At 41.0% G+C, this 60,948-nt stretch overlaps 4 protein-coding genes, 1 long non-coding RNA gene and 2 pseudogenes across 5 annotated transcripts in view; 3 read left to right on the forward strand and 4 right to left on the reverse strand.

Annotated features, from left to right (window-relative positions):
• The window catches only part of LOC120720392, a 2,329-nt gene extending 853 nt beyond the window's left edge, over positions 1–1,476 (forward strand). Inside the window, exons 3-4 of the mRNA XM_040010062.1 lie at positions 505–594; positions 766–1,476. Coding sequence (XP_039865996.1) covers positions 505–594; positions 766–1,025 — 350 coding nt within the window. The 3' untranslated portion in view covers positions 1,026–1,476. The remainder of the gene's footprint in view (positions 1–504; positions 595–765) is intronic.
• Positions 1,477–1,739: 263 nt separating this feature from the next.
• Positions 1,740–3,026, reverse strand: LOC120720409 (annotated as a pseudogene).
• A 1,840-nt stretch (positions 3,027–4,866) lies between these two features.
• On the reverse strand, positions 4,867–5,911 carry LOC120720394 (calcineurin B homologous protein 1-like). Its single transcript, XM_040010064.1, has one exon. The coding sequence runs from the start codon at positions 5,602–5,604 to the stop codon at positions 5,062–5,064; it is 543 nt and encodes a 180-aa protein (XP_039865998.1). The 5' UTR covers positions 5,605–5,911; the 3' UTR covers positions 4,867–5,061.
• Positions 5,912–17,328: 11,417 nt separating this feature from the next.
• LOC120720410 lies at positions 17,329–17,823 on the reverse strand (annotated as a pseudogene).
• Positions 17,824–29,219: 11,396 nt separating this feature from the next.
• Positions 29,220–31,036, reverse strand: LOC120720411 (calcineurin B homologous protein 1-like). The gene has a single exon (XM_040010073.1). The coding sequence runs from the start codon at positions 29,901–29,903 to the stop codon at positions 29,220–29,222; it is 684 nt and encodes a 227-aa protein (XP_039866007.1). The 5' UTR covers positions 29,904–31,036.
• A 15,606-nt stretch (positions 31,037–46,642) lies between these two features.
• LOC120720404 lies at positions 46,643–47,511 on the forward strand. The gene is made up of 3 exons (XR_005692926.1): positions 46,643–46,732; positions 46,855–47,142; positions 47,287–47,511. It is a non-coding gene; the product is annotated as an uncharacterized LOC120720404 (long non-coding RNA).
• Positions 47,512–47,627: 116 nt separating this feature from the next.
• LOC120720389 (CAD protein-like) lies at positions 47,628–53,439 on the forward strand. The gene is made up of 12 exons (XM_040010056.1): positions 47,628–47,685; positions 47,813–47,953; positions 48,043–48,132; positions 48,860–48,998; positions 49,511–49,704; positions 49,808–49,882; positions 50,036–50,248; positions 51,643–51,768; positions 51,855–52,010; positions 52,100–52,201; positions 52,727–52,821; positions 53,067–53,439. The coding sequence occupies exons 2-12, from the start codon at positions 47,849–47,851 to the stop codon at positions 53,164–53,166; spliced, it is 1,395 nt and encodes a 464-aa protein (XP_039865990.1). The 5' UTR covers positions 47,628–47,685; positions 47,813–47,848; the 3' UTR covers positions 53,167–53,439.
• The last annotated feature ends 7,509 nt before the right edge of the window (positions 53,440–60,948 follow it).

The raw sequence follows: 60,948 nt of genomic DNA on the forward strand, positions 1-60,948 counted from the left end.
TTTATTAATAAACAGTATACAGTAGTCCCACTGTTCATCCGTCACTGCCTCGCCTTTTCGCTGATTTTTTTTTTATTGCACTGTACAGCTTTCAACAATGCGCATTGCATTCTGCAGCCGAAATGACAAATCTCCTCCATGTCATGTCTCCTGCGCTTGCCAAACGTATCATGTTTGGTTTTGATAACCATCACTTCAAATAGAAAAAAACAGCACAAAAACACTCCTAACTATGACCCTCATTCGGAAATAGGCACCTGCACCGGGAGCGAAAAAGGCGCACTAAAGTGGCGCCGCAGACAGAGGAAAAGCGCGGCATAATACTTTTACGTTTTAAAATCGACAAAGGTTTGCACTTTCAGAATCAACTTGTGAGAACTGTGACTACTGTTCATGTGCTGCAATAAATGAGAGACCACTGTATATAATAATAAGTATATAATAATATAATATTCTCTATGACTATTGTCTTCAACCTGTTAACATTTAATATTGTCCTGATAGAGTCAAGTAATCATGCAGCAGAGTCCTCCTCTGTTGCTTCTCCTGGCTCCCCAGTCCCTGGTCCCTCCACTCCTGCTGCTGCACCCACAGGTATGAACATCAAGCACTGATAGCTTTTTACTTGCTTGAATCCCCTTGTGATCACCTTTACTAAATATCTACAACCAATCTGTTCATATCCTGGTTTTCTTCAATTTTGAAAATGAAAATCTAGTAGCAGCCTTCTCATTTCTTTGTGGTGTTTTGTTCTGTGTTTTACAGGCCCACAGAGGAGGACAGCTCGAAGGTGGGCGAGGGAAGGGTCCCAGGACGGTCCATCGGCGGTGGAGCTGGCTATCCTGGAGTGCCTAAAGAGGCCACGCCCGTCTGCAACAGAATATTTTCTCCTCAGCCTTGTTCCTGCTCTGGAGAGCATGCCGCCTCAGACACGAGAATTCGTGAAATTCCAAATTTCTAAATCAGTTTTTGAAAATAGCACAGCTGTGCTAAATTTGGAAACATTGGACCCTAATGATCAGTAGTTTTCTGATGAGGCAGCAGCTCTCCAGGGCAGAAACAATGTTCTTATGTTTCTCCTCCTTCTCCCTGAGGCTCTTCCACTCCAAGCTGGGTCCTTTTTATTCCTGTCTGTCTGTAAATAGTTAGATTTCATATATTTATGTTATTTATGTCCTTTTGTTACTGAATTTATATATTTTATCAAATAAACATTTATAATGACAAATGTCTTTGTTCTACTACACAGCAAATATTGGCACCCGACTTGACAAAAGTAGAATTTATTTCATATTACACTAATAACAAAACATACTAATACAGTGGGATGCATAAGTTTGGGCAACATTGTGAAAAGTAATTATTTTCCTGTACAAATTGTTGGTTGTCTCAATAAAAATTGTCAGTTAAATACATCATATAGGAGACACATAGTGATATTTGAGAAGTGAAATGCAGTTCACTGGATTTACAGAAAGTGTGCAATAACGGTTTAAACTAAAGCAAGCAGGTGCATAAATTGGCAACACAAAATAAGAGAAATAACATAAATATGTAGTGTATATCAATGTGTGTGTCTCCTATATGATATATGTAAGTGACATTTTTTACTGTAACAGCGATTCATACAGGAATATAATGACTATTAATAAGGTTGCCCAAACTTTTGCACCACACTGTATATAGGAACATAGTGAAGACAATTTGCAGAGTAAAAAGAGGTTAGTTTATTTTGGAGTAGAGCTCCATTTATTAAAAAAATGTTAAAAACACAGGAACACTCTTTAGAGGTTTGTGGGTGGCTCTTAAAAGAGCCGTTGTGGGGAAGTCGTTAAGACTTCAAACAGGCTACTCCTTTGGTTGCCAAGACACAGCTCCCTCTGCCGAGAAGTGAGCCATGAACTTCTCCCTCACCAGGACAGCCTCTCTGGAGGAGTTGTTTGCTGCCATACGACCCAGGTCTTGCAACGGCTTCACCACAGCAGGCGCCACACCTCTCACAGCAGGTGCCCCTCTCTCGTCCACACAGCGCAGAAAGTTGTGGAGAACACACGTTGCCTTCACACACTTCTCCGCAATTTCAGGACGGAGTTCTATGGCGCGCCGATACAACCTCCACTGTGAGGAGAGGATACCGAAGGCACCCTCCACTATCATCCTGGCCCTGGAAAGGCGATAGTTAAAGACCCTCTTCTCTAAAGAGAGGAGGCGTCCAGGGAAAGGTCTCATGAGCTCACGCCGCAGCGGGAACGCTTCATCAGCCACAAAGACATGGGGCTGGGCTCCACGGTGTTCTCCACCAGGTAGAGGCTGGTCAGGAGGCAGATGGAGAGTCCCAGCCCGAAGAGCCTGACCAAAGGTGGAGTTGGCCAGAATACCACCGTCGCTGGTCCTCCCGTACCCCCCAACATCAATGATGCGGAAGCGATGCTCTGCATCCACAACCGCAAGGAGAACAATGGAAAAAGTTCCCTTGTAGTTGTGGAACATGGATCCTGAGTTGGGGGGTGCCTTCGTCTGGACGTGCTTCCCATCCAGAGCTCCACAGCAGAGAGGGAAGTTCCAGCGCTCCTGGAATCCCTCTGCGATGGACCGCCAGTCTTCAGTTGAAGGCACAGCCATGAAATCGTCCACTAGACAGTCCCAGATGGCCGTCGCTACCTGGGGGATGATCTGGCTCACCGTGGACACCGACTCGAAAACTGAACGCGATGGTCCTGAAGGAGTCCCCGGTGGCAAGGAACCTGGACAACAGTGTTTAAAATGAGTATTATGTGTACTGCAGTTACAAAATACATTATAGAAATTACAAAATATAAATCTTACATAAAACATTTTGTAATTATAAGGATAATTACATGATATATATTTGATATAATCTAGAACTATCTGCCGTGATCATAAACAAATATTCAACTATCCCAGAATTAAACCAGGTCCAAATGAAAAAAGGAGTGAGTATCACTACAAAGATTAACCCACATTGGTCCTAGTACAAGTTTGATATCAGCAAACACCGAGAGCATACCTATGACACCACAGCCATGCTATCATTCAAACACTGATAACAGCATAAATCGAATTAAATCGGGACTTGATGAGACCGTCTGAGTATCACTACAAATATTATGAAGTCGTCTCGTACCAGTTTGCTATCGGTAAACACCGAGAGCATTCACTGTTAGCATAGCACATCCATGTTAGTATACACTGCTAACATGGATGTGCTATGCTATCAGTAAACGCCGACAGCATTCACTGATAGCATAGCACATCCATGTTAGCAGTGTATAAATGGATGGTTTAGCATATATTAGCGCAGGTATCAATAAAGGACTACCATATTAAACACTTTTACTAACCTCAGGCAGATGGACAGGCGCTCTGCTGGTGGGATTGAGCGCCTGTAATTGGTGTCTAGGCGGGCAATTCTGGGACCGACGCGGGAAAGCAGGTCCTCAAACTGGCCGAGTGACAGACGATGATATCGCTGGAATCTGCCGTCATCCAGGCGCAGCTCCTGTAGCAAATGGTGAAACTCACCAAACTGCTCACGCGTCTCGAGGACCTGATGGACCCAGGTACGGCGAGGGCGTCTTTTACGCCGCTGCTCTGCTCTCCACAGTAAATAGAGAAGGGAGACTCTCCCCTCAAGCGCTAGTTCGACACCTGCCATCTTGCAAAGATACCGGTCTTGCAAAACTTCCTCCCACATCCCTCCCACATTTCCGGTTCACGCGCGTTAAAATATGATATTTTGGGGCGCGATGGATTTTTCTTGGACACGCGTAGAGGTGCGAATGTGCACGCGTCAAGTTAGGGGCGTTTGGGGCTTTTTTCACGCGCCCATCGCGTTCGGTGTGAACACACCGTAACTCCACTCATGAACAACGCATCATTCACACCATCACTTTCAAACATTTCATTTCTCCAATGGAACCACAAGGGGCTGCACTCAATAAAGGATTTATTCATCAACAAGGTTTTTCCCACATTCCGGCAACTGCAAGAAAAATTTGACTTGCACAGTAATGACTTTTTCAAATACTTACAGATCAGAAGCTTTGTAAGGAAGCTTTTTCCGTCTTTTCCAGGTCGGCCCCCAGACTCTGCTTTAGATAACTTATTTCAGTTTGATCCACTCAAGAAAGGACTAATAACAAAAATTCACAACGCCTTGTCACAACTGGAGGGAACTGTCACACTGGACTACCTGAAAGAGGCCTGGCAGTGTGACCTTGGTACAAGAATTACAGACAATCAATGGACAAAAGCCCAGGAAAATGTACACTCTACCTCTGTTTGCATTCGTCATGGACTCTTACAGTTTAAAGTGTTACATAGACTCCATTTATCAAAGTTGAAACTGTCAAAAATGTTCCCCAATGTAAACTCGTCGTGCGAAAGATGTAAACAGCAACCTGCTTCACTGGCGCATATGTTTTGGAATTGTCCCTGTATGACAACATATTGGAATAATGTCTTTCATATCTTGTCTAAAATTCTAAAAAAAACCACTTAAGCCAGACCCAATCTGTGCTTTATTTGGAGTGAAGCCGGTTGTTGTAGACCTATCAGCCACCCAAAATAATGTGATACGTTTTGTGACGCTGCTGGCACGCCGTTTGATTCTACTAAATTGGAAACAAAAGGTGCCTCCTTCCACATCAGCGTTAATACAAGATGTATTGAGACACTTGCAGCTGGAAAGAATTAAACTCCTACTAAAGGGGAGGTTGGAGGAATTCCATTCAACCTGGCAACCTTTTATAGATTTCTTCAATACTGTACAGATATAAATGGTCACTGAGCCTCATTGTTAGTTCGATAAATAGCATCCTCTGTCCAATGTTGTTTGTTGTTGCCTTTTTTTTTTTTTTTTTTACTTTGTTTAATTTCTATTACATATATGTAATCATTTATATTTGAATCTTAATTGCCTTTATGATAAAGAACACTGGAAAACCAAATAAAGAGATTTGAGAAAAAAAAAATCGAGATGATTCGCTAAGGCGTCTTGCGCAAGCTCTCCAAGACTCTCTATTAAAGTTAGCAAACAAGCTAACTAACCGAGCTAAAAAGGCTGCTATGTTCGGTTAAAAGGAACGCAGCTGGTGTTAAATCTAGAAATTTGCTGTTTATCTTCCTGCCGATATAACGCAGTTGTAAGTCTGTAACCATCATCCGCAAGACCTGCAGGAGCTCATCTCGGGAGATCTTGTCATCTCTGTCCAGGTCATACAGACGGAAAGCAAAAAGCAGCTTGTTTGTCCTGCTGTTCAGGGGCTCTGTAGCTGAGGGGTTCTTGTTCTTCTCGTTGTCTTCGATTGGTCTGAAGTGAGCCAGGGTCCGCATGAAGCCCCGGAAATTTACCTGGTCCTCTCCCTCAGGAAAGAATGCGTTGATGATTATATCTCCCAGAGGGTTGATGGCCAACTCGGGGATTCTCTGGAAATCTTCTCGACTGAGGGTGCCGTTTTCCCCTTTATCCAGGCTGGTGAAACGTCTGTACAGGCGAGTGATCTTCCTGTGGGAAAAGCCAGTTTCCTTCTTAATTTCTTCAATTTCCTCTTCTCTGAGTAATCTGGACGCTCTGGATCCCATGGTGAGATGTTAACGGAGGTTTAAAATCGAGATGATTCGATGGGGTTACCATGCTTCCGTCTGTATTATTGGTCATGTAATGTTCGTTCCATGTCGTTTTGGTTGCGGACTAAGGGGGCCGACTGGACAACGATGGAGAATGAAAGCTGCTACCCCTCCTCATTAGAAGCTATGATCTATTCAGCTCTCCCTATCCCTAAACATGACTTTAAAAATCCTGTAGTCTCTCATACAATTAAAATCTGGACACAGATAAGGAAACATTTCGGGTGGAAGGAAGCTTCCATACTAACGGTGTGTTCACACCGAACGCGATAGAGGCGGGCAGAGCGTCAGGCTTACATGTAAAGTCAATACCAAGGGACCCTTCTCCCTTGGTAACGTGAAAACGTCGCTGTGTGCCGGAGAAAAGCAGTAGCAGCAGACAGACTTACAACTGCGTTATATCGGCAGGAAGATAAACAGCAAATTTCTAGATTTAACACCAGCTGCGTTCCTTTTAACCGAACATAGCAGCCTTTTTAGCTCGGTTAGTTAGCTTGTTTGCTAACTTTAAAATCACTCTTGGTTCTTGGCTAGCTTTGTGTTAGCATCCTTTGTGTGCTGATGCTTGCAAGAAGCTAAAGTTGCTTTGGCAGAATTTTCTTTCTCATATATGCACACATAAGGAGAGAGATGTTTTATAAGCTTTAGTCGTCACCTGTGCACTTTTCCTGATTCACACAAAATACAGCAATCTGGCACCTTCCCACAGGGTCTTGCACGAGTATTAAACATGTTCATTTGTGCTTTGGACTGTCACCAGATTTCTTCTAGAAGTTTCTTGCCAGTCAGCAACTATCTTGGCAACACCACTTGAGTTTGTGTGTTGCATGCTAACATCATTATCATATGTGTAATAATACTAAAGCTTCATCTTATGCACACACAAAAAACAAATATGGCTCCTTTGTGCAGGGTTTTCTGGTATGTTCATTTATGCTTCCCAATTAAAAAAAAGAAAAAGCAAAGTTCTTGCTTCTCAGCCACTGCGGCCACATCCTCACTGTTTTTTAGACAGTTATATAAACATACTGTGAGTGAGTCATAAGCTTAAATACAATAGTTGAAGGAACAAAAACTTAATGTTTAAAAATACCAGTCAAATCTGATTAAAGTAAATAAATAATAAGTATACAATGTAGTTTTAAGACTTATCTCAATGTTTCATAACATTAATGTTCTATGAACTCGTGAGTCCAGAAATCTGAGTGTCATCCTTTGACTGGTGACGTTTCTTTGTAACGTCACCTGACGTTACAAAGAAACCTTAAACCGACCTTATATATAGACCTGGCTGTTCAGTTGAAACGCATTCACACAGCGGGACAGCAGCGCTTTAAACGTTCAAACACGGAGTTTAACACAAAACAACATTTTAGACATAAAAAACAAAAAAGTGAAATGGCAAGCTCAAACTGTAACACAATGACAAATGATAAAACAGTTCAGGATAATTCTACAGTGCATGCTTTGGTATCCCTCTTGAATAACTTGTTCAGTAGTTTTTCGAACAACCAGAGGGAAGAGCTTACCTCAGGCTATCCGGATTGCTTCACCGCTAAGCGGCTTGTAGGTTTTGTAGAGGACGTAATGGACCTGTGTGAACAGTCAGTAGCAGTATCACCACTGAGGTCTTCCCAGAACTCCCCTGTACATGAAAACTGTTCTGTCCACACCACCACTGGCAAAACGTTTTCGTCACGTGTGAAATTTTTGGACGATTCTGCTGAGCAGGAGTTTGATACAGCACAGAATATAGATGCTAACAGCCAAGAAACAGCTAACACAGAAGAACGCTGTCAAAATGCTGACCAACACAGTGCTGCAAAAGCAGAAAACAATCCAATTCCAGATCCCCAGCAGCAGAAATCCTGTGTTGAACATGAAGCCAGCATCCCACCGTTAACAAACATAAGTCAAACGGAGTCATATAAAAAGATACAGAATCACAGATCTTCTGTAGACTGTGAGCCACCTGAAAAAACCTTAGACTTTGAAAGATGGTTAGAGACATTAATTCAGGCTGTGCTTTCAAAGCTTGGTAAACTTTTAAAGTGCCCTCATTCTCACCAAAAACGTTTGTTGGATCTACTCTTGGACAAATTCAAGGGGATGGATTTGCATTTAGACCGAAAAGTGCAGAATTATTATTATTATTATTTTTTTTTCTTTTAAATGACATCAGAAACAGCAGTATGCGACATTACGTGATGGCAGAGCTTCAGTTCATCCTTTGTCTTTTTTTTTTTTTTTAAATTAATTTTTTTTAATTTTTAATTTATTTATTTTTTTAATAAATAGGACAGGGGGAATGAATGAGAGAAAGAGGGGGAGAGAAAGAAAGAAAACCAAAGGGGAGAAGAGACGGTGAGAAGGGGGGGGGAAGAGAGAGAAAAAAAAAAAGAGAAAAAAAAAAAAGAGAAAAAAAAAAAAAAAAAAAACAAAAAAACTCCTGGGTCACCTGTATGGAGAAAAACAAAAAAAAACAAAAAAACAAACAAACAGAGGAGACAGCAAACAACAAAGAGCAACATAATAATAGAGAAAACAAAGCACCATCACAATAAACTAGCTAGTCATAGATATCAATAGTTACTAAATAATAAATGATATTGTGCAGCACGCAAGATAGACAGCGCACAGTGTGCTTTGAGGCAGCAGCCAAGAAAGCTTTAGTCCGCGTCTGTGAATACCCATGTGTACACCTGTGTGCATACCTGTGTGGATCAGCATGCTTGCATTCCAAAGGTTTCTCCATGTAATGATCTGCTAGGGAGTGTGGGGGGACCACAGCCCCGTCCTCCAGGGTGTGAAGCGGGTATGGAGGAGATCAAAACTCCAGACATCCAGAGGCCCCCAGAACACAAGAGACCATGGAAGACCAACAGAGGGGCAGCCGCGCCACTGTTCCAGTAAGAGCTGAGGAGAGTCCCAGATGAGGGCTCGCCCAGCAGCCGCGGAGCAGAAGCCAGGGGGAGTTGCAGTGACGCGCCCGTGAGCTCCGCCGGCAGCCAGCTGTGCCTGAGTGACCGAGCCCCAGGCTGAGAGGCCGGGGGCACCCCATCTCCAATTATTTGCAGAATTATTTTGACTGCATTGCTAATGTCATTTTCACTGATATTTGTGACAAATTACATAAATTGTCACTAATATCATTGGAAATGGGGAGGAGTGGGGAGGAGGATTCAATGAATTTAATGGAACAACCAATATTTAATATCATAACTACTTCAGTATTCCAAGAACACCTGTTGGCAGTAACAGTTACTGATAGACTGGAATCATATGAAAAGAAAGAAAGATGCAGACTTTCAGTGGAAATCTTTGTGAAAGGACTGATTTCCCAGGTTGCAAAAAATTCAGGCACAGTCTTCAGCATTGAAAGTGCTGAAGCTATCTCCAACCGGCTTACCATGAAAATCTGGACTGAAATCAGGGCCGGATACGACAAAATCCCCCCAGAGAAGTTCAAGAAACTCAGCGAGAGGGTTTTCAAATCCCTCTGTAAAAGATGGAAGCATGCAGCGGTTATTGTGACATTCTGGCAATTAAACTTCCAAGATCTTGATGAAGATATTGTTAAAACTTTCAAAAGAAAGATATTCACAGAACCAAGTTGCATATCTAAGTGCTTCTCATCGGTGCGTGCATTTTTTGGGAGGTGTAAGGGAAGAAACAAAGTTTCTACTTTATAGTGACATCGTGATATCAACAGCAAAATATTTTCTAAAACTCACTGGACGCTTTAAATTAGCTAGTTTTACATTTAGATCAGATCAAGTCATTTTTGAAATCCCCAGGAATGGTCGCGGCAGATGGCCACCCCGCCCTGAGCCTGGTTCTGTCGAAGGTTTCTTCCTCTTAAAAGGGAGTTTTTCCTTCCCACTGTCGCCTCGTGCTTGCTCAGAGGGGTTTGTTCTTTTGGGGTTTTCTTTTTAATACTGTAAGTTGTTACCTTACAGTGTGAAGCACCTTGAAAACACCATTGTTTCCTTTGGTGCTATACAGATTGAAGTGACTTGCACTGACGACATAACTAAGCTGGAACTTTAATTTAACATCAATAAAATTATAAAAATATTACATCTTGATTTCTGCTTGTTTTCATTGTCTGTGACTTAATGAATACAAATGTGTAATTTAAGATTTTTTCTTTATGTTAGTCTGACCGGTGATTCCACGTTGGCCTTAGGTGTTGGCGCGGATACGCTGCAGCCCCTGAGCCATTAATGGCCCAGCACACTACAGTAAAAACAAAACAACAGCCATCTCTCCAACTAGGAAAGGAAAATAATAAACTGCCTCCTTGGAGGCAACCTGACTCAAAACAGTTGCAGTCCAACTCAGACCGACTGCAATCACTCTCAGGCAGATTGATGAAGATCTGCAAATAACTGTTGTCTAATTTATAAACGCAGACAGATTGCCAACACGTCTGTTCACAATAGAGGACTGTACTTACATGGTTGCAAACTGGTTGTTATCTTGCTTATATGAAAACATTGCTTTGGAGCAATGAAACTCAAACACATTCATTTTTAAAATGCCTCAAAATGAAATTTTGAAATATTTGGCTTTATGCTTTGAAAGTGCCGTTGTGAGTGGGAGTGTGAAATCCTTACTTGATGTGTTCCCTTTGCCTTTACTGTTTTCAGTTTTATCAGTTTTCAGTTTTATTTGTCATATGCAAGTTAGCACAGGGTCAACATTGCAATGAAATGTGTTTGACGAGCAGCAGTCACTCAGCAGCATGGTACAGTAGAAGAAAATATAATAAAATATAATAAAATAAAATAAAAAATAGAAAAATAGTAAGGAGCAAAATATTAGAGAGACGTGGTAAAAGAGAAAAGATGACTAAATATATATGTATCTATAAATATAAATATATGTACACTAGTGATTAAATAAGAAAATCTTGAAAAGAAATATGACGGGAGGTCAGATGGGATATTGCACAGGAATGAGCAGCAGAAAATTACAGTATTACTCAGACTGTAAATAGTCATATTGTCAGTTTTGGCCGACGGTCATGGGTCACTTCCACTAAAATAGCACGAGACTGGAGTAAAATGTACTTTATTAATGAGAACACATGGTGATACAGCAAAGAATCCAACCCTTCTGAAAAGCAAATGGCTTCCTGTTATACTCTACCTGATTCAGGTGAGCATCTGGAATAGACCAAGTCTGGGGGTCAGCAAACCAAAGGAAAACATAACCCTCCCCATAAGAAAACCACTACAATATAACCAACACGTTCTCACTCCCAAAGCGTAACATTTTACGCTAGGTGACAAATCGTCACCATATTACGTTTTCGGCTACCCACCACGTTCCTAAATGACGACCTCGGAAAAAAGAGGAAATATGAGAACCGTCTGGACTGAATCTACACATGTTTGCTCTTTTTCTTCAAATCGCTTAGAAACACGCTATTTAACATCATTAAAGTCCTGGTTACGGTCAGGAATAAGGTTATGGTCAGGACTAGGGATAAGGTTAGGTTTAGGGCTGGAATACAGGGCTGGAACGTCTATTACCGTGGGAGCGTCATTGCACTGGATTCCAGCCATAGCCCGCCGCATACCATAAGAACGCCGAAGGTCTCCTTTCGCGTTCCTCAGGAACGCCGCAGGACGTGACAAAACGTCGACATGTTACGCCTCGGGAGTGAGAACGGGCTGATATAACACATCATAGACATATTCAGATTTGGAACAAGTCCTATAAATAACTCCATAACATATAAACGTCAGTCTCTTCTATATACATTAAAACAGCGGTCCCCAACCTTTTTTGCGCCACGGACCGGTTTATGCCCGACGATATTTTCACGGACCGGCCTTTAAGGTGTCACAGATAAATACAACAAAATAAAACTAGTACCGGTACCCGAAAAAAAGAAGATTTATTCATAACAAACGTGAAAGACCCAGGAAAACAGAGTTAACGATAAAAACGATAACAAAATAACGATAAAAAACGATACAAACTCTGAAAACCATACATTTCACACCCGAGCCTCATCTCTCGACCAAACGACGGTCCGTGGCCCGGCGGTTGGGGACCGCTGCATTAAAACACCTTAACCACACAGTTAGGTTTCAGCCCTCGCTGACTCAGAACAAAGTAAGACAATCAGAGCTCAATTGGTTTTTACTTGTGCAGGGGAAGCCTGGTCGGATTCTCAGAGTTGCAAGCTCTACACCCAAACTCAGACAACTCCAACTCCAGCCTTTTATTGAATGAAAACAGTTACACAACCGCCCATTGTAAACCTCATATGTTGTGTGGTAAAAGCTAAGGCACTGTGTGTGTGTGTGTGTGAGTGAGAGAGAGTGTATGTGTGTCTGTATACGTGACTTCCTGCTTACAAACGTTTTAACCGCATCTCTAGTCATAAAAGGGTCATCTCCCCTCAACCTCGTATATGGCTTAACCTCTTTAACAGTCCACCATTTACATGGTGAGCCCACAAAGGGCAGGAAGTGAACATTCCTTACCAAATAAGGTAACCAGAATCTTACATAGATTGTGCCTGCAGTTGAAAACTATAGCTAGTATAGCTTTCATATGTACCGATTCATTTAGGTTTGTGCACTGAGGCCAGATTTAGGTATTAAAAACGAGTCAGTTATAACACTTCTTACATTAGTTAAAAAGCTGAGCTTACACTAAACCAACATTTAAGAAGCTCCTCACTACGGCAGCCGTAATGCTCTGACAATCCATCAAGCAGTGCAGCTTACCAAAGTAGTACTAAAACAGTTTTTAACAGATTTCTGCAGGCCAAAATCGGTTTGAGGTCAGTAAGCATAACCAGAATTCATACATAGGCACACTTTCGATTTTTGAGAAAATTATTTAAGTGTGCCATATAGTGTGGAAAATATGTTATACAGAAGAAAAGAATATTTCGCGATATATATCGTTACCGCACGTGCTTCAAATTATACCGCGATATGGATTTTAGGCCATATCGCCCAGCCCTAATGTGACGCCCGACTTTACTCTCAACTTACTGTTTCTTTGCTTCCTCAAACTTCTGGATGAGCTTCCTCAGAAGGCCATTTTTAGAAACCCTGGCAGTGAGAGGCCGGTGCTCCGACAGTTACGACATCATATGTCTGTTCTGGAAAGACAACAAGGATGTTTTAGAGGCACAAAAAGAAGTATGTGTGATCACAAGAAGATTTTTTTTAAATCATATGTATTTGTGTCTAAACCAAAACCCATTTCCCCTGTCCAAATCACGTTTTATGTTTTTAAACCCACTTTGCACAGAGGCATGTTTTGAAAAATTATTCTTACAAAGGGGGAAAGAAACAACTACGCTTAAAATAAAGATGGTATTAGTTTATTTTGTTCCAACCTGTAATTTATTGTAGTTTACTTTTATTTGTTTGCTTTTGGTTTTTTAAAGGTTTGAGGTGTGAAAGAAACTGCAGTGGAGTTTGAAAACAATAAATGGCTGTGTGTGGTTTGAGGATGTGTTTGTGCCGGGGGGCTGCGAAGATTTTCTTGTAAAACAAACAGGGGCCTAGCAAAAAAATAAATAAAAAAGGTTTGGGAACCACAGGTTTAATGTAACATCCTTTTATTTATCCTCCCTGTCCTATATATCCAGGTTCAAGGTCATGGGTTTGGTCAATCTAAGGAGAGAAACTTAGACCTCCCTTTTGCCAGCCACCTCTTCCAGCTCATCTGGGGGAAAACTGAATTATTTCCAAGCCAACTGTGAAATGTAATCTCTCCACCGAGCCCTCAGTTTGTCCTGGGGCCTCCTACCTCCAGGACATGCCTAAAACACCTCATGCAGGTGGTGTCCAGTAGTGATGGGATTTCCGGCTCTTTTTAGAGAACCGGCTCTTTCGGCTCCGAACCGGCTCTTCAGGTTGTTTTGTTGCTTTAATTAATTTGTTATTAACAATAATATAAAATTATGCACAAAAGGAATTACTAATGTAAAAAAAAATGGTTTTATTTATAAATGTTTATATATAAATATATGCGGTGGCCCCTAGAGACAAAACACGTACAAACTCTTACAAAACAGAGCTACCTGGATCCCTTAAATTACACAATTGAAAGCATGAAAGCATATGTGTATTGTTTGTGTATTTATACACAAGAATTCATATATAGTCAAATAAAAAAAAGATTTTAAAAAATGTTCATTTACCTGTTATTACCACACACAAAATACGGTCGTTGGTACTTGCTGGCTTGTGTAGCCGCTAGGTAACAAAAGTTCAACACTGCCCCTAGCATCCTTTAGCACTTCTGTTGTCTTTTGTACGTGTTTTGAGTTTTTATGTGCTTCTGAGTTTTTACGTGTTTTGGAGTTTGTACGTGCTTCGGGGTTTGTACGTGTTTTTACGTGTTTTGGAGTTTTTGCGTGTTTTGGAGTTTGTACGTGCTTCAGGGTTTGTACGTGATTTGAAGTTTGTATGTGCTTTGTCTGTAGGGGCCACCGTAAATATACTTTTATTTATTCACTCCACATAAAATGTAATAAATAAATCATATAATACAAAAATCAACTATTCACATTTCAACTTTTAACTATTTCAAATCAAATTCAAATTCAAATTTTATTTGTCACGTACACAGTCATACACAGTACGATATGTAGTGAAATGCTTGGACAACTGCTCGTGACCTAAAGAAAACAAAAAAGGAAAAGGCTATGAATAAGATAGGAAATAAATATGAAAAATTAAAAAGGGTAAATTTAACTAGGAAGGAATAAAATATAAATTAAGGTTAAAAATGAAATAACTGTACAACACAAATTAGAATGAAGGGTAAATTTAACTGGGAAAGAATAAGATAAAATATATAAATTAAAGTTGAAAATGAAATAACCGTACAACACAAATTAGAATGAAGGGTAAATTTAACTGGGAAAGAATAAGATAAAATATATAAATTAAAGTTGAAAATGAAATAACTGTACAACACAAATTAGAATGAAGGGTAAATTTAACTGGGAAAGAATAAGATAAAATATATAAATTAAAGTTGAAAATAAAATAACTGTACAACAAAATACACAATATAGAACTATATAAGAATGTATGAAGAAATATAAATAAATATATACACAATAACAGCAGCTGCACAAGTATTAACTGGAAATGAAGAATATAATGTCCAGTGTTGTGCAATCCACATTATGTCTTGTGCAGTGCAAATATGCTTAAAGTGATTTAAGTGATGAAGTGAAAACAATGTCCAGAATGTCCAGTGTGTGTGTAAGAACCATATGTGTGGGTCAGTATTGTGTGGTGGTGTGATTGAGAGACCGTATCGCCTGCGGGAAGAAGCTCCTCCTCAGTCTCTCTGTGTTGGTCTTCAGGGAGCGGAATCGCTTTCCTGACCTCAACAGAGAGAACAGTCTGTTGTTGGGATGGCTGAGGTCCTTCACGATCTTCCTGGCCTTGGTCCAGCACCGCCTGCTGTAGATTGAGTGCAGGTCAGGGAGCTCGGAGCGGATGGTGCGCTCAGCTGATCGCACAACCCTCTGTAGAGCTCGTCTGTCCTGCATGGTGCTGTTCCCGAACCAGGTTAAGATGTTTTCCCGTCAGGATGCTCTCTATGGTGCATGAGTAAAAGTTCCTGAGCACCTTGGAGGGCAGTTGGAAGTCTCTCAAGCGTCTGAGGTGGTAGAGACGCTGACGGGCCTTTTTCACCACGGTGTTGATGTGACAGGACCATGACAGGTCCTGCGTGATGTGAACTCCGAGGTATTTGAAGCTGTCCACTCTCTCCACTGGGCACTCGTTGATGACAGGGGTCTGGTAGTTCCTCTCCTGCTTAGTGCTGAAGTCCACTATCAGCTCCTTTGTCTTACTGACGTTTAGAAGGAGGTTGTTCCTCTGGCACCAGTTCTCCAGATTCCTAATCTCCTTCAGGTAGGTCGTCTCGTTGTTATCAGAGATCAGGCCCACCACGACGGTGTCGTCAGCAAACTTGATGATGGTGGTGGAGCTGGTAGTGGCCACACAGTCATGTGTGTACAAAGAGTACAGCAGGGGGCTCAGAACACACCCCTGGGGGGCTCCAGTGCTGAGAGTGGTGGAGGCTGAGACATGTCCGCCCATCCTTACTGCCTGTGGTCTGCCAGTTAGGAAGTTGGAGATCCACTGACACATAGATGAGCTGAGTCCCAGATGCTCCAGCTTGGTGGTGAGTGTGGAGGGAATTATGGTGTTAAATGCAGAGCTGTAGTCTATGAAGAGCATTTTAACATAATTCCCCCTTCTAGTGTCCAAGTGAGTGAGTGATGTGTGGAGGAGATGAGAGATTGCATCGTCTGTGGAACGATTTGGATGGTAAGCGAACTGTAGTGGGTCCAGTGTGTCTGGTAGTGAAGAAATGATGAAGTCTCTGACCAGGCATTCAAAACACTTCATCACTACTGAGATGAGGGCTACAGGGCGATAGTCATTGAGAGAAGCAGGGTGAGGTTTCTTCGGGACAGGAACAATGATGGACTCTTGAAGCATGTGGGGATCACCGACTGAGATAAAGAAATGTTGAATATCTCAGTGACACAGGAGCTAGCTGGTATGCACCGTCTCTTAGGGATACGACCTGGGATGCCGTCTGGTCCTGCTGCTTTCCTGGTGTTCACATCTTTGAAGGCTCTCCATACTCATGATCGGAGATGACGAGCACGTTTCCGGTGCTGGCAGTATCTTCCTGTCTGCAGCCGTTAGCGCCGCTAGCACTAGCATTGTTGGAGTCCTTAGCTGCAGCCTCGAAGCGAGCATAGATAGTGTTCAGCTCGCCTGCCAGAGTCACGGCCGCGTTCGTCATACCGGTTGTTGGTGCTTTAGTCCGTTATTGTCCTTAGTCCCGCCACAGGCTCCTAGAGTCACTCTGTTGGAGTTGTGACCTAGTTTGAAGTGGAAACGAAAAAGGTTCCCCAATGTAAACTCGTCGTGCGAAAGATGTAAACGAGCAACCTGCTTCAATGGCGCATATTTTTTGGAATTGTCCCGGTATGACAACGATTGGAATAATGTCTTTTCATATCTTGTCTAAAATTCTAAAAAAAACCACTTAAGCCAGACCCAACTGTGCTTTATTTGGAGTGGAAGCCGGTTGTTGTAGACCCTAGCAGCCACAAAATAATGTGATACGTTTGTGACGCTGCTGGCACGCCGTTTGATTCCTAACTAAAGTGGAAACAAAAGGTGCCTCCTACACACAGCGTTAATACAAGATGTAGGAGACACTTGCAGCTGGAAAGAATAAACTCCTACTAAAGGGGAGGTTGGAGGAATCCATCAAACCTGGCAACCTTTTATAGATTTCTTCAATACTGACAGATATAAATGGTCACTGAGCCTCATTGTTAGTTCGATAAATAGCATCCTCTGTCCAATGTTGTTTGTTGTTGCCTTTTTTTTTTTTTTTTTTTACTTTGTTTAATTTCATTACATATATGTAATCATTTATATTTGAATCTTAATTGCCTTTATGATAAAGAACACTGGAAAACCAAATAAGAGATTTGAGAAAAAAAAAATCGAGATGATTCGCTAAGGCGTCTTGCGCAAGCTCCCAAGACTCTCTATTAAAGTTAGCAAACAAGCTAACTAACCGAGCTAAAAGGCTGCTATGTTCGGTTAAAAGAACGCAGCTGGTGTTAAATCTAGAAATTTGTGTTTATCTTCCTGCCGATATAACGCAGTTGTAAGTCTGTAACATCATCCGCAAGACCTGCAGGAGCTCATCTCGGGAGATCTTGTCATCTCTGTCCAGGTCATACAGACGGAAAGCAAAAGCAGCTTGTTGTCCTGCTGTTCAGGGGCGCTGTAGCTGGAGGGGTTCTTGTTCTTCTCTCGTTGTCTTCGATTGGTCTGAAGTGAGCCAGGGTCCGCATGAAGCCCCGGAAATTTACCTGTGTCCTCTCCCTCAGGAAAGAATGCGTTGATGATTAATCCCAAGAGGTTGATGGCCAACTCGGGGATTCTCTGGAAATCTTCTCGACTGAGGGTGCCGTTTTCCCCTTATCCAGGCTGGTGAAACGTCTGTACAGGCGAGTGATCTTCCTGTGGGAAAAGCCAGTTTCCTTCTTAATTTCTTCAATTTCCTCTTCTCTGAGTAATCTGGACGCTCTGGATCCCATGGTGTGATGTTAACGGAGGTTTAAAATCGAGATGATCGATGGGGTACCATGCTTCCGTCTGTATTATTGGTCATGTAATGTTCGTTCCATGTCGTTTTGGTGCGGACTAAGGGGGCCGACGGAACACGATGGAGAATGAAAGCTGCTACCCCTCCCATAGAAGCTATGATCTATTCAGCTCTCCCTATCCCTAAACATGACTTAAAAATCCTGTGAGTCTTCATACAATTAAAATCGGGACACAGATAAGGAAAACATTTCGGGTGGAAGGAAGCTTCCAACTACTAACGGTGTGTTCACACCGAACGCGATAGAGGCGGGCAGAGCGTCAGGCTTACATTTAAAGTCAATACCAAGGGACCCTTCTCCCTTGGTAACGTGAAAACTCGCTGTGTGCCGGAGAAAAAGCAGTAGCAGCAGACAGACTTACAACTGCGTATATCAGGCAGAATAAACAGCAATTTCAGATTTAACACCAGCTGCGTTCCTTTAACGAACAGACAGCCTTTTTACTCGGTTAGTTAGCTTGTTTGCTAACTTTAAAATCACTCTTGGTTCTTGGCTAGCTTTGTGTTAGCATCCTTGTGTGCTGATGCTTGCAAGAAGCTAAAGTTGCTTTGGCAGAATTTTCTTTCTCATATATGCACACATAAGAGAGAGATGTTTTATAAGCTTTAGTCGTCACGGTGCACTTTTCCTGCATTCCACAAAATAAGCAATCTGGCACCTTCCCACAGGGTCCTTGCACGATATTAAACATGTTCATTTGTGCTTTGGGACTGCACCAGATTTCTTCTAGAAGTTTTCTTGCCAGTAGCAACTATCTTGGCAACACCACTTGAGTTTGTGTGTTGCCATGCTAACAATCATATCAGAGTAATAATACTAAAGCTTCATCTTATGCACACACAAAAAACAAATATGGCTCCTTTGTGCAGGGTTTTTCTGGTATGTTCATTTATGCTTCCCAATTAAAAAAAAGAGCAAAGTTCTGCTTCTCAGCCACTGCGGCCACATCCTCACTGTTTTTTAGACAGTTATATAAACAGACTGGAGTGGTCATAAGCTAAAATACAATAGTTGAAGGAAAAAAAACTTAATTGTTAAAAATACCAGTCAAATCTGATTAAAGTAAATAATAATAAGTATACAATTAGTTTTAAGACTTATCTCAATGTTTCATAACATTAATGTTCATGAACTCGTGAGTCCAGAAATCTGAGTGCATCCTTGACTGGTGACGTTTCTTTGTAACGTCACCTGACGTTACAAAGAAACCTTAAACCGACCTATATATAGACCTGGCTGTTCAGTTTGAAACGCATTCACACAGCGGGACCGCAGCGCTTTAAACGTTCAAACACGGAGTTTAACACAAAACAACATTTTAGACATAAAAAACAAAAAAGTGAAATGGCAAGCTCAAAACTGTAACACAATGACAAATGATAAAACAGTTTCAGGATAATTCTACAGTGCATGCTTGGTATCCCTCTTGAATAACTTGTTCAGTAGTTTTTCGAACAACCAGAGGGAAGAGCTTACCTCAGGCTATCCGGATGTCTTCACACCGCTAAGCGGCTTGTAGGTTTTGTAGAGACGTAATGGACCTGTGTGAACAGTCAGTAGCAGTATCACCACTGAGGTCTTCCCAGAACTCCCCTGTACATGAAAACTGTTCTGTCCACACCACCACTGGCAAAACGTTTTCGTCACGTGTGAAATTTTTGGACGATTCTGCTGAGCAGGAGTTTGATACAGCACAATATAGATGCTAACAGCCAAAGAACAGCCACACAGAAGAACGCTGTCAAAATGCTGACCAACACAGTGCTGCAAAACCAGAAAACAATCCCAATTCCAGATCCCCAGCAGCAGAAATCCTGTGTTGAACATGAAGCCAGCATCCCACCGTTAACAACATAAGTCAAACGGAGTCATATAAAAAGATACAGAACACAGATCTTTCTGTAGACTGTGAGCCACCTGAAAAAACCTTAGACTTTGAAAGATGGTTAGAGACATTAATTCAGGCTGTGCTTTCAAAGCTTGTAAACTTTTAAAGTGCCCTCATCTCACCAAAAACGTTTGTGGATCTACTCTTGGACAATCCAAGGGGATGGATTTGCATTAGACCGAAAAGTGCAGAATTATTTATTTATTTTTTTTTTCTTTTAAATGACATCAGAAACAGCAGTATGCGACATTACGTGATGGCAGAGCTTCAGTTTCACCTTTGTCTTTTTTTTTTTTTTAATTAATTTTTTTTACTTTTTTAATTTTTTTTATTTTTTAATAAATAGGACAGGGGAATGAATGAGAGAAAAGAGGGGGAGAGAAAGAAAGAAAACCAAAGGGGAGAAGGAGACGGTGAGAAGGGGGGGGGGAAAGAGAGAAAAAAAAAAAAAGAGAAAAAAAAAAAGAGAAAAAAAAACAAAAAAAAACAAAAAAACTACCTGGGCCACCTTAGGGGAGAAAAACAAAAAAAAACAAAAAAACAAACAAACAGAGGAGACAGCAACAACAAAGAGCAACATAATAATAGGAAAACAAAGCACCATCACAATAAACGTAGCTAGTCATAGATATCAATAGTTACTAAATAATAAATGATATTGTGGCAGCACGCAAGATAGACAGCGCACAGTGTGCTTGAGGCAGCAGCCAAGAGCTTTAGTCCGCGTCTGTAATACCCATGTGTACACTGTGTGCATACCTGTGTGGATCAGCATGCTTGCATTCCAAAGGTTTCTCCATGTAATGATCTGCTAGGGAGTGTGGGGGGGCACAGCCCCCGTCCCCAGGGTGTGAAGCGGGTATGGAGGAGATCAAAACTCCAGACATCCAGAGGCCCCCGAACACAAGAGACAGGAAGACCAACAGAGGGGCAGCGCGCGCCACTGTTCCAGTAAGAGCTGAGGAGAGTCCCAGATGAGGGCGCGCCCAGCAGCCGCGGAGCAGAACCAGGGGGAGTTGCAGTGACGCGCCCGGGAGCTCCCGCCGCAGCCAGCTGTGCCTGAGTGACCGAGCCCCAGGCGAGAGGCCGGGGCACCCCATCTCCAATTATTTGCAGAATTATTTTGACTGCATTGCTAATGCATTTTCACTGATATTTGTGACAATTACATAAATTGTCACTAATATCATTGGAAATGGGGAGGAGTGGGGAGGAGGATTCAATGAATTTAATGGAACAACCATATTTAATATCATAACTACTTCGCGTATTCCAAGAACACCTGTTGGCGTAACAGTTACTGAGAGACTGGAATCATATGAAAAGAAAGAAGATGCAGACTTCAGTGGAAATCTTTGTGAAAGGACTGATTTCCCAGGTTGCAAAAAATTCAGGCACGTCTTCAGCATTGAAAGTGCTGAAGCTATCTCCAACCGGCTTACCATGAAAATCTGGACTGAATCAGGGCCGGATACGACAAAATCCCCCCAGAGAAGTTCAAGAAACTCAGCGAGAGGGTTTTCAAATCCCTCTGTAAAAGATGGAAGCATGCAGCGGTTATTGTGACATTCTGGCAATTAAACTTCAAAGATCTTGATGAAGATATTGTTAAAACTTCAAAGAAAGATATTCACAGAACCAAGTTGCATACTAAGTGCTTCTCATCGGTGCGTGCATTTTTTGGGAGGTGTAGGGGAAGAAACAAAGTTTCTACTTTAGAGTGACATCGTGGATATCAACAGACAAATATTTCTAAAACTCACTGGACGCTTTAAATTAGCTAGTTTTACATTTAGATCAGATCAAGTCATTTTGAAATCCCCAGGAATGGGCCGCGGCAGATGGCCACCCCGCCCTGAGCCTGGTTCTGTCGAAGGTTTCTTCCTCTTAAAAGGGAGTTTTTCCTTCCACGTCGCCTCGTGCTGGCTCGGAGGGTTTGTTCTTTGTGGGGTTTTTCTTTTTAATACTGTAAGTTGTTACCTTACAGTGTGAAGCACCTTGAAAACACCATGTTTCCTTTGGTGCTATACAGATTGAAGTGACTTGCACTGACGACATAACAGCTGGAACTTAATTAACATCAATAAAATTATAAAAATATTACATCTTGATTTCTGCTTGTTTTCATTGTCTGTGACTTAATGAATACAAATGTGTAATTAGATTTTTCTTTATGTTAGCTGACCGGTGATTCCACGTTGGCCTAGGTGTTGGCGCGGATAGCTGCAGCCCCTGAGCCATTAATGGCCCAGCACACTACAGTAAAAAACAAACAACAGCCATCTCTCCAACTACGAAAGGAAAATAAAACTGCCTCCTTGAGGCAACCTGACTCAAAACAGTTGCAGTCCAACTCAGACCGACTGCAATCACTCCAGGCAGATTGATGAAGATCTGCAAATAACTGTTGTCTAATTTATAAACGCAGACAGATTGCCACACGTCTGTTCACAATAGAGGACTGTACTTACATGGTTGCAAACTGGTTGTTTATCTGGCTTATATGAAAACATTGCTTGGGAGCAATGAAACTCAAAACACATTCATTTTAAAATGCCTCAAAATGAAATTTTGAAATATTTGGCTTTATGCTTTGAAAGTGCCGTTGTGAGTGGGAGTGTGAAATCCTACTTGATGTGTTCCCTTTGCCTTTATACTGTTTTCAGTTTTATCAGTTTTCAGTTTTATTTGTCATATGCAAGTTAGCACAGGGTCACATTGCAATGAAAGTGTTTTGACGAGCAGCAGTCACTCAGCAGCATGGTACAGTAGAAGAAAATATAATAATATAATAAATAAAATAAAAAATAGAAAATAGTAAGGAGCAAAATATAGAGAGACGTGGTAAAAGAGAAAAGATGACTAAATATATATGTATCTAAAATATAAATATATGTACACTAGTGATTAAATAAGAAAATCTGAAAAGAAATATGACGGGAGGTCAGATGGGATATTGCACAGGAGAGGCAGCAGAAAATTACAGTATTACTCAGACTGTAAATAGTCATATTGTCAGTTTTGGCCGACGGTCAGGGTCACTTCCCATAAAATAGCACGAGACTGGAGTAAAAGTACTTTATTAATGAAACACTGGTGATACAGCAAAGAATCCAACCCTTCTGAAAAGCAAATGCTTCCTGTTAACCTACTGATCAGGTGAGCATCTGGAATAGACCAAGTCTGGGGGTCAGCAAACCAAAGGAAAACATAACCCTCCCCATAAGAAAACCACTACAATATAAAACACGTTCTCCTCCCAAAGCGTAAATTTTACGCTAGGTGACAAATCGTCACCATATACGTTTTCGGCTACCCACCAGTTCAAATGACGACCTCGGAAAAAAGAGGAAATATGAGAACCGGCTGAACTGATCACACATGTTTTTCTTTTTCTCAAATCGCTTAGAAACACGCTATTTAACGTCATTAAAGTCCTGGTACGGTCAGGAATAGTGTATGGTCAGGACTTAGGGAAGGTAAGGTTAGGTTTAGGGCTGGAAACAGGGCTGGAACGTCTATTACCGTGGGAGCGTCATTGCACTGGATTCCAGCCATAGCCCGCCGCATACCATAAGAACGCGAAGGTCTCCTTTCGCGTTCCTCAGGAACGCCGCAGACGTGACAAAACGTCGACATGTTACGCCTCGGGAGTGAGAAGGGCTGATATACACATCATAGACAATTCAGATTTGGAACAAGTCCTATAAATAACTCCATAACATATAAACGCAGTCTGCATTCTATATACATTAAAACAGCGGTCCCCACACTTTTTTGGCGCCACGGACCGGTTTTTATGCCCCGATATTTTCACGGACCGGCCTTTAAGGTGTCACAGATAATACAACAAAATAAAACTAGTACCGGTACCGAAAAAAAGAAGATTTATTCATAACAAACGTGAAAGACCCAGGAAAACAGAGTTAACGATAAAAACGATAACAAAATAACGATAAAAAACGATACAAACTCTGAAAACCATACATTTCACACCCGAGCCTCATCTCTCGTCGACCAAACCGACGGTCCGTGGCCCGGCGTTGGGGACCGCTGCATTAAAACACCTTAACCACACAGTTAGGTTTCAGCCCTCGCTGACTCAGAACAAAGTAAGACAATCAGAGCTCAAGTTTTTACTGTGCAGGGGAAGCCTGGTCGGATTCTCAGAGTTGCAAGCTCTACACCCAAACTCAGACAACTCCAACCCAGCCTTTTATGAATGAAAACAGTTACACAACCGCCCATTGTAAACCTCATATGTTGTGTGGTAAAAGCTAAGGCACTGTGTGTGTGTGTGTGTGAGTGAGAGAGAGTGTGTGGGTGTCTGTATACGTGGACTTCCTGCTTACAAACGTTTTAACCGCCATCTCTAGTCATAAAAGGGTCTCTCCCCTCAACCTCGTATATGGCTTAACCTCTTTAACAGTCCACCATTTACATGGTGAGCCCACAAAGGGCAGGAAGTAAACATTCCTAACCAAATAAGGTAACCAGAATCTACATAGATTGTGCCTGCATTGAAAACTAAGTAGTATAGCTTTCATATGTACCGAATATTTAGGTGTTGTGCACGGAGCCAGATAGGTATTAAAAACGAGTCAGTTATAACACTTCTTACATTAGTTAAAAAGCTGAGCTTACACTAAACCAACATTTAAGAAGTCCTCACTACGGCAGCCGTAATGCTCTGACAATCCTCAAGCAGTGCAGCTACCAAAGTAGTACTAAAACAGTTTTTAAACAGATTTCTGAGCCAAATCGGTTTGAGGTCAGTAAGCAAACCAGAATTCATACATAGGCACACTTCGATTTTGAGAAAATTATTTAAGTGTGCCATATAGTGTGGAAAATAGTTATACAGAAGAAAAGAATATTTCGCGATATAATCGTTACCGCACGAGTGCTTCAAATTATACCGCGATATGGATTTAGGCCATATCGCCCACGCCCTGATACGCCCGACTTTACTCTCAACTTACTGTTTCTTTGCTTCCTCAAACTTCTGGATGAGCTTCCTCAGAACGCCATTTTTAGAAAACCCTGGCAGTGAGAGGCCGGTGCTCCGACAGTTACACATCAATGTCTGTGTTGGAAAGACACAGGATGTTTTAGAGGCACAAAAAAGAAGTATGTGTGATCACAAGAAGATTTTTTTAAATCATATGTATTTGTGTCTAAACCAAAACCCATTTCCTTCCCAAATCACGTTTTTATGTTTTAAACCCACTTTGCACAGAGGCGATGTTTTGAAAATATTCTTACAAAGGGGGAAAGAAACACACGCTTAAAATAAGATGGTATTAGTTTATTTTTGTTCCAACCTGTAATTTATTGAGTTTACTTTTATTGTTTGCTTTTGGTTTTTTAAAGGTTTGAGGTGTGAAAGAAACTGCAGTGGAGTTTGAAAACAATAAATGGCTGTGTGTGTTTGAGGATGTGTTTGTGCCGGGGGGCTGCGAAGATTTTCTTGTAAAACAAACAGGGGCCTAGCAAAAAAATAAATAAAAAAGGTTTGGGAACCACGGTTTATAATGTAACATCCTTTTATTTATCCTCCCTGTCCTATATATCCAGGTTCAAGGTCATGGGTTTGGTCAATCTAAGGAGAGAAACTTAGACCTCCCTTTTGCCAGCCACCTCTTCCAGCTCATCTGGGGGAAAACGTGAATTATGTCCAAGCCAACTGTGGAAATGAATCTCTCCACCGAGCCTCAGTTTGTCCTGGGGCCTCCTACTCCAGGACATGCCTAAAACACCTCATGCAGGTGGTGTCCAGTAGTGATGGGATTTCCGGCTCTTTTTAGAGAACCGGCTCTTTCGGCTCCGAACGGCTCTTCAGGTTGTTTTGTTGCTTAATTAATTTGTTATTAACAATAATATAAAATTATGCACAAAGGAATTACTAATGTAAAAAAAAATGGTTTTATTTATAAATGTTATTAATAAATATATGCGGTGGCCCCTAGAGACAAAACACGTACAAACCTTACAAAACAGAGCTAACCTGGATCCCTTAATACACAATGAAAGCATGAAAGCATATGTGTATTGTTGTGTATTTATACACAAAGATCATATATAGTCAAATAAAAAAAAAGATTTAAAAAATGTTCATTTACTGTTATACCACACACAAAATAGGTCGTTGGTACTTGCGGCTTGTGTAGCCGCTAGGTAACAAAAGTCAACACGTGCCCTAGCATCCTTTAGCACTTCGTGTGTCTTTTGTACGTGTTTTGAGTTTTATGTGCTTCTGTCTGAGTTTTTACGTGTTTTGGAGTTTGTACTGCTTCGGGGTTTGTACGGGTTTTTACGTGTTTTGGAGATTTTTCGTGTTTTGGAGTTTGTACGTGCTTCGGAGTTTGTACGTGATTTGAAGGTTGTACTTTGGTTGCCAAGACACAGCTCCCTCTGCCGAGAAGTGAGCCATGAACTTCTCCCTCACCAGACAGCCTCTCTGGAGGAGTTGTTTGCTGCATACGACCCAGGTCTTGCAACGGCTTCACCACAGCAGGCGCCACACCTCTCACAGCAGGTGCCCCTCTCTCGTCCACACAGCGCAGAAAGTTGTGGAGAACACACGTTGCCTTCACACACTTCTCCGCAATTTCAGGACGGAGTTCTATGGCGCGCCGATACAACCTCCACTGTGAGGAGAGGATACCGAAGGCACCCTCCACTATCATCCTGGCCCTGGAAAGGCGATAGTTAAAGACCCTCTTCTCTAAAGAGGAGGAGGCGTCCAGGGAAAAGGTCTCATGAGCTCACGCCGCAGCGGGAACGCTTTCATCAGCCACAAAGACATGGGGCTGGGCTCCACGGTGTTCTCCACCAGGTAGAGGCTGGTCAGGAGGGCAGATGGAGAGTCCCAGCCCGAAGAGCCTGACCAAAGGTGGAGTTGGCCAGAATACCACCGTCGCTGGTCCTCCCGTACCCCCCAACATCAATGATGCGGAAGCGATGCTCTGCATCCACAACCGCAAGGAGAACAATGGAAAAAGTTCCCTTGTAGTTGTGGAACATGGATCCTGAGTTGGGGGGTGCCTTCGTCTGGACGTGCTTCCCATCCAGAGCTCCACAGCAGAGAGGGAAGTTCCAGCGCTCCTGGAATCCCTCTGCGATGGACCGCCAGTCTTCAGTTGAAGGCACAGCCATGAAATCGTCCACTAGACAGTCCCAGATGGCCGTCGCTACTGGGGGGATGATATGGCTCACCGTGGACACCGACTCGAAAACTGAAACGCGATTGGTCCTGAAGGAGTCCCCGGGTGGCAAGGAACCTGGACAACAGTGTTTTAAAATGAGTATTATGTGTACTGCAGTTACAAAATACATTATAGAAATTACAAAATATAAATCTTACATAAACATTTTGTAATTATAAGGATAATTACATGATATATATTTGATATAATCTAGAACAATCTGCCGTGATCATAAACAAATATTCAACTATCCCCGAATTAAAACCAGGTCTAAATGACAAAAGGATGTGAGTATCACTACAAAGATTAACCCACATTGGTCCTAGTACAAGTTTGATTATCAGCAAACACCGAGAGCATACCTATGACACCACAGCCATGTTACTCATTCAAACACTGATAAACAGCATAAATCGAATTAAATCGGGACTTGATGAGACCTGTCTGAGTATCACTACAAATATTATGAAGTCGTCTCGTACCAGTTTGCTATCGGTAAACACCGAGAGCATTCACTGTTAGCATAGCACATCCATGTTAGTATACACTGCTAACAGGGATGTGCTATGCTATCAGTAAACGCCGACAGCATTCACTGATAGCATAGCACATCCATGTTAGCAGTGTATAAATGGATGGTTTAGCATATATTAGCGCAGGTATCAATAAATGACTACCGTATTAAACACTTTTACTAACCTCAGGCAGATGGACAGGCGCTCTGCTGGTGGGATTGAGCGCCTGTAATTGGTGTCTAGGGCGGGCAATTCTGGGACCGACGCGGGGAAAGCAGGTCCTCAAAACTGGCCGAGTGACAGACGATGATATCGCTGGAATCTGCCGTCATCCAGGCGCAGCTCCTGTAGCAAATGGTGAAACTCACCAAACTGCTCACGCGTCTCGAGGACCTGATGGACCCAGGTACGGCGAGGGCGTCTTTTACGCCGCTGCTCTGCTCTCCACAGTAAATAGAGAAGGGAGACTCTCCCCTCAAGCGCTAGCTCGACACCTGCCATCTTGCAAAGATACCGGTCTTTGCAAAACTTCCTCCCACATCCCTCCCACATTTCCGGTTCACGCGCGTTAAAATATGATATTTTGGGGCGCGATGGATTTTTTCTTGGACACGCGTAGAGGTGCGAATGTGCACGCGTCAAGTTAGGGGCGTTTGGGGCTTTTTTCACGCGCCCATCGCGTTCGGTGTGAACACACCGTAACTCCACTCATGAACAACGCATCATTCACACCATCACTTTCAAAACATTTCATTTCTCCAATGGAACCACAAGGGGCTGCACTCAATAAAGGATTTATTCATCAACAAGGTTTTTCCCACATTCCGGCAACTGCAAGAAAAATTTGACTTGCACAGTAATGACTTTTTCAAATACTTACAGATCAGAAGCTTTGTAAGGAAGCTTTTTCCGTCTTTTCCAGGTCGGCCCCCAGACTCTGCTTTAGATAACTTATTTCAGTTTGATCCACTCAAGAAAGGACTAATAACAAAAATTCACAACGCCTTGTCACAACTGGAGGGAACTGTCACACTGGACTACCTGAAAGAGGCCTGGCAGTGTGACCTTGGTACAAGAATTACAGACAATCAATGGACAAAAGCCCAGGAAAATGTACACTCTACCTCTGTTTGCATTCGTCATGGACTCTTACAGTTTAAAGTGTTACATAGACTCCATTTATCAAAGTTGAAACTGTCAAAAATGTTCCCCAATGTAAACTCGTCGTGCGAAAGATGTAAACAGCAACCTGCTTCACTGGCGCATATGTTTTGGAATTGTCCCTGTATGACAACATATTGGAATAATGTCTTTCATATCTTGTCTAAAATTCTAAAAAAACCACTTAAGCCAGACCCAATCTGTGCTTTATTTGGAGTGAAGCCGGTTGTTGTAGACCTATCAGCCACCCAAAATAATGTGATACGTTTTGTGACGCTGCTGGCACGCCGTTTGATTCTACTAAATTGGAAACAAAAGGTGCCTCCTACCACATCAGCGTTAATACAAGATGTATTGAGACACTTGCAGCTGGAAAGAATTAAACTCCTACTAAAGGGGAGGTTGGAGGAATTCCATTCAACCTGGCAACCTTTTATAGATTTCTTCAATACTGTACAGATATAAATGGTCACTGAGCCTCATTGTTAGTTCGATAAATAGCATCCTCTGTCCAATGTTGTTTGTTGTTGCCTTTTTTTTTTTTTTTTTTTTTCTTTGTTTAATTTCTATTACATATATGTAATCATTTATATTTGAATCTTAATTGCCTTTATGATAAAGAACACTGGAAAACCAAATAAAGAGATTTGAGAAAAAAAAAATCGAGATGATTCGCTAAGGCGTCTTGCGCAAGCTCTCCAAGACTCTCTATTAAAGTTAGCAAACAAGCTAACTAACCGAGCTAAAAGGCTGCTATGTTCGGTTAAAAGGAACGCAGCTGGTGTTAAATCTAGAAATTTGCTGTTTATCTTCCTGCCGATATAACGCAGTTGTAAGTCTGTAACCATCATCCGCAAGACCTGCAGGAGCTCATCTCGGGAGATCTTGTCATCTCTGTCCAGGTCATACAGACGGAAAGCAAAAAGCAGCTTGTTTGTCCTGCTGTTCAGGGGCTCTGTAGCTGAGGGGTTCTTGTTCTTCTCGTTGTCTTCGATTGGTCTGAAGTGAGCCAGGGTCCGCATGAAGCCCCGGAAATTTACCTGGTCCTCTCCCTCAGGAAAGAATGCGTTGATGATTATATCTCCCAGAGGGTTGATGGCCAACTCGGGGATTCTCTGGAAATCTTCTCGACTGAGGGTGCCGTTTTCCCCTTTATCCAGGCTGGTGAAACGTCTGTACAGGCGAGTGATCTTCCTGTGGGAAAAGCCAGTTTCCTTCTTAATTTCTTCAATTTCCTCTTCTCTGAGTAATCTGGACGCTCTGGATCCCATGGTGAGATGTTAACGGAGGTTTAAAATCGAGATGATTCGATGGGGTTACCATGCTTCCGTCTGTATTATTGGTCATGTAATGTTCGTTCCATGTCGTTTTGGTTGCGGACTAAGGGGGCCGACTGGACAACGATGGAGAATGAAAGCTGCTACCCCTCCTCATTAGAAGCTATGATCTATTCAGCTCTCCCTATCCCTAAACATGACTTTAAAAATCCTGTAGTCTCTCATACAATTAAAATCTGGACACAGATAAGGAAACATTTCGGGTGGAAGGAAGCTTCCATACTAACGGTGTGTTCACACCGAACGCGATAGAGGCGGGCAGAGCGTCAGGCTTACATGTAAAGTCAATACCAAGGGACCCTTCTCCCTTGGTAACGTGAAAACGTCGCTGTGTGCCGGAGAAAAGCAGTAGCAGCAGACAGACTTACAACTGCGTTATATCGGCAGGAAGATAAACAGCAAATTTCTAGATTTAACACCAGCTGCGTTCCTTTTAACCGAACATAGCAGCCTTTTTAGCTCGGTTAGTTAGCTTGTTTGCTAACTTTAAAATCACTCTTGGTTCTTGGCTAGCTTTGTGTTAGCATCCTTTGTGTGCTGATGCTTGCAAGAAGCTAAAGTTGCTTTGGCAGAATTTTCTTTCTCATATATGCACACATAAGGAGAGAGATGTTTTATAAGCTTTAGTCGTCACTGTGCACTTTTCCTGATTCACACAAAATACAGCAATCTGGCACCTTCCCACAGGGTCTTGCACGAGTATTAAACATGTTCATTTGTGCTTTGGACTGTCACCAGATTTCTTCTAGAAGTTTCTTGCCAGTCAGCAACTATCTTGGCAACACCACTTGAGTTTGTGTGTTGCATGCTAACATCATTATCATATGTGTAATAATACTAAAGCTTCATCTTATGCACACACAAAAAACAAATATGGCTCCTTTGTGCAGGGTTTTCTGGTATGTTCATTTATGCTTCCCAATTAAAAAAAAGAAAAAGCAAAGTTCTTGCTTCTCAGCCACTGCGGCCACATCCTCACCGTTTTTTAGACAGTTATATAAACATACTGTGAGTGAGTCATAAGCTTAAATACAATAGTTGAAGGAACAAAAACTTAATGTTTAAAAATACCAGTCAAATCTGATTAAAGTAAATAAATAATAAGTATACAATATAGTTTTAAGACTTATCTCAATGTTTCATAACATTAATGTTCTATGAACTCGTGAGTCCAGAAATCTGAGTGTCATCCTTTGACTGGTGACGTTTCTTTGTAACGTCACCTGACGTTACAAAGAAACCTTAAAACCGACCTTATATATAGACCTGGCTGTTCAGTTGAAACGCATTCACACAGCGGGACAGCAGCGCTTTAAACGTTCAAACACGGAGTTTAACACAAAACAACATTTTAGACATAAAAAACAAAAAAGTGAAATGGCAAGCTCAAACTGTAACACAATGACAAATGATAAAACAGTTCAGGATAATTCTACAGTGCATGCTTTGGTATCCCTCTTGAATAACTTGTTCAGTAGTTTTTCGAACAACCAGAGGGAAGAGCTTACCTCAGGCTATCCGGATTGCTTCACCGCTAAGCGGCTTGTAGGTTTTGTAGAGGACGTAATGGACCTGTGTGAACAGTCAGTAGCAGTATCACCACTGAGGTCTTCCCAGAACTCCCCTGTACATGAAAACTGTTCTGTCCACACCACCACTGGCAAAACGTTTTCGTCACGTGTGAAATTTTTGGACGATTCTGCTGAGCAGGAGTTTGATACAGCACAGAATATAGATGCTAACAGCCAAGAAACAGCTAACACAGAAGAACGCTGTCAAAATGCTGACCAACACAGTGCTGCAAAACCAGAAAACAATCCAATTCCAGATCCCCAGCAGCAGAAATCCTGTGTTGAACATGAAGCCAGCATCCCACCGTTAACAAACATAAGTCAAACGGAGTCATATAAAAAGATACAGAATCACAGATCTTCTGTAGACTGTGAGCCACCTGAAAAAACCTTAGACTTTGAAAGATGGTTAGAGACATTAATTCAGGCTGTGCTTTCAAAGCTTGGTAAACTTTTAAAGTGCCCTCATTCTCACCAAAAACGTTTGTTGGATCTACTCTTGGACAAATTCAAGGGGATGGATTTGCATTTAGACCGAAAAGTGCAGAATTATTTTTTATTTATTTTTTTTTTCTTTTAAATGACATCAGAAACAGCAGTATGCGACATTACGTGATGGCAGAGCTTCAGTTCATCCTTTGTCTTTTTTTTTTTTTTTTAATTAATTTTTTTTAATTTTTAATTTATTTATTTTTTTAATAAATAGGACAGGGGGAATGAATGAGAGAAAGAGGGGGAGAGAAAGAAAGAAAACCAAAGGGGAGAAGAGACGGTGAGAAGGGGGGGGGGAAGAGAGAGAAAAAAAAAAAGAGAAAAAAAAAAAAAGAGAAAAAAAAAACAAAACAAAACAAAAAAACTCCTGGGTCACCTGTATGGAGAAAAACAAAAAAAAAACAAAAAAACAAACAAACAGAGGAGACAGCAAACAACAAAGAGCAACATAATAATAGAGAAAACAAAGCACCATCACAATAAACTAGCTAGTCATAGATATCAATAGTTACTAAATAATAAATGATATTGTGCAGCACGCAAGATAGACAGCGCACAGTGTGCTTTGAGGCAGCAGCCAAGAAAGCTTTAGTCCGCGTCTGTGAATACCCATGTGTACACCTGTGTGCATACCTGTGTGGATCAGCATGCTTGCATTCCAAAGGTTTCTCCATGTAATGATCTGCTAGGGAGTGTGGGGGGGGCCACAGCCCCGTCCTCCAGGGTGTGAAGCGGGTATGGAGGAGATCAAAACTCCAGACATCCAGAGGCCCCCAGAACACAAGAGACCATGGAAGACCAACAGAGGGGCAGCCGCGCCACTGTTCCAGTAAGAGCTGAGGAGAGTCCCAGATGAGGGCTCGCCCAGCAGCCGCGGAGCAGAAGCCAGGGGGAGTTGCAGTGACGCGCCCGTGAGCTCCGCCGGCAGCCAGCTGTGCCTGAGTGACCGAGCCCCAGGCCGAGAGGCCGGGGGCACCCCATCTCCAATTATTTGCAGAATTATTTTGACTGCATTGCTAATGTCATTTTCACTGATATTTGTGACAAATTACATAAATTGTCACTAATATCATTGGAAATGGGGAGGAGTGGGGAGGAGGATTCAATGAATTTAATGGAACAACCAATATTTAATATCATAACTACTTCAGTATTCCAAGAACACCTGTTGGCAGTAACAGTTACTGATAGACTGGAATCATATGAAAAGAAAGAAAGATGCAGACTTTCAGTGGAAATCTTTGTGAAAGGACTGATTTCCCAGGTTGCAAAAAATTCAGGCACAGTCTTCAGCATTGAAAGTGCTGAAGCTATCTCCAACCGGCTTACCATGAAAATCTGGACTGAAATCAGGGCCGGATACGACAAAATCCCCCCAGAGAAGTTCAAGAAACTCAGCGAGAGGGTTTTCAAATCCCTCTGTAAAAGATGGAAGCATGCAGCGGTTATTGTGACATTCTGGCAATTAAACTTCCAAGATCTTGATGAAGATATTGTTAAAACTTTCAAAAGAAAGATATTCACAGAACCAAGTTGCATATCTAAGTGCTTCTCATCGGTGCGTGCATTTTTTGGGAGGTGTAAGGGAAGAAACAAAGTTTCTACTTTATAGTGACATCGTGATATCAACAGCAAAATATTTTCTAAAACTCACTGGACGCTTTAAATTAGCTAGTTTTACATTTAGATCAGATCAAGTCATTTTTGAAATCCCCAGGAATGGTCGCGGCAGATGGCCACCCCGCCCTGAGCCTGGTTCTGTCGAAGGTTTCTTCCTCTTAAAAGGGAGTTTTTCCTTCCCACTGTCGCCTCGTGCTTGCTCAGAGGGGTTTGTTCTTTTGGGGTTTTCTTTTTAATACTGTAAGTTGTTACCTTACAGTGTGAAGCACCTTGAAAACACCATTGTTTCCTTTGGTGCTATACAGATTGAAGTGACTTGCACTGACGACATAACTAAGCTGGAACTTTAATTTAACATCAATAAAATTATAAAAATATTACATCTTGATTTCTGCTTGTTTTCATTGTCTGTGACTTAATGAATACAAATGTGTAATTTAAGATTTTTTCTTTATGTTAGTCTGACCGGTGATTCCACGTTGGCCTTAGGTGTTGGCGCGGATACGCTGCAGCCCCTGAGCCATTAATGGCCCAGCACACTACAGTAAAAACAAAACAACAGCCATCTCTCCAACTAGGAAAGGAAAATAATAAACTGCCTCCTTGGAGGCAACCTGACTCAAAACAGTTGCAGTCCAACTCAGACCGACTGCAATCACTCTCAGGCAGATTGATGAAGATCTGCAAATAACTGTTGTCTAATTTATAAACGCAGACAGATTGCCAACACGTCTGTTCACAATAGAGGACTGTACTTACATGGTTGCAAACTGGTTGTTATCTTGCTTATATGAAAACATTGCTTTGGAGCAATGAAACTCAAACACATTCATTTTTAAAATGCCTCAAAATGAAATTTTGAAATATTTGGCTTTATGCTTTGAAAGTGCCGTTGTGAGTGGGAGTGTGAAATCCTTACTTGATGTGTTCCCTTTGCCTTTACTGTTTTCAGTTTTATCAGTTTTCAGTTTTATTTGTCATATGCAAGTTAGCACAGGGTCAACATTGCAATGAAATGTGTTTGACGAGCAGCAGTCACTCAGCAGCATGGTACAGTAGAAGAAAATATAATAAAATATAATAAAATAAAATAAAAAATAGAAAAATAGTAAGGAGCAAAATATTAGAGAGACGTGGTAAAAGAGAAAAGATGACTAAATATATATGTATCTATAAATATAAATATATGTACACTAGTGATTAAATAAGAAAATCTTGAAAAGAAATATGACGGGAGGTCAGATGGGATATTGCACAGGAATGAGCAGCAGAAAATTACAGTATTACTCAGACTGTAAATAGTCATATTGTCAGTTTTGGCCGACGGTCATGGGTCACTTCCACTAAAATAGCACGAGACTGGAGTAAAATGTACTTTATTAATGAGAACACATGGTGATACAGCAAAGAATCCAACCCTTCTGAAAAGCAAATGGCTTCCTGTTATACTCTACCTGATTCAGGTGAGCATCTGGAATAGACCAAGTCTGGGGGTCAGCAAACCAAAGGAAAACATAACCCTCCCCATAAGAAAACCACTACAATATAACCAACACGTTCTCACTCCCAAAGCGTAACATTTTACGCTAGGTGACAAATCGTCACCATATTACGTTTTCGGCTACCCACCACGTTCCTAAATGACGACCTCGGAAAAAAGAGGAAATATGAGAACCGTCTGGACTGAATCTACACATGTTTGCTCTTTTTCTTCAAATCGCTTAGAAACACGCTATTTAACGTCATTAAAGTCCTGGTTACGGTCAGGAATAAGGTTATGGTCAGGACTAGGGATAAGGTTAGGTTTAGGGCTGGAATACAGGGCTGGAACGTCTATTACCGTGGGAGCGTCATTGCACTGGATTCCAGCCATAGCCCGCCGCATACCATAAGAACGCCGAAGGTCTCCTTTCGCGTTCCTCAGGAACGCCGCAGGACGTGACAAAACGTCGACATGTTACGCCTCGGGAGTGAGAACGGGCTGATATAACACATCATAGACATATTCAGATTTGGAACAAGTCCTATAAATAACTCCATAACATATAAACGTCAGTCTCTTCTATATACATTAAAACAGCGGTCCCCAACCTTTTTTGCGCCACGGACCGGTTTATGCCCGACGATATTTTCACGGACCGGCCTTTAAGGTGTCACAGATAAATACAACAAAATAAAACTAGTACCGGTACCGAAAAAAAGAAGATTTATTCATAACAAACGTGAAAGACCCAGGAAAACAGAGTTAACGATAAAAACGATAACAAAATAACGATAAAAAACAATACAAACTCTGAAAACCATACATTTCACACCCGAGCCTCATCTCTCGACCAAACGACGGTCCGTGGCCCGGCGGTTGGGGACCGCTGCATTAAAACACCTTAACCACACAGTTAGGTTTCAGCCCTCGCTGACTCAGAACAAAGTAAGACAATCAGAGCTCAATTGGTTTTTACTTGTGCAGGGGAAGCCTGGTCGGATTCTCAGAGTTGCAAGCTCTACACCCAAACTCAGACAACTCCAACTCCAGCCTTTTATTGAATGAAAACAGTTACACAACCGCCCATTGTAAACCTCATATGTTGTGTGGTAAAAGCTAAGGCACTGTGTGTGTGTGTGTGAGTGAGAGAGAGTGTATGTGTGTCTGTATACGTGACTTCCTGCTTACAAACGTTTTAACCGCATCTCTAGTCATAAAAGGGTCATCTCCCCTCAACCTCGTATATGGCTTAACCTCTTTAACAGTCCACCATTTACATGGTGAGCCCACAAAGGGCAGGAAGTGAACATTCCTTACCAAATAAGGTAACCAGAATCTTACATAGATTGTGCCTGCAGTTGAAAACTATAGCTAGTATAGCTTTCATATGTACCGATTCATTTAGGTTTGTGCACTGAGGCCAGATTTAGGTATTAAAAACGAGTCAGTTATAACACTTCTTACATTAGTTAAAAAGCTGAGCTTACACTAAACCAACATTTAAGAAGCTCCTCACTACGGCAGCCGTAATGCTCTGACAATCCATCAAGCAGTGCAGCTTACCAAAGTAGTACTAAAACAGTTTTTAACAGATTTCTGCAGGCCAAAATCGGTTTGAGGTCAGTAAGCACAACCAGAATTCATACATAGGCACACTTTCGATTTTTGAGAAAATTATTTAAGTGTGCCATATAGTGTGGAAAATATGTTATACAGAAGAAAAGAATATTTCGCGATATATATCGTTACCGCACGTGCTTCAAATTATACCGCGATATGGATTTTAGGCCATATCGCCCAGCCCTAATGTGACGCCCGACTTTACTCTCAACTTACTGTTTCTTTGCTTCCTCAAACTTCTGGATGAGCTTCCTCAGAACGCCATTTTTAGAAACCCTGGCAGTGAGAGGCCGGTGCTCCGACAGTTACGACATCATATGTCTGTTCTGGAAAGACAAACAAGGATGTTTTAGAGGCACAAAAAGAAGTATGTGTGATCACAAGAAGATTTTTTTTAAATCATATGTATTTGTGTCTAAACCAAAACCCATTTCCCCTGTCCAAATCACGTTTTATGTTTTTAAACCCACTTTGCACAGAGGCATGTTTTGAAAAATTATTCTTACAAAGGGGGAAAGAAACAACTACGCTTAAAATAAAGATGGTATTAGTTTATTTTGTTCCAACCTGTAATTTATTGTAGTTTACTTTTATTTGTTTGCTTTTGGTTTTTTAAAGGTTTGAGGTGTGAAAGAAACTGCAGTGGAGTTTGAAAACAATAAATGGCTGTGTGTGGTTTGAGGATGTGTTTGTGCCGGGGGGCTGCGAAGATTTTCTTGTAAAACAAACAGGGGCCTAGCAAAAAAATAAATAAAAAAGGTTTGGGAACCACTGGTTTAATGTAACATCCTTTTATTTATCCTCCCTGTCCTATATATCCAGGTTCAAGGTCATGGGTTTGGTCAATCTAAGGAGAGAAACTTAGACCTCCCTTTTGCCAGCCACCTCTTCCAGCTCATCTGGGGGAAAACTGAGTTATTTCCAAGCCAACTGTGAAATGTAATCTCTCCACCGAGCCCTCAGTTTGTCCTGGGGCCTCCTACCTCCAGGACATGCCTAAAACACCTCATGCAGGTGGTGTCCAGTAGTGATGGGATTTCCGGCTCTTTTTAGAGAACCGGCTCTTTCGGCTCCGAACCGGCTCTTCAGGTTGTTTTGTTGCTTTAATTAATTTGTTATTAACAATAATATAAAATTATGCACAAAAGGAATTACTAATGTAAAAAAAAATGGTTTTATTTATAAATGTTTATATATAAATATATGCGGTGGCCCCTAGAGACAAAACACGTACAAACTCTTACAAAACAGAGCTACCTGGATCCCTTAAATTACACAATTGAAAGCATGAAAGCATATGTGTATTGTTTGTGTATTTATACACAAGAATTCATATATAGTCAAATAAAAAAAAGATTTAAAAAAATGTTCATTTACCTGTTATTACCACACACAAAATACGGTCGTTGGTACTTGCTGGCTTGTGTAGCCGCTAGGTAACAAAAGTTCAACACTGCCCCTAGCATCCTTTAGCACTTCTGTTGTCTTTTGTACGTGTTTTGAGTTTTTATGTGCTTCTGAGTTTTTACGTGTTTTGGAGTTTGTACATGCTTCGGGGTTTGTACGTGTTTTTACGTGTTTTGGAGTTTTTGCGTGTTTTGGAGTTTGTACGTGCTTCAGGGTTTGTACGTGATTTGAAGTTTGTATGTGCTTTGTCTGTAGGGGCCACCGTAAATATACTTTTATTTATTCACTCCACATAAAATGTAATAAATAAATCATATAATACAAAAATCAACTATTCACATTTCAACTTTTAACTATTTCAAATCAAATTCAAATTTTATTTGTCACGTACACAGTCATACACAGTACGACATGTAGTGAAATGCTTGGACAACTGCTCGTGACCTAAAGAAAACAAAAAAGGAAAAGGCTATGAATAAGATAGGAAATAAATATGAAAAATTAAAAAGGGTAAATTTAACTAGGAAGGAATAAAATATAAATTAAGGTTAAAAATGAAATAACTGTACAACACAAATTAGAATGAAGGGTAAATTTAACTGGGAAAGAATAAGATAAAATATATAAATTAAAGTTGAAAATGAAATAACCGTACAACACAAATTAGAATGAAGGGTAAATTTAACTGGGAAAGAATAAGATAAAATATATAAATTAAAGTTGAAAATGAAATAACTGTACAACACAAATTAGAATGAAGGGTAAATTTAACTGGGAAAGAATAAGATAAAATATATAAATTAAAGTTGAAAATAAAATAACTGTACAACAAAATACACAATATAGAACTATATAAGAATGTATGAAGAAATATAAATAAATATATACACAATAACAGCAGCTGCACAAGTATTAACTGGAAATGAAGAATATAATGTCCAGTGTTGTGCAATCCACATTATGTCTTGTGCAGTGCAAATATGCTTAAAGTGATTTAAGTGATGAAGTGAAAACAATGTCCAGAATGTCCAGTGTGTGTGTAAGAACCATATGTGTGGGTCAGTATTGTGTGGTGGTGTGATTGAGAGACCGTATCGCCTGCGGGAAGAAGCTCCTCCTCAGTCTCTCTGTGTTGGTCTTCAGGGAGCGGAATCGCTTTCCTGACCTCAACAGAGAGAACAGTCTGTTGTTGGGATGGCTGAGGTCCTTCACGATCTTCCTGGCCTTGGTCCAGCACCGCCTGCTGTAGATTGAGTGCAGGTCAGGGAGCTCGGAGCGGATGGTGCGCTCAGCTGATCGCACAACCCTCTGTAGAGCTCGTCTGTCCTGCATGGTGCTGTTCCCGAACCAGGTTAAGATGTTTTCCCGTCAGGATGCTCTCTATGGTGCATGAGTAAAAGTTCCTGAGCACCTTGGAGGGCAGTTGGAAGTCTCTCAAGCGTCTGAGGTGGTAGAGACGCTGACGGGCCTTTTTCACCACGGTGTTGATGTGACAGGACCATGACAGGTCCTGCGTGATGTGAACTCCGAGGTATTTGAAGCTGTCCACTCTCTCCACTGGGCACTCGTTGATGACAGGGGTCTGGTAGTTCCTCTCCTGCTTAGTGCTGAAGTCCACTATCAGCTCCTTTGTCTTACTGACGTTTAGAAGGAGGTTGTTCCTCTGGCACCAGTTCTCCAGATTCCTAATCTCCTTCAGGTAGGCCGTCTCGTTGTTATCAGAGATCAGGCCCACCACGACGGTGTCGTCAGCAAACTTGATGATGGTGGTGGAGCTGGTAGTGGCCACACAGTCATGTGTGTACAAAGAGTACAGCAGGGGGCTCAGAACACACCCCTGGGGGGCTCCAGTGCTGAGAGTGGTGGAGGCTGAGACATGTCCGCCCATCCTTACTGCCTGTGGTCTGCCAGTTAGGAAGTTGGAGATCCACTGACACATAGATGAGCTGAGTCCCAGATGCTCCAGCTTGGTGGTGAGTGTGGAGGGAATTATGGTGTTAAATGCAGAGCTGTAGTCTATGAAGAGCATTTTAACATAATTCCCCCTTCTAGTGTCCAAGTGAGTGAGTGATGTGTGGAGGAGATGAGAGATTGCATCGTCTGTGGAACGATTTGGATGGTAAGCGAACTGTAGTGGGTCCAGTGTGTCTGGTAGTGAAGAAATGATGAAGTCTCTGACCAGGCATTCAAAACACTTCATCACTACTGAGATGAGGGCTACAGGGCGATAGTCATTGAGAGAAGCAGGGTGAGGTTTCTTCGGGACAGGAACAATGATGGACTCTTTGAAGCATGTGGGGATCACCGACTGAGATAAAGAAATGTTGAATATCTCAGTGAACACAGGAGCTAGCTGGTATGCACAGTCTCTTAGGATACGACCTGGGATGCCGTCTGGTCCTGCTGCTTTCCTGGTGTTCACTCTTTTGAAGGCTCTCCTTACTTCATGATCGGAGATGACGAGCACGTTTCCGGTGCTGGCAGTATCTTCCTGTCTGCAGCCGTTAGCGCCGCTAGCACTAGCATTGTTGGAGTCCTTAGCTGCAGCCTCGAAGCGAGCATAGATAGTGTTCAGCTCGCCTGCCAGAGTCACGGCCGCGTTCGTCATACCGGTTGTTGGTGCTTTATAGTCCGTTATTGTCCTTAGTCCCCGCCACAGGCTCCTAGAGTCACTCTGTTGGAGTTGTGACTCTAGTTTCCTCCCGTAGCGCTGCTTCGCCTCTTTCACCGCCCTCCGCACGTTATATGACGCGGCTTTGTACGGGTCCATGTCCCCCGTCGTGAGTCCCGTGTTGTAGGCAGCGGTGCGGGATCTCAGAGCGTCGTGGATGGTTTTATCCACCCACGGCTTCTGGTTGGGAAACGTTGTGATAGTCTTTGTCTCCACGGTATCATCCGCTTGTTTCCCGATGAATCCCACAACCGCTTCCGTAAACACGTTGACATCATCATCGGAGCTGTTTCTGAACATGCCCCAGTCTGCGTCATCGAGTGCGTCCTGTAACGCGGCCACCGATTGATCCGTCCAGCGCGCGACCTTCCTCTGAACCGGAACTTCCTGTTTCAGCCTTTGTTTGTATTTTGGAATATTGACCAACAACACCTAAAAAAAAATTGAGCTCTGTTCCTGTGCTACTGAGTGCGCCTACTACTACTACCGCCCCTTCCCCCTCTTCGAAAAAAAGTGCGAGAGTACGGAGCCCCGCAGGGGACATGGGAGAAAAAAAAATTAAGACGGACTTTTGCGAGATCTCGCAAAACTATCTCGGGATCTCGCAAAACTTTTGCGAGATCCCGAGTTTGTTTTGCGAGACCTCAAACATCTGCTCAGTTTATCAAGACACCACATATTTGCAAAAGTGCACCGACGTTTTCGGAGACGTCTGTTACCCACCAGCTTGATAGCTAGCTGGGGTAAGGCTCACTAGATCCGTGGAGAACAGCGAACACCCGGCACATCGTTTTGCTACTCAGGTTAAACATGATATATAAGTCACTTAGATAACCTAAAAATGTTATTGTTTGGCTTTTTTCAGTGTTTTATTTGTTCCGGAGTAATTCGGTTTGGCTGAGATTAAAGTTATAGATTTTACACATCTGAATAAACGTCAAACAGAAAACTGATTAAACAGAAGTTTGAGATGGTCGAGAATTTACTCCAATGTCCTGTTAAATTTTAGGGAGCAAAGAGCAGACAACTTAATTTATTAAACCACTGAGACAATTTTCAAATTTCATTAAAAGTCTAATCTATTATCTTGTCTTTATTTTTAGTTAGCACATACTTTAAACACTTCAAGCAGTAAGCTAATTATAGTTATATAAGAGCAGATGAATGCTGGTGCAATAAGCCGTATGTTTTATGTCCAATGGATACATGATCTGATTAGTCGACTAATCGCAAAAATAATTGATGACTAGTCGACTATGAAAATAATCATTTGCGGCAGCCCTACTACAGACAATAATCAAGTTTATATGAAAAACTATATTTTTCTATCTCCAAAAGTTGATTCTGTTCATCTGAACGTAGCGTTTTGTGGGAGAAACGTTTCGTCACTCATCCAAGTGACTTCTTCAGTCTCAGCTGACTGCAGGGTTCTCCAAATCTTATAAAGAGTACATTTGCATAATGACTGAAACCAGCCCACTGAAGGAACAATGGGCTGGGAGGTCAGTTCCTTAATCATAATTATGCAAATTCTCATGACCGTTGATCAACAACCACTGACCAAAACCCATTGATCAAAGACCACTGATCAATGGCCATGACTACCATTCACGGAGAGTTGGGGAATGGCTGCTATCACAACATTGTAAGATGGCGAAAGATGTACCCTTAGGCCCCCTCCTCTATTCAGAGATGGTCTTTCCCTTTTCACGTAAATGGCCTCCTTGACTCCGCGCTCAAACCAGCGTTCCTCTCTGTCCAGGACGTGTACATCCTCATCATTGAAAGAGTGTCCACTGGTCTGTAGGTGTAAATAGACCGTAGAGTCCTGGCCTGACGAGGTAGCTCTTCTGTGTTGTGCCATCCGCTTCGCCAGAGGTTGTTTGGTTTCCCCGATGTATAAATCCTGGCAATCCTCCTGGCACTTAACAGCGTACACTATGTTACTCTGTTTGTGTTGGGGGACCCGATCCTTGGGGTGGACCAATTTTTGGCGCAGTGTGTTTTGGGCTTTAAAAGCCACAGAGACCTGGTGTTTAGAAAAAATGTGTCTCAACTGCTCTGATACTCTTGACACATATGGGATCACTACAGGTTTTTGCTTGGGCAGTGGTTGTCCTTCTCTCCTGGATTAGCTGGAGCTTTCTTTAGATGCCTTTCCCGCTTTGACAGAAGTCCAGCTGGGATAACCACATTTACTCAGGGCTTTCTTGATGTGCCGTTCTTCTGCCTCCCTGGCCGCTGTGTCTGTGGGGATGGTGTTCGCTCTGTGTTGTAGCGTCCTAATGACACCCAGTTTGTATTCCAGTGGATGATGAGAGTCAAACCTTAAATACTGATCCGTATGTGTAGGTTTATGGTACACGTCAGCTTTTAGATGTCTCCCATTACTAATGGAAATCTCACAGTCTAAGAAGGCTAACCTGCCCCTTTTCATATCCTCCCTGGTGAATTTGATGTGTCAGTCCACCGAGTTAATGTGATCCATGAAATGTAGTACGTCCTGAGATTTGATTTTCACCCAGGTGTCATCCACATATCTGAACCAATGGCTTGGTGGTGTTCCAGGGTAGGATAGCAAAGCCATCTTTTCCACTTCTTCCATGTACAAATTGGCCACGATGGGTGAAACTGGGGAGCCCATGGCACACCTATGTTTCTGCCTGTAGAACTGACCCTTGTATGTGAAGTAGTACCTCCAATGCTTCTATGACCGGGATGCAAGTGAAGAGAGATGTAACGTCGTACGAGACCATGGTTTCATCTGCCTCCATAATGACATCTCTCACCTTCTCAACAAAATCCAGGGTGTTCTGGATGTGGTGTTCAGAGCTGCCTACCAACGGGTGGTTCCTCCCAGCGCATTGTTCCCTCGGTGGGCTGGTTTCAGTCATTATGCAAATTTACTGTTTATAAAGTTGGGGAAACCTGCAGTCAGCTGAGACTGAAGAAGTTACTTTGTTGGGTTACTTTAAGTTGGATGAGTGACGAAACGTTTCTCCTACAAAACGCTACGTTCAGATGAACAGAATCAGCTTTTGGAGATTTACTTTCCTGGATAATTGAGAATGCATCAAGATATATTTTTCTATATATTTCATGTTTTGTCAACAACAGGAAAGAGGTTTGTTCAATATTTGTTGTGTCTACAAGGCTCAGGTGCCCTCATAAAGTGTCTTATTTGTATTTAGGAAAGCATTATAAAGAAACGCAAAACTAAATCAGATATAATTACCTTGTACAACTCTTGGCACTTTCTGGTGTGTGTGAGTTAGTGTGTCTCTTTTATGATTTGTGGGTCCAGCTCCCAGTTTAAATTCAGGAGACAGAAAATATCTCTACGTTTAAGATTAAGTTTCAAAGTTTCTTTTTTGCTAATGCATATAGCTAGGACTGAATCGGGTGACCATGAATCCTCCCTCAGTTACCCTGGGACTACAATACGTTCTCTGTTGCTATGGGGCAACACTCGTAGGCTTCTGCCTCTATTTATTGTGATGTGCCTCAAGGGTCCGTGCTCAGTCCTGCTCTTTTCTCTTTGTACATGTTGCTGTTGGGATTCATTTTTTAAAAATAAAACATCTCCTTTCACTGTTATGCTGATGATATCCAGATCTGTTCACCTTTGACATCCGATGTGTCTGCTTCTTTGCAACCTCTGTTCAACTGTTTGCATGAAGTTAAAATTTGGTTATCACATAATTTTCTTACACTGAACGAGAATAAGACTGAAATCGTAGTCTTTGGTAGTCACACTCAGACCAGTTAGCTGATGCCCTTGGCCCTCTCGCTAGCCATCTCTCGCTCACTGTAAAAAACCTCGGAGTGTTCCTGGATGGCTCTTTTAAACTTGAGAAACAGGTCTCCACTGTGGTAAAAAACAGCTTTTGCCAGTTGCGTCAGATATCTAAAGCAAAGCCGTTCCTTCCTTTAACCTCCTAAGACCCGAACATATGAGAATATTCGTTTCAAATTTTGATAGAACAATAGCAGTACCCATACGGAAAAGAAATAGTAAAAACTTATATGTGATTACTCATGAAAGTGGCCACTTTCATGAGTAAATCATATAAGGCTTACATGATTTACTCATGAAAGTGGCCACTTTCGCATTACTTTCATACATTGTTTTAGTAAGTATCCAAAACATACAAGTTTCATTATATAATTTTTCAAGGGATCTTATATCTGTTTTCACACTTATATGCTTTTCATACAAGTTTCACACAAGACAGATACAAACTTTATAAGATTTATATATATCTTTTCCATATGGGTATAATGTCCTCGTAAGTGGATATCAGGCCCATGTAGAGCAAAATTGAGTATTTTAGTCTAAATAACCCAAAATGTGATGTCCACATATGTGGACGCCAGGTCCTAGGAGGTTAAAGGACCTTGAAAATCTTATCCACGCATTTATCACATCCAGATTGGACTACTATAACTCCCTCTACTCGGGCCTCCAACACTCTTCTCTTTACCGGCTTCAGTTAATTCAAAATGCAGCTGTGCATCTTTTAACAGGTACGAGAATCTATGAACACATAACTCCAATTTTAGCCAAATTACATTGGTTCCCTGTTAAATATCGTATAGATTTTAAGATTCTTTTGTTCACTTTTAAAATTCTGAATAATTTAGCGCCCAGTTATCTTTCTGAACTACTCCACTTATACAATCCCAACAGAGCACTTAGATCGTCCAATCACAGGCTCCTAGCACTAAATACGTCTCGACTGAAGTTGAGAGGTGACCGGGCCTTTGCAACCGTGGCACCTAGACTCTGGAATAACCTCCCTGTTCATATTCGTACAGCCGAGTCTCTCCAGTCTTTTAAATCATGTCTTAAAACTTAGTTTTAAGTTGGCTGTTCTAGCTTGTTGTGTTGTTACCTATTGTTTGTTGTCCTGTTTTATTGTTTTGTCTTTTACTGACTGTGAAGCACTATGGTCAACATTGTTGTTTTATATGTGCTATATAAATAAATTTTGATTTAGATTTTTGATATTCTTAATTCAGATGTATCTCAGGCAGCATTTTTAAAAAGACGATCGTTGTAGCCAAACTCTCACAGTCAGTTCTTCTTTGCTAAAGAATAAAATATAAATAGAAGCTGCAATAATGGAAACATTTATCTCAGCTATCTTCACACATTCTGCTTCTTTTAAATGACGTTAATACACAATACACACATATAGAGTGGGAGAGACGGAGAGAGGTGGTGGTGGTGTTGGGGGTGTCAATGACATCTTTGTGTAGCACAAAATACCTCTAAACATATATTATTATGAAGAAAAAAGACACAATAATGTGCTGAATGAGAGCTGGATTCAGAAATGAGTACCTACAGATATATACATGTGTAACAGTTATACCAGAATAAACCTCTCAAACACAGAAGCAATGACCCATTGATTAGTGCAGTAAATCCTTCCAGTTTTATCATTCAAATTTACATTCTTGTGAAAAACTGCTCCTGAAAGACATCTGAAAAGAATCAAAAATGCAGTGAGTTATTAGTGATACTTACAGATCACAGACTTAGAGACCACTTCAGACCACTAAAATATCTTATCTGGCATATTTCCTATAGCTGCAGCTGTATAGCATCTTGTCAAACTGTGGTGAGTGACAATACTATTAAAGGAAAGAGGAACAGAATCGATGTTGTCATTTATCATAAATTACAACCTTCACACCTCGAACACCCTTTTCTTTTTTTTGTTTTTATAAATGCACCGTGGAAGCGGACACAGTGTAAACTTTCTCTTTATCATAATTTAACTTTACGAAAAATGCATTCAAGAATATTCCTGTGATCATCACAAATTACGAGAAATACAAACTCAACACACTCTGTTTCATCAGGCAAAGGTTGATCTATCTGCTATTACCTGTAAGTATTTACACCAAATATTTTCACCTTGATCTATTTTAAAAAAAATAAAAATACATGAATAATATTTAAAGTGATTAAGATAACCTTTGTGCTTCATATTGTTACATTATGTTCACCAGTGACTGAACATAAGGACACTGATAAGGTGACGTTAAGCTGCTCTGTGGTGACGTATGGAGAGTGTCATCACACAGTAAAGTGGCTGCTTAAAGGTCGAGAGGTGGATAGCAAGGATAGCAAACAAATACTGACTTCACAGACTGACTGCTCCGCCACTCTGTCTTTTCTGATTTATCACCATATTCACAACTCAAGATATAACACTGTGAAGTGTGAAGTAACTGACACCAAAACAGGGAAAGTGCAACTGTTTACCTTTAGCCATCAGCCCTCAGGCGAGGAAACAGGTGAGATCAACTGTTGTAGGTGATTAAAACACCTAAAACATTTGTTTGGCTCATTTCAAGTTTTTACACAAAATATTTTTGCATACTTACAACAAATGAAAAATAAGAGAAACTTTTTGATTGTGTCATTTCATTTTGATTCAGGTCACAAAAAAACTACACAGAAACCAACAAGAACAACTGAAAGCAGCACAACAACACAAACAACAATAATGAAAGATGCTTCACAAGGTGGTCACTCAAAATTGGACCCTTTGAAGATCAATACTACTGCATTTTACACAGCATTTTTAGTGGCACCTTAAATGGGGAAAAAGTGGAAAATGTCATAAAAGTTTTGGTTGACATAAAATATTAACCATGGCCCCAAGCTTCAGGTAAAGTGTTTTTCATTGCAAGCTTTACATTGAAAGACAGTATTATATACCAAACATGTAAAAAGTAAAGCTATAAACAACAGATTCCAAATATTTTAACAGACATCTTTATGACAATCCACACAGGATCTTCAACCTGCCCGTTCAGGAAAACACCTACGTGGAGGTACACAGACAAACACAATTAAAGGGAATTCATTTTAAGGAGACATTATTTTGATACAGTAATTAGCAGCCTATCCGTACTCTGATGAAATATGTTCCTAATTATTTATCAATTACGTGTCTTTCAGGTGGACCTGGAGCAGGAGTGGGTTATTCCTCAGGCCATGCAGTTCACTAAGTCTAAGTGGACTCCTTTCGAAGGTATGAAGGTGAAAGGTAAAGTCCGCCGCGTGGTCCTGCGAGGAGAGGTGGCCTACATCGACGGCCAGGTCAGCATTCGTGCATTTTGCTTTTGAACAAGAAAACAAAGAGAATAAATGTAGTTGATCTAATAAAGTACGTGTCCTGTCTCCTTCAGGTGCTCGTGCCTCCAGGTTACGGTGAGGATGTGAAGACTTGGCCCACTTCTTCCACCCATCCTCCAGAACCTGTCAAAGAAACTCCAATGGTAATAAAAGTGAATGCGGTAATAATGCAGCTGCCTTTCATGCTTTCTGTTGTAAGATAAAGACTCTACAATAATATTACATCACATTGGTGTTTTGGCCACCGCCATGATTATTTTTGGAGCCAAAATTGACCAGATTTAACAAGAGAGTGAAGTTATCTGCCAACACTAACACACTTCTTTAGCAGCCATAGCCATGAAGAACGTGCACACAGCAGCAGATATCGGCTAGTTGATGCTAAGTAAACGTAACTGAAAGAAAACACTAGAATTTCATTCAACAAATTGAATAAAAGAACTTCTTAGATGTAATTAGTTTAAAATGCTGTAAAAGACACAGCAAGCAAAATCGAGAGGTTCAGATCAGTGATTAAAGTTGGTGTTTCTTCCATGCCTGAAATGTCTGGTAGGAGGCAAACAGCAGGTATCAACTTGTTCCTTTTGAAATGTGGAGGAATAGCAGCTCCTCACTTTATTCCTAAGAAAGAGGTCTTAGACGCCACCGTTTGGAGGAAGCTCTTTTCCGGTGCTTATATCCCCGGTCTTCTTTCTTATGAGCGTAGATGACATCTAAAAAGTTCACAGAATTTGAACGTACAGCTAACAGAGTTTAATTACAAACAAAAACATTTAAAGCCTGTACTTAGAACTGTTTTGAGTGTTTCTTGAACTCCTCTATGTGGGTATTATTTCATGTGTTTTGTTTACATTAATTCTGCTCCATCAGACTCCTGAGCGTCGGCGTCCAACTCCACCCCGGGATGGAGTGCGGACTCGAGCTGCGAGCCCACGACGCATTGGTGGAGAAAGCCGCTACCTGCTGCCGTCCCGCATCCACCGTGCCTCTGATCCCGGCCTGCCACCAGGTATTACAGCTCCCAGAATGCTTTGGAACAGCAGATTTTTGTTTTACCTCGAGGGTTTCTCCCAATGTTTCTACCAGAGTTTCTACCAGTGTATTATCAGCCTGCCTGGCTGTGGTGGGGCGTGGTCTGCGGTGCCGTGCAGGGAGGGCGGACGCACCTGCACGGCATCCTTAATCACGCCCGCCTAGTTAAAAACACGGGGACTCAGGGGTTTGGGTGTGTAGTGGTGAGATGTAAATAAAGATGGCTCCGAATGATACTCTGTGGTCCCGCCGTGCCTTATTCTCGCCACACTGGCCTTAACAGGGGATTTTTAAAGCCTTCTTTAGGCAAAAGGTATCAATAAGTTAAAAAGGGGGGTTAAAAAATGAAGCAGATGTTATCTTATCATATCATTTCACATGTTCAGCTGGTATGTCCATTAAAGTTGTTTGATGTTCTCCTGCTGATTCTCAGTGAAACACCTTTGCTGTGTTCCAGTCATTGATACACTGCGACTCTTATCCCCACAGAGATGGTCATGCTCCCACCAGCCGCTGCTGTTGACGGGTACAGCCATCCTCCCCCACTGTCCAGGCTGCTGTCCCCACAGTCTGGGTCAGGACAGGTGCCTCCTGGTCAGGTGTCACACCTGCAGATGTCTCCTCTGCTTCACCCACTGGTGGGACAGCACATCTTGTCTGTCAGACAGTTCAGCAAGGAGCAGGTACGCCGAAGAAGATGAAACACACTCTGGGAATGCTGACAGGTTTAAAACAAGATCTCGGGTCTGAACAAAAGCTTATTTTTGTGTCCTTCGTTTGTTTCAGATCTCACACCTGTTCAATGTTGCTCACACTTTACGTTTGATGGTTCAGAAGGAACGAAGCCTGGAAATACTCAAGGTATCTCCTAAACGTGCCTCATGTTACTGCACTATTCACTAATTTCAGTTATGTGCTGTTACAATGGTGGATGTTCGTATCAAACATGACCAAAGTTATAGAATGATGAGGTACCTTAAAGTAATCCCTCATTCCTCATGCCTTCCTGTTCAGGGTAAAGTAATGGCCTCCATATTCTATGAGGTCAGCACTCGCACCAGCAGTTCCTTCGCAGCGGCCATGCAGCGTTTGGGCGGCTCCGTCGTCCATTCCAGCGAGGCCACTTCCTCCTCGCTGAAGGGAGAATCGCTGGCGGACTCTGTCCAGATCATGAGTGGCTACGCTGACGTCCTCGTGCTGCGTCACCCAACACCTGGAGCTGTAGAGGTGGATTTTAGATGGATACTTTTTTTTATTAAAAGTTTTCTTTACATAACAGAAAATAAACACTAATTGGTCATAAAAGTAACTGCAGCAGCACCCTGTTGTGTGTTTTTTGATGCTTGTTTAGTTTGAAGATGAGTTTTTAATATCTTACGCACGTGACTCCTCCTTCGTATTGTTTGCTGATGATACCACTCTGTACTGCTCAGCTAAAAACTTAGAACAGCTTCTGACTACAGCGGAAAAGGAGTTAAATATATTGAAAAACTGGTTTGATGTAAATAAGTTATCATTAAATATAAAGAAAACAAAATTGATTATTTTTGGCACTAGACAAATGAAAAATGTATCTAAAATAAGGGTTAATGGAATTGAAATTGAAAGAGTGTACGAAAATAAATTTCTTGGAGTGATAATTGATGATAAGCTGAGTTGGAAGTCTCATATAAACCACGTGAAAACAAAAATGTCAAAAACCATTGCTATTCTCTATAAAACAAAGCATGTCCTGAACAAAAAATCATTATACACACTTTATTGTACTCTGTTGCTTCCATATATGACTTACTGTCTGGAGATATGGGGTAATGCATATAAAACGAACACTCTTCATATTTTCAAGTTACAAAAAAAAGCTATAAGAATTATAAACCAATCAAACTATATAGAACCAACTAACATTTTGTTAATTAATCTGAATACCCTGAAATTTTATGATTTAGTTGAATATAAAATGGCACAGATAATGTATAAAGCACAAAATAACTTGCTTTGCCCCAGTACTCAGAAGCTGTTCAAAGTCAGAGAGAGTCAATATGACTTAAGGGGAACAGATTTCTTTAAAAAAAACAAGATAAGGACAAATATAAAGCAGAGATGTGTTTCTGTTAGAGGAGTTAACCTGTGGAATAGTTATGACAGTGATTTAAAAAGGTGTAGTTCATTTTCCTTGTTTAAAAACATGTTTAAAAATAGAGTAATAGAAAAATATATAAATCAAGAATGAAAAGAGCAAAAAGGAGAAAAAAAAAACAACCTCTTGATTCTTTTGCTTTGATGTAGTTACTTATCTAAGGTGGAAAGTTTTTTTTTCTTTGTTTTTTTTTTTCTTTGTTTGTTTGTTTGTTTGTTTGTTTGGTTTTTGCTTTGTTTTATTATTTTCTTCAAGCCCTGTGTACAGGAGCTGCATACAAAAAGATATTTTGTGAAAAGGGTTGGCGTAATAAGCAAATGCTTCAGCCAATACCTTTTGATTAGCCTTGTCTCATGCTTTCTTTCTTTATGGTAGATTTTTGTTCTGTTTTCACTGGTTTTTTTTTTTGGTTTTTTTTCACTGTTTTCACTGAGATTTGAATTTGAATGCTAATCAATAAAATCAAAATCAAATCAATTCTCAGAGCGCGTCCCGTCAGTGCCGTAAGCCGCTGATCAATGCTGGCGACGGTGTCGGGGAGCATCCCACTCAGGCCCTGTTGGACGTCTTCACCATCAGAGAGGAGCTGGGAACGGTCAACGGCATGACGGTGAGCGACATGATTCCTTTTTAATTTAATCTTCAGCCAGAATAAAACTTTACATGAAAGCATGTTAAAACTGTGGCGTCTGTCAGATAACGATGGTTGGAGATCTGAAACATGGCCGAACGGTTCATTCCCTCGCCAAACTGCTGACCCAGTACCGCATCACTCTGCGTTACGTGGCTCCCAAAAACCTCCACATGCCAGCAGAGATCGTCAGCTACGTGGCCTCAAAGGGCATCAAACAGGTGAGGACTAAACATGGTTACACAGCAAAGAGGAGTTTTCACAAATATGTACTAAAAACTGCTAATTTAAAAAAAATGTTTGTTTGCAGGAGGAGTTTGACAGCATCGAGGAGGCTCTGCCTGACACCGACGTCCTCTACATGACGAGGATCCAGAAGGAGAGGTTTGCATCTGAGGAGGAGTACAAAGCCGTAAGTTTCATTTCACCGACGGGTTTTATTTTGTGACACAGATACTTGCATATACTCACAGCGCATCTGTAGTTAGGCCTGGTGCTTCCTGCCTCATGCTGGCCCGGTAATCGTTTTTGATATCGTTCAGTTGGTCTCATGGTGACATTTTCCCTAATCCACTATTCTGGACTGCAAACTCCACTGACTCCATCTGGTGAAGCTGGAGTTTGTCTGCATTTGGAGTTCATCTTTAGTGGAAAGCAGCTGATTTGTTCAGTTATTCGTCACAAAGTTCTTTCCAAATGAAATATTTCTAGAGGCAAAACTATTAAATAGAATTGTCTTAAGAAAACAAGAAGATATGCGAGAAAGAAGGCGTTCCCTCACCCCTCTACAGATGTAAGCGTGTGGGGAAATATGGAAGTGGAACCCTTTAGCTAAGCATTCATAGGTGCAGACATAACCAATCAGCTCAGGTCTCATGTGAATGGATGATCCCGGAGTATTTGTGATCTTTAACTGTGACTCTGTTGTTTCTCTCAGTGTTTTGGTCAGTTTGTCCTCACTCCTCACATCATGACTGGAGCCAAACAGAAGATGGTGGTGATGCACCCGCTGCCCAGAGTCAATGAAATCAGGTGAGACGCGCTCAGTCAAATGTCTGACAACAATATCAGTTCCAGCTGTGTTGTTTAAATGTTGCTTGAGCCCTTAAATGGGCTGCAGAAATGTAACGTTTTGTGTACAATGTCTAATTTCAGTACGATTTCTTTTAGCTAACTTAAATTTGAACCGAATTTTATTTTAACCCACCTTACATTATTTGCTATTGTGTTGATTAAGTGGACTAATGATCTGTTTCTCTTTGTTATTCCTCTCTCAGTGTGGAGGTGGACACAGACCCGAGGGCGGCATATTTCCGTCAGGCGGAGAATGGCATGTACATCCGAATGGCCCTGCTGGCCACCGTACTGGGCCGATAACTCAGTGTGTGTCACAGGCTGGGTGTCTGACCCAGCGCTCTGAGTTCATTTTGTATTTGTCTCATTTTAGATATGTGATTAGTTTGTGTCATTCCTATTTAGCTTTAGTTAAGGAAAGGCAGTTATTATTTATTGTTTCCTTGGTTTCTATGTTTGAGTTCTTGTATCGTTCATCACGTGTTAGGTCTGTTAAGCTTGTGTTGTCATGTCTAGTTTCAGTGTTTCCCGTTTTATTTTGAAGGAGTCGTGTGTTCTTTGTTCATTGTATTTAGTTTCACTTCCCCTGTCCTGTCATTAGGTTCATGTCAGTCAGCTGTTCCTCCATGTGTTCCCACTTCCCCTAATCACCTCCTGTGATTAACATAATTAACATATAGAACCAGAATCTGTCTTGTTTGAAATGGTTAAGAGATGATCAGTGTTTGTGCATCGATGAGCCAAATCGAGGAGCAAAGGGAAGAAATAGGAAGTGGGTGCTACTATCGATGTCTTTTTTACATATATATATATATATATATATAAATAAATAATTTACAGCTGCTGCATCTGATTAATGATGTTTAAAGGGACCAATGAGGATGTCAAAGAAGATAAATCCTGAATGCATTTTTACGTTTAGACCAATTTACTGGACCAGCTTCATCAGATGTTTGTTTGGGTTGGCACAGTGCTCTGAAAACCAGCAATGGTGGTTTACGCCTCGAGGTTTTTCAAAAGAAAATTTCTAACAAAATACAGAGAAAAAATATTTTTACTACACCAAACAATCCGATTGATATTTTGTTTTAAAATGAGCAAAAGCAAAACTAAGTGTCTCTAATATATTTCTAGGTTACCGGAAAACTTTCATCATTCCAGCTCTACATGAGTATAATGGTACGATACGGCTTACTGCACATGTTTGTATCATGATTTCAGTCTGTTTCAGAGTCGTGACATCCTTGGTTGTATGAAATGGTTGTTTCCCTTTTTTCAAATGTGTTGCATTAACTGCAAGTGGAAACGCACAAATATCCTCGGAGCACAGTCTTTGATGATTTTGGGGTAATCTCTGTAACTGTCAGTAATTTCTTACACTGTTGACATAAACTTTTTTTAAAATCAAAATCCAAACGAATGTTTGTAAAGTGTCGAACGACTTCTGTGTCATGTGGAGAAATAAATAATGAAAAAGGATGTTTCTCTTTGTGGTTGATTTCATTTAATACCCACAAATTATTTCAGAATTTTTAGTAACATAATTTAATGTCTTGTTTGGATCTTGTCGTAGTTACGGATGATTGGTTGTGAGCTCATCCTGACTCAGTACTGGCAAAGGTCATGTCTAAATTGGCGACTTGATTAAGAACAAGTTTCTCACTATATAAATTATTTTAATACTTCAAAGCTCATTTAACAGCTCAAGGATCCACAAAGGTTTATATCTTCAGTATTGTAGTTAGACTAATGGAAATTGAAAAAAAAATGGCCATTGGTTTGTCAATGAGTTTTGCAACTAAACTGATGTAGTTTCAGGATGCATCTAAAATGCATTCAGGCTGGCTGTGTGGTGTCGTGGAAAAGTGGTACGTGCAAAAACCTTTTGCACGTACGAGGACGCGCACATGCACACTCATGCACGCGCGTTCACTCATCCGAAAAAGTGGCACTTCCGGGCCATGGAGTCCCCACTGCGCACGCTGTGTCTCCTCCGAGTCTAAGGAGGACTACGATGACCTGGAAGACTGAGAACCTTAGTGGGGGTGTGCGTTTTAATCAGGTTTATAATTCTATAAAGTGATATTTCAGTGCAAATTTTATACAAGCTGGAATTTATCTTTTTATCCTAACACTATAAAAAGACTTCTTTAGACAGTCGAGCTGAAGCGGCAAATTGCGCGTTTTAACAACTGCGCTTTGGGGAGGGGGATAGTTAAGTCGAATTTGAGGTCTTCCCAAACAAATAAACAAACAAATGCCACCAGGATTGTGTTGCATTGCAGGATTGTTTTAACAACTGCGCTTTGTTGACTGTTTCAGACTTTAAGACCCCGTGTATCTCACGAAATTGTGAATAGGGAGATGGAGTGGGTTTTTTGTCTGTCTTTGAGGGTGGGGGAAGAGGCATAATGTTTTTTGTAAGTATGACTAATACTTACAAAAGTATTAGTATACTTTGACTTCTAAGGTATACACACACACACACACACACACACACACAAGAACAACAACATAGAAGAAGAAGAGGGGTATAGTTTACTACACGTCATAATAACACAATCAATTATCTTCCAACTGTATCTTTCTGTTCTGACTTTAGAGTCCTTGTTTGTTTACTGAACCGTACTTTGGAGTCATACTGTTGTGATACTGGGGAGGAAAGGGTAAGGTGTGAGACACTAAACCCTCACACACAAAACTTCAAAAATCATGTGTCATTGTAGATAAACTGATCTACAATGTGTTAGTAAAGAGTGACTTGCACTGCAAATTTGTTAAACCATTGCTTAACGGGCCATTAAGCAATGGTTTTAACAAATCTCCTTTAACATTCACAGTGACTAAACCAGCTGTCTTACCAGCTGTTATATTCTTTAAACTTAAAATAAACCCCTGAAATTAGAATTTGGTGTTTTAAGTCACCTATTAAAAAACACGAGTGAACACTTCGTTCTCTCAGCAGCATTACTGAAGTGACACTTTGATGATGCTTCATATCACAGTCTTTATGATGGAAAAAAACATGCAGATGTCTGCACTGTCACTGTCCTGAAAATGTCCAGAGCCAGGGTTCAAGCTTCCTCTTCAGTTATCATTGATCATTAATATGGAGGCCATAGAGCGTGCGCAGTGGGGACCGCGTGGCCCGGAAGTGCCGCTTTTTCGGATGAGTGAACGCGCGTGCATCAGTGTGCATGTGTGCGTCCTCGTACGTGCAAAAGGTGCCCTTTCTGGCGGTCACTGGTGGAGGTGTGGGGGGCATGCCTCCCACCCCCAAAGGTGCCCCTTATATTCTTCTATTGTTAAAATATGTTATGAATACATAGAATAAAGACATTTTCTATCACAGTGTTATTGCTCATCAAATCAAGCTGTAAAACCAAGAGGGTATTTAGAAGTCCTTTGAGAAAATTCTTATACGTATCAGAGCTTTTCTATTGGGATAACAGAGACTTACAGAACGTCAGGTGGTTTTCATGCTAGTTGTAATAGTGAGAAGAGATTAGTAGTATAACTTTGTAATAAAAAATAATATTAATAAAGAAATGGTTTACAAATATGAATGTTTATTTATGTGCAGAAATAAAATGGAAAACAGTAGACTTAAAAATTGCTCATATTAAAATGTAACGAAAACAAAATTGAGAACTGAATGTGGAAGGAACTAAACAAAACTTAAAGAAGAAACCCGAATCACAAGATCCAACAAATGATCCGGTGAAAGATAAAGGGAGGACAGGACTTTATATACATCGAGGACTAGTTGAGGTTTAGGATAAACACAGATGAAGACAATATGGGCAGATTGAGAAATAACAGAATAAAAAGTAGGACTAATGTGAGACATGAAAGAAAAGTAAACTTCAAAGTAAAACAGGAAATAAAAAACTGAAGCTAAATTAAAGTGAAGAGCAAGTGTAAGCAGGGTTTAAATTACATTTAACCTCCACATGTCTTCTGCTGAACTAACCAAGAACAACTTTTTGTTGTTAAGTTGCAAATATGTTAATAATGTACAAATGTTAGCAGAAATGTTTTTGTAAAATATAAATGTATAACTATATCTTTAATATCTTTACAAGGCTTATGTGGGTACATTTAGATATTCACACTTCAATCAATCAATCAGAACTTTATTTGTCACATGCAAGTTGCCCTCCAGTGATCACATTCTGGAAACACACTGGTCTGATTTCATAAAGAAAATAAAGTTTCTATTTACATTTATTTATATAGTTTTAATGGAGGATATAAAGACGTGGTTCTGGATTTGAAACCAAATGTTTGTTATAATAATGGTATCTATCTAATAGTTTATGATAATTAGCACGTTGCTATCAATCTGTTGCATGCAAACACAAAATTAGTCTTTAACTTAAATGCGAGTCCTTTTTGTCAACTTGAACTATGTGACTGGGAAACTGAGAGTAGAGTAGAGGCTGCTGGGATCAGCAGTGGCTGCAGCAGAAGAGGAATGAGCCTTCACAGTGCTGTAGGTCACTGCATCACCTTCATCATCACCACGAACCTGGAAAAGTGACATAACACTGTGACCCTGGATAAGCGGTTCGATGGAAGTACTGGAAGGGCGCTTAGAGATCACATGCTTCTGTGTTCAATACATTATTTTTACTTTCAAAGAAATTGTGGATCAAATATGATGGATTCTTTGTTTGCCCATGCTCAGCCTCTCCACCAACGTCTATGAAGTTCTGTTTTGCAGTTAACAAGTCGCCCATCAAATGTTTTGTAGTTACTCACATGATTGCTGCAGGAGGACTCAGTTAACTATGCTCACATCAGCATAAACAATCCATAAAAACTCTGCATGGTGTAATAGCTGATGTATGGCCCTTGACCTTCGGGGGGGGGGGGGGGGGGGGTGCTCTGTGAGCTCTCGTTACTGATGTCAGCTGAAATCTCTCAATATTTTATAAATAAAAGTTCTAAAGAGAAACAATAAGAAGACTCAGCAGGTGCACATTGTGTCCATTTGTGACAATGACGTGTTTGACACCATGAAAATAAAAAAAGATGACTGAGGACTAAATGTGTGAAGATTCTTTGCAAAGATAAATGTTTCCATCCTTTGTTTTAACAGACCTGTTTAGAAAACAGACAGCACATAAGAACAAACAGTTGAAGCGTCAAACTCCTACATGCAGGCTGATGTCTAAGAGATAACAGAGAGACAAGCCAAAGATAAGGACTTATCTGCTGTATTTTCTATAGCAGATAAGATATTTTAGTAGACTGAGACCCTCCTCTTCCTCATTGTTAACATGAAGTCATTTCTTTCTGAGAGCTGAAGATAAAGTGTTTTTGTGAGAATGTGTGAGCTGCAGCAACAACAGAGCTCTGGACGTTTGACTCTGTAATAATGACCAGATAAACATCAGAAACACAAACGAATAAAACAGTGATGAAGCCTCTGAGCCTCTCTCTCCACCCAACTACCTTTTCTCTCACCTCGAGCATTTATTTATTTTATTTCTTAAGTTTAATGTTTAAAAATCACTTATTGTACATCTATGTTAGAGATCAGAATAGAGGGCCTGGATGAACAGAAACAGACTGTATGTGGTGTCTTGGTGGAGAAACTGTGTTGAAGCACGAAGAAAAGCCTCAAACATGTTGTGAAGAAAAGTGAAACAGTTCAGAGAAAATGCGTGAATCTCGAGATCAGATGATCGAGGAGAGCTGACTGAAAAACTGCCCAATTTTTATTTTCTAAATCTGACAATTATTAATTTGTTCTGCAGCCAATTTACAACCTGCAACAAAGAATAAAACTGAATAAAATATGTTTTTTTATTTAGATGAATGAAATACAATAACACAACATCAAACATGATCTCACCTGTTTCCATAGCTGAGGGCTGAATATGCCAGTTTTAGTCACTGTGGAGATTATTTTGGAAAAGATACAGCGGTGGAGAATAGAATAGAATAGAATTCAACTTTATTGCCATTGCACATGCACAGGTACAGGGCAATGAAATGCAGTTTGCATCCATCCAGAAGTGCTTTAGTGATATAGATATATTACAGTATATATTAGCAATAATATAGATATGTAAGTATATTACAGAAATGGGTCTATTATGGTATGTTATAATGTACACGGTATGAAGTATGTTATGAATATTCTATAACTATAAGTATGTACAGGCTGTAGTGAGTACAAGCTATGTACAGGCTATGAACAGGATATAAATATGAAATAAATAACTTTACAGAAATCTGAGATATACAGTTATACAGAAATGTGAACTATGCAAGTTATAAACAGTTGTAGGATTAAAAATTATCGTATGTACAGAATGATTATTTACACAGAACTATACAGTAGTGCAGTTAAGATAAGTGAGATATGTGGATAATTTCTACAGAGGCTATATAAAGTGCTATATAGCCTCGAGTAGCTAATCTGTGAAGTCACAATTTGATTGTGATCACCTTTTATCAGCCACTTCACTTTGTGATCACACTCTTTAAAAGCAGCTTATTGTGGGGTCAGTCACTGGTGAACATAATGGTATATTGTAAGCACAGACAAATTAGTCATGTTATCTTAATCAGTTTCATTGTGATTACTGATTTTGTTCCAAGAAGAGTTTGAGCTAAAAAGAAATATCCTGTTTTAAATGCTCACAGATAATAACAGAGTTGAACCAGAGTGTGAGTTCAGGTTTCTATTTGACTTTGTATTGTTGATAGCAACAAAGACCAACATCCTCAGCTGTGAGCTTCTTTATGACCAGAGAACAGTTCGCTGTAACTCTCAGTCTGTCTGATTTGGTTTTGGCTTCTTCACCAATCTGTCCAAGTGTGATCAGCTCTACTGTTTCTCTGTTGAAGTAAAGATCCACTCAGTCCCATCACAGTTATTCTGCTCATCTATCACATTTACACAAGGCAGAGTGACGTCATCTCCAACTTTCATAAACATGGAGGCTTCAGTTACAGATACTGTTGAGAAGATTGAAGAGAAATATGATAGACATTAGAATACAGCACTTTTACAGTCAGAGTGAAGATATTTCAGACAAAAGTTCATAAACAGAGCATGCTCAGCTCTCTTATTTACTGTAAAGGTTGTTGACTGTAATAATATTATTTGACTGCTATTTAAATGTTTCCTATATTCTTACCTGCAATCTGAATCATCAGACATAAAAACATTTGAATCCATCTGAATTCATCCATCGTGCTTCTCTGTCTCACTTCTTTCTTGTTCTTGATCTCGACTGTCACACCCTCTGAACTGTTGACTCTGTAAGACTGTTTGTACTTCCTGTCATCAGTGAGATGTCACTTCCTCATCACAGCTTTAGGGATCCAGTTGTTATTTTTGCTGATGATAATGTTTCATAGGTTGAGTATGTCAGCTTTTCATGTGTCTGAAATTCATGATTTTTATAAACATAATTTATTGTAATGAGAAATCACATTCAGCAGGTGCACTTTGTGTCTATTCCCACAGAGCATTTGTGACAGACTGACAGTGATTTAAATACTGATTGTTAGGATGAATTGAAGATGATTAACTGATAAACAGAATCCAGTCAAGCTATTTGGTGATTGGACTCTGATGGCCTTCACGGCTGATTGGATTCCAGCTGATGAAAGAATTTAGGCAGGACCCCCCACAGTCCAGACATGGTGGTGGTTAAGATGGAGAATTGGATGGAGCACTGAGTAACATGTCTGGAAGGGAGATTGAAAGATGAGCAGGGAGATTTAAAGTACATGAAGTGGAGGCTGATTGTCTTGAAGAAGGCCGGGAGAAAGACGATTGGACTTGACCAGTGATGTCAGCAATCAGCTGGACAGTGTTCGAAAGTGGAAGTGATGAAAAGCTCTGGCCACTAAACACCCAGGAAGCAGGTCTGAGACGCTCCTCTTCCTCATTGTTGAACTGAAGACGTTTCTGAGAACTGAAAGTGTTTTGGTGAGAGTGTGGCTACAACAGCAGCAGAGCTCATGAGGTTTGACTTTATAATAACGGACAGTTAAACATCAGAAACACAAACTATTATCACAATTGTTGAACGCTGACAGTATGAAATCGGTTTAAGG

This window comes from Simochromis diagramma, unplaced genomic scaffold, assembly GCF_900408965.1.
Source record: "Simochromis diagramma unplaced genomic scaffold, fSimDia1.1 OVJJ01000582.1, whole genome shotgun sequence".
In the NCBI taxonomy this organism is placed as follows: Eukaryota; Metazoa; Chordata; class Actinopteri; order Cichliformes; family Cichlidae; genus Simochromis; species Simochromis diagramma.

Excerpts from the sequence above, each read along its gene's own strand:
- LOC120720389 (XM_040010056.1), top strand. The coding sequence starts at position 47,849 with ATGCAGTTCACTAAGTCTAAGTGGACTCCTTTCGAAGGTATGAAGGTG. Across the intron at positions 48,133-48,859 it reads CTGTCAAAGAAACTCCAATG|ACTCCTGAGCGTCGGCGTCC; the intron begins GTAATAAAAGTG and ends CTGCTCCATCAG. Across the intron at positions 50,249-51,642 it reads CAACACCTGGAGCTGTAGAG|AGCGCGTCCCGTCAGTGCCG; the intron begins GTGGATTTTAGA and ends ATCAATTCTCAG.
- LOC120720411 (XM_040010073.1), bottom strand. The coding sequence starts at position 29,903 with ATGGGATCCAGAGCGTCCAGATTACTCAGAGAAGAGGAAATTGAAGAA.
- LOC120720394 (XM_040010064.1), bottom strand. The coding sequence starts at position 5,604 with ATGGGATCCAGAGCGTCCAGATTACTCAGAGAAGAGGAAATTGAAGAA.